Here is a 72,018-nt window from a genome sequence, read left to right as displayed (position 1 = left end):
TCGGCTTCCCCCCATACAAATGAATTATTAATTCTCCTATATCTATAGAACTACATCAGTGAGATACACTAAATTTATGCATGTTATTGATAAAAAAAACTACCATATTGTTTTAAGAAGATATCATTATATTAACTAGTAATGGGAGGTTGAATAATAGAGATCTTTCCCTAAAATACTTGCAAAGTTTAAATGCACTGCTTTGAAATTTATACAACACAATATTTGAAATGAGATAATATAAAAACTACAGAACTGAACGTGAGTGATAACTGGCTCCCGATATAAAACATTAAAATTCTCGCGCTCACTAACATGATTTTTTTTAAGCTAAATTGCTTGCTATCGGATGACTTCGTATTAACCACAAGAAAAAACTTCGCATTAATCACAAAAAAAAAATTTAAACAAGCATATACAAGCGTGTGTGCATGAGAGTTAAATTGTTAAAATTCCGCGTGCTATTCATTCACGATTAGAAAATCAATGGATGGAAAACTAAACTGAAATAAAGAAAAGTAATTGGTAAAAGTTTATTATTGTTTATCTCATTGTAATACGTCCAGGCCTGACTCACACGGGACTCTTGTATTATTAATCACAACACTTGCACATCTCTTATAAAACAATGACAAAAACAATGAAAATAACAACAACAACAACGACAGCAATAAAACGTTTATAAGAATCGCAAAGTGCTTTTTGATGGTAGACTTAAAGGGTGAAGCTTTTACTAATTTACATATAACTTATGAGGCGCAGCGATGCGCAACCTAATTTTTTCTGAAACAACGCCTAACTGTCCAGGCTTTTAAATTATATTAAATTCTCTGCCCAGCTGAGCCCAGCTAATAACTTTATGTCCATTTGAACTGACAAAATCCATTTTTTTTTTGCACTTCCAATATAAAAACTAATATCAAAGCCACTTTCACAAATAATTCAAATTTAAATTTAACCAAAACATATCACTAAATACCTGAACTTGATAGTTGCATAATTAGATTTGTTAATTTTTGTAAATTACCTATCACAAATAGTATTTATTTGCGCAATTTTTTATTTTTTTTTTATAAATTTTTTAGGTTTTTTTCTCACAATATGTAATTTCAACACGTGACTATAAAAATACCTTTTAATATTTCATATTAATTTTTTGCCTGCTGATGTAGAATTTTGTGCTCTTTAAGCTGGCACTTTCAGTTTTCACGATACTTGAAATTTGTTTTTTCAATTAATCCGCAAAATTAGTATGTTTGGCCCCTCTGTGTGCCGTTGGCAATTTCTACAATATTCATTTGAGAACCTAAGTAAACATTAGGGTGTTGTTAAATGCTGACAAATTTAAGCAAAATCGGATAACGTTTATTTATCTCTGGAAATCTGTCGATCCAAAATCAGTTTTCCTGTAGTAGAACTCACGGGTTTCACACATTTGAATACATCTTTTGTAGATTCTTACTCATTCAGGATCATATGTGTCCAATTTCATGATTCCAGGTTCGTTATTATAAATGTATATCAAAATTGGCTTAATAATTTCAAATAAAATGTATTTTCCCCTTTTTCGCCCTTTTTGGTACATTTTTTATACCCATTGCGGTGGTAATATTTTATTCGAATAAATTTCTGTATGGTGGTAAAATATTCATATGTCTATGTCAATTTATAGAAAAATATATTTTATGAAAAAAAAAAATACCAAAAATAAACACAATTTTTATCCCTTAAGGATTCGAATTTCAAAAAAGTACCAAATGCATATTTGTTATTTTTTGATAAGCAAAGAAAACCTAAAAGGTTAGAATTTCGAAAAAGTACCAAACATCTGTCAACTAGTAAATTAAATTTTTTTTTATCTTCATTAGTTTTAATTTACCCTTTTTTATAGCGATGAAGTTCAGAGATTTGTGAATATTTGTGTCGCGTTCATTATCACCGGTAGGTTACCTAAAACTGGAAATTACTAAAATGGCATATAAAAATGTATTCATTAGGGTGAGTCAATTTAGCAATCGATATTGTGGCATCGACTATTGGATAGCTTTTGGCATGAGGAAAAAAAAGTTGCGCTATGACATATCAAAAAAAAATCATTTTCGAGGTGCCCAAATTTAGTTTTTTTTTTACTTTTTCTCTACTTTTATTTATAAAGATTTTTAGTAGATAATAAAACAATAATACCCTTCACCTTCGTGAGAAGGGTATATATAAGTTTGTCATTCCGTTTGTAATTCCCACAATATAATTTTCCCACCCTATAAAGTATATATATTCTGGATCCTTATAGATAGCGGGGTCGATTAAGCCATGTCCGTCTGTCTGTCTGTTGAAATCAACTTTCCGAAGCCCCCAAAAAACTTACATACACGATTCATACATCAATATCTCCGGATCGGTTGCTATTTAAAATGGAGAAAATCGGTCCACAAATGGCTGAGATATAAGGAAAAAGCAGGACAACCTCGATTTTTGGGTCAAAATCGGAAAAAATATTTTTTTAACCCGAATTTTTTTTATCACCAAAAGTTTTTTTCGCTAAATATTAAAAAAAAAAATTAAAAAACAACTTTGGAAAAAAAAAATTTTAAAATTTAAAAAAAAAACAAAAAACAATTCGACAAAATTTTTTTCAAAAAAATTAAAAAAAAACAACATTGGAAAAAAAATGTTGTTTACCTAAAAATATTTAAAATTTTTATTTAAAAGTATAAATTGGTGAAGGTTATATAAGATTCGGCACATCCGAATATAGCTCTCTTACTTGTTTTTAAATATTTCCTTTCCAAAGTGAAATTGCAATCTAAAAACGATGGCGATAGCAGTTTTTCCAAAAAAAAACTTCTTGAGGTATTGGTTCGATATAAACGGAATCACAAAATCAATTTACCCCCATCTATTTTGATGGTGGGTATAAAAAAATAATCAAATAATTCTTTGTAAACATTTATTTCGTCAAATGTTTATTTTTGTAGAAAAACGATTAATGTCCTTTTGTTCAAATAAATTTGGGTTAAATCAACTTAATTTCAAACTCAAATGTCGCATTATTATGATTAATTTTGTACATTCCCTGAAGGGTAATTTCTCTAGTACATAAATACTTGTTTAACAATAATAATTCAAAATCATCAGGACATTTTGTTTGTTTGGTGGCAAACACAAATAGACAGACAGACATGTCTGAAAGTCATTTAAACATAATATTTGTAAATCTTCGAATTACTGTAAATGTTTTCATGAATTATTATTTATTTTATTTGTATAATTTGGTTTTCAGTCTATGAAATACATGAAACATTTTATGCTGCCAGACAAGACAGGCAGAAAGCTTGACAGAAATATGTACAATTTCTTAATAATTTTATCAAATAATTTAATTTTGTTCAATAATTTAGATGTCAACAAAAAGATTTGTAATGGTATAGGGAATTACCTTAAATGATGTAAAAAAAAATAAAATATTATTGTTAATTAGTTAAATAAATTTGTACTTACATATTTATAATAACATTTTTAGAATTGTTTCATGTAAACATCTTCTAATTTATTATTTCAAATATTCTAATACTATTTTCTTTATAAATAACATTTTCTCTGGAATTTTCATTACAATTAATGAAATTCTATGTTTTGCTAGCTCAGAGTATATTTCTTTAAAGTTACTTCTTAGTGGCTACTTAACTTACATCCCTGCAGCCGTAAACGTAATGACATGAAATTGCTGTACAAGCATTTGCAGAAATTAAAACTTTGTTATTTGCTTTTTACTTTTTGCTTTCATATTTAATTAAATTACAAAACAACATTCTTATTTGCCTTTATAGTTTATAATACAATTAATTATGTTCTGCTATAAATAAAAATTTAATTTTTACTTATCTGCAGTAAATAAAGCAGGTATTTGAGAAAAAAAAATAAATTAATTTAAATATATAAACATGAGGTAACAATTGGATTTTTTGTTTTACCTTCTTTAAATAATTTATCAGTTTAACAACAATGATGCTAAATTACCCAGCGTATGTTTGGGCAACAAAAATTATAGATTAAAGTTTCGCTTTTAAGCAGAATGAAGTCAGAACTTAACTAGAACAGAACTAGAACAGAACTAGAACAGAACTAGAACAGAACTAGAACAGAACTAGAACAGAACTAGAACAGAACTAGAACAGAACTAGAACAGAACTAGAACAGAACTAGAACAGAACTAGAACAGAACTAGAACAGAACTAGAACAGAACTAGAACAGAACTAGAACAGAACTAGAACAGAACTAGAACAGAACTAGAACAGAACTAGAACAGAACTAGAACAGAACTAGAACAGAACTAGAACAGAACTAGAACAGAACTAGAACAGAACTAGAACAGAACTAGAACAGAACTAGAACAGAACTAGAACAGAACTAGAACAGAACTAGAACAGAACTAGAACAGAACTAGAACAGAACTAGAACAGAACTAGAACAGAACTAGAACAGAACTAGAACAGAACTAGAACAGAACTAGAACAGAACTAGAACAGAACTAGAACAGAACTAGAACAGAACTAGAACAGAACTAGAACAGAACTAGAACAGAACTAGAACAGAACTAGAACAGAACTAGAACAGAACTAGAACAGAACTAGAACAGAACTAGAACAGAACTAGAACAGAACTAGAACAGAACTAGAACAGAACTAGAACAGAACTAGAACAGAACTAGAACAGAACTAGAACAGAACTAGAACAGAACTAGAACAGAACTAGAACAGAACTAGAACAGAACTAGAACAGAACTAGAACAGAACTAGAACAGAACTAGAACAGAACTAGAACAGAACTAGAACAGAACTAGAACAGAACTAGAACAGAACTAGAACAGAACTAGAACAGAACTAGAACAGAACTAGAACAGAACTAGAACAGAACTAGAACAGAACTAGAACAGAACTAGAACAGAACTAGAACAGAACTAGAACAGAACTAGAACAGAACTAGAACAGAACTAGAACAGAACTAGAACAGAACTAGAACAGAACTAGAACAGAACTAGAACAGAACTAGAACAGAACTAGAACAGAACTAGAACAGAACTAGAACAGAACTAGAACAGAACTAGAACAGAACTAGAACAGAACTAGAACAGAACTAGAACAGAACTAGAACAGAACTAGAACAGAACTAGAACAGAACTAGAACAGAACTAGAACAGAACTAGAACAGAACTAGAACAGAACTAGAACAGAACTAGAACAGAACTAGAACAGAACTAGAACAGAACTAGAACAGAACTAGAACAGAACTAGAACAGAACTAGAACAGAACTAGAACAGAACTAGAACAGAACTAGAACAGAACTAGAACAGAACTAGAACAGAACTAGAACAGAACTAGAACAGAACTAGAACAGAACTAGAACAGAACTAGAACAGAACTAGAACAGAACTAGAACAGAACTAGAACAGAACTAGAACAGAACTAGAACAGAACTAGAACAGAACTAGAACAGAACTAGAACAGAACTAGAACAGAACTAGAACAGAACTAGAACAGAACTAGAACAGAACTAGAACAGAACTAGAACAGAACTAGAACAGAACTAGAACAGAACTAGAACAGAACTAGAACAGAACTAGAACAGAACTAGAACAGAACTAGAACAGAACTAGAACAGAACTAGAACAGAACTAGAACAGAACTAGAACAGAACTAGAACAGAACTAGAACAGAACTAGAACAGAACTAGAACAGAACTAGAACAGAACTAGAACAGAACTAGAACAGAACTAGAACAGAACTAGAACAGAACTAGAACAGAACTAGAACAGAACTAGAACAGAACTAGAACAGAACTAGAACAGAACTAGAACAGAACTAGAACAGAACTAGAACAGAACTAGAACAGAACTAGAACAGAACTAGAACAGAACTAGAACAGAACTAGAACAGAACTAGAACAGAACTAGAACAGAACTAGAACAGAACTAGAACAGAACTAGAACAGAACTAGAACAGAACTAGAACAGAACTAGAACAGAACTAGAACAGAACTAGAACAGAACTAGAACAGAACTAGAACAGAACTAGAACAGAACTAGAACAGAACTAGAACAGAACTAGAACAGAACTAGAACAGAACTAGAACAGAACTAGAACAGAACTAGAACAGAACTAGAACAGAACTAGAACAGAACTAGAACAGAACTAGAACAGAACTAGAACAGAACTAGAACAGAACTAGAACAGAACTAGAACAGAACTAGAACAGAACTAGAACAGAACTAGAACAGAACTAGAACAGAACTAGAACCTCGACTACAACTGAACTGTATAATTTTTTGAACCAAAGTGATCGCTGGGTGTTGTGTTGATGTGTTTTTTTACTGCAGTATTTCCAATATTTTTTTGTCAACTTTCTGCTTGAGTTAATTTAAATTTATGTTACTTTAAGAAAACACATTTCAAGGTTTTATACAACAAAATTGATGTAAATAATCAAAAGTTTCATTTAAAACAAGGACACGTTTAAGTGAGTACTTCAGTTTTTATTCTTTTTTAAAATGTAAATATGTATGTAAAGTATACTCCAGTAAAGTATACTCCAGTAGACCGTAAATAAATCGAAGCAATTTGTTTATTGTAAATTTCTTCTTTATATTCTCTAAGATTTGAATGATAGAGAAATATATGAACACATCGGAGAATAGCTGAAACTGAACTATTGATCTAGTTCGGCAAGACTGTGAAATGACTTGAAACTTACATGCATAACCTTATTTCATAAACCTATTGTTTCTTTACTTATTGTGTGTGTTATGAATGTTTTGCATAAGATTTTGTTATAGAAAATTAAATAATTTCTAGATTTCGTTAGCAAATTCAATTGATTAGTTTTAATCTATCAGGCAGTATATGTTTTTCAAAATTTTTCGCTCTCCCTCTCTAATTCTATTTCAGTTCAATAATTTGCAATAATACGTTAATGAATTTAATAAACATGAATTTAAAATAATCACTCGTATTCATATAACGTTGAAAGAAGAAAATAATTAGCTAATGCATTTTGGCTTGACTTTGATTTTGTATGTACTCTACATTAGGCAAAGAGGATTTTGTAATTGTGTTGGAATTTTGAGGCTTTGAACTGAGATAAATAATAAATTGACGTCAATAGATTTAATTGTAATTGCAATAATTATGGAATTTTGTTGAGTTTAAAATGTGTCATAGTTATTGACAATTGTATTTTCAGGCCTTAAATATGATGATTTCGAATTCAAAATATTTATGTATTGTAATTAAATAGAAATGGCGATTATAGCGCAAAAATGTAAAGCAGATAAATTTCAATGATTTTAAAATAATATCTTCGAAATTATAAAATAAATTTTGGCAAACATGCACAAGAAATTTTATTATTTTGGCGTATCTTTTGAACAATGTCATTTATTCCCACTTTTTTAAGTCATGGAAATATAACCATATACGGACACCAGTACGTGATAAAAAATGTTATTTTTGCAAAATAGTGATCATTTTCTCAGGCTCAAATCTTGCAAATAGTTCGGAATTTTTATTTACTGTCTGAGGTAAAGTTGTAACCCTTGTCATAAAGAACAAAACTTGTGATCATATAAAATCAAAAAAACTTCATCTTCAAGATCAAAATCGCAAAAAACATCGTGTTGCACTGTGTTATTTAACATTATAGTGCAAATAACTAAGTTTTTTTTGCCTCGAAAATGTCGAATTTTGTGCCAACAAAGCGTCATATGCGGGAAGTTTGGCTTTACTTCTTTAATTTGAAAAAAAAGTGCCGCTGAAGCACACCGATTTCCCACCGAAGCTTAGGGTGAATGTGTTCCATCGGTTTCAAAGTGGTGACTTTGACACAAAAGACAAATATCGCCCAGGCCAGTCAAAAACGTTTGAAGAGCAAGAATTGAAGGCACTACTCCATGAAGATTGTTGTAAAACTCAATCAGAGCTTGCAAATGCATCAATTTCAAAATGTTTACGAGCAGCAGAATTCATTCAAAAGCAGGAAAATTGGATAACATACCAATTGAAGCCAATACACCTTGAAATACGACTCGTCATGTAATCATTTTTGCACAGAATCATTACTTGCTATTAAAAAACCGAAGCGTAAGAAATCATATTTGAAGCCCAACCAACCAACAGAATCGACACTAAAGCCAAATCTGACCAGAACATCAAAGCGAGCGCCAAAAACGATTACATCATGACAACGCTCGGCCACATGTTGCAATACTTATTAAAAAGTATTTAGAATGAAGTGGTTGACCGTGTCCCGTCCTATATGTTTTGATCAACGCAGAACACTCTCTCTGGGATACGCTTCACTTTTGAACAGAGTATCCGATATTGACTTGGTCTCAAAAAATGAGCAGTTCTTTTGGCTCGAAATCCATATGTTGCCATAAAAAAGGGAAAAGGTCATAACTAACAATGGCCAATACTTTGAGTAAATTTATGTATATTGTACAACTGTTTCAATTGTTTCAAATTGAACAAAAATTCCGATTATAACGCAAAAATGTAAAGCAGATAAATTTCTTTCAAATTGCAACGATATTACAATGATGTTTTCGAAATTATAAAATAAAGTTTGGCAAACCTGTGAAATAACTGGCTGTCAAAGATCTCAATAGGAATAGTTATCCCAGTAAAAACTTGGTAATGATTTACAATTACTAAACAACCTACTTTTCAATGACTACTTCATACTGCCTGCATTACTTGCAAGTAGTTTGGTAATGACTACCATATAATCTGATATATAATAGTACCTTTTACCAAATTCACAATTATTTCATTATTATATTGATTACACCGTACGACACTCAATACTAAACACGAAGCGGATGATATACATCTGAAACAATAAATTAAATGGAGAAAAACTGTGTTTTCAGTTTTTCATTTCATGATCCTGTTTCCTTTTAAAAAGACTTCAAATTTTCAGAGGAGTATATTTTTAAAATACTTCTGATCATCCTACTATGTCAAATTTGGTGTCAAATGATCAAGAAGAGTTGTAAAATATTTCGTATTATTTTTATTTTATCCTGTAGGGATCAAGAGATGTCACAAAATGTCCTTTCAAATTTTTATCCTTGAATATCCTTTTAGATTTCCAATAATTCTTTTTTAAAAAAATAGCGAGTTAAAGATCCAAATATTGAATACCACATGGCAAAATTTCATCCTTCTATCTTAACTACTTAAGTGTTAAAAAAATATTTTAAATTTGAATTATTTGATTTCTTATATTTTATTTTAATATTTCATTCGAAAAAAATATATATCAAAATCCGTTGTGAAAAGCAACGAAGAAGACTTTTTAATAAACAAGTAAAATGGTATAGTCGGGCAAGCCCGACCTTATGATACCCTACACCGGGTACATGATTATAAAGAGTTTTCTTTTGATATGAAACTTATTTGTGTTGAATCTTATTTGAATACACACATTTTCGGTAGTGGGCCTTATATGGAATCTATGACTAATTATGGACCAATCGTCACAGAATTTGGTGGGATGAATTGCGAATATATGAAACATATTTGTGTTGAATTTTGTTTGGATACTGACATATTTCAGAGATTTATGTATATTAATGACATTTTCGAGAATGTTGCTTATATGGGAGCTATGGAATATTGTTGACCGATCGTCAACAATATTCCATAGAGTTCGGCTTACATAAAACTTAATTGTGCTGAATTTGGTTTGAATATGTTTATAATTAAGATATTTATGAGAGCTTAACTATTTTCAAATAGACCAATTGTATGGGGGCTAGGATAAATAATGGGCTAATTCTAACCAAATTCAATAGCCTTTGTCCTTGGAGCAATATAAAGGTTTGTGCCAAATTTTGAAATCGAATTATCTTTAAACCTGCGACCTGTACTCAAACACAAGTTTTACATAGATGGACAGACAGACGTACGGACATCGCATAGTCGACTCAGAAAGTGATCCTGAACAGATTGGTAATACTTTAAGGTGGGTGCTGGGACAATACGTTTGCATGTTGCAAACAGTAGCCCTAACCCATTATACCTCCCCCACTATGGTGGTGTAGTTTATAAACATGCACTTTTCTTAATAAAACTTTTTTGTATACTAATAAATTTTATTTATATTTTAATTTGACCTTTATATATATAAAGGATGTAATTTTGACATTTAGTATAGAATAATTGTGTCTTTAACGCACTATTTTTTTAAAAGGAATTTATTGGCAATCTTAAAGGATATTAAAGTATAAACATTTCAAAGGACATTTTTTACATCTTTTGATCCTTACAGGATAAAATAACGATAATACAAAATATTTTACAACTCTTCTTGTTCTTTTGACATACAATTTGCCATTGTTGGAATAGCAGGAGTATTTTTAAATATTTTTTGAAAAATGTACTTCTTTGAAACTTTGAAGTCCTTAAAAAAGGACACAGGATCACGAACTGAAAAACTGAAAACACAGTTTTTCTCCATTTATAGTTTCAGACGTATATCATCCAGTTTTGTTAATTCAAATTGATTTAAAACATTTTCGTCTTCATTCAATATATTTTTCAAAATAACGTGTAACATAGCTGTATTCGGCTGTGCCGAATCTTACATACCCTTCACCAAATTATACTTTAAAATAATTTTTTTTTTAAATCGTTTTAGGTAAACAAAATATAATTTTTTTTTAAAAAAATTTTTTTTTTTGAAACTGTTTTTTAATTTTTTTTGAAAAAGTTTTTTCCAAAATTTTTTTTTAAAATTTTTTTTCCAAAATTTTTTTTTAAAAATTTTTTTTTGAAAAAAAATTGATGACAAAACAATTTTCTTGGTGAAAAAACAATTCGGGTTAAAAAATATTTTTCCCGATTTTGACTTTGTATGTAAGTTATTTGGGGCTACAGAAAGTTAATTTCAACATACAGACGGACAGACGGAAGAAGAATATACATATATACTTTGTGAGGTCGCAAATAAAAAATGTCGAAATTACAAATGGAATGACAAAGTTATATTTACCCTTGCCACTTATGGTGAAGGGTATAATTAATTGTTTGTAAGCCTCCAATCATATCACCGTGTTAAAATAATGAGTTAAAATGCCAATGTTTAAGTAGTGAAGAGTAGATATCAGCTTTTTTGCAATGTATGTTTTTGCTGGGGTGGTACAACAGTAGACATTATATCACTGTTAACATCTAATAATAGATATTACGAATATCATACAAATACCTTTACTAACTTTTAAAATTTCATCCATCATGAACCTTTCATTGCTAATGAATTTGCTGTGAATACAATCACTTTCCCAACCATTAACGTTTGATTTTTTTATACCCACCTTAAAAAAAGATGGGGTGATATTGATTTTATCATTCCGTTTGTAACATATAGAAAAGTGGATTGTAGAACCAAAAATTATATATATATGTCCATCAGTCTGTCTGTTGAAAACACGATAGTGCCTGGAAACCCTCCTGCCAAAGATCTAACTCAGTTGTCAAAAACCTATGTGGTGAGAATGTATTAGTAGAAAAAATTATGTGAAAATAAAAACAACACTCGTATATGTGATTATTTTGAGTAATTTCTAGTTTACGCTCTATGTTTCTCTATGGTTCGAACCATAATTGATTCAAATCACCATAAAAGGTCAAAACTATATAATGGGGGGTATCTATGATTCGCTACAGCTGAACATAACACTCTTACTTGTTTTTTTTTTCTTCTTTTTTTAGATCCCGATTACAATATATATAATAGATTTTTATTTTATTTTCATTTCGCTCAAAGTCATTGCATTTCCTTATGAAATCCTACAAGTGATTTTGTTTAATTTTCTACTATTTTCTAGATTTTATTTGCGATTTAGAAAATTGTTATAAAACTTATTTTTATTTGATATACATAGTTGGTGTTGTTGACGCGTGTCTTGTTGGTCTAATGAATTTGTAAACAATTGTATTAAATTGTTTTGTTTTTAAGGGAGGATTTCTTTTAAATATATCAATCATTTAGAAATTAATAGTATGTGATTTGGAATGAGAAACCAAAGTCATTAGCAGAGTTCAAGGGCTGAAGTTTTTAAGCAGCTTAACGCACTTACACGTGTGTGATGAAGTCGTTAAACAATTTCGAATTCTTTTATAATTGGGCAATATTTATATAAATAACAAATTAATTGCGCTAATAACATTGAAATATAAATGAAAGGTAGCTAACATATCAATAAATATTAAAAACTAATATTAAATATTGATAAATGTTAAAAACTAATATTAACCAGCAAAATCTTGCTGAATGATTGCAAATTATTCAATAACTTACTTTTCAATGAATCTGTATTACATAGAAGTGGTAGAATATTTCCCAGTCTTCAGTGAGACCTACCTATCAATGAGTTTTTTTAAGTCATTACATGTAACTAGTTATAGTGATATTAAAATACTGACATGGTATGTACATTGCTCCAATCATATCATAGTGTTAATATAATGATTAAAAGGCTAAATGCTAGTTTGCTGGGTATTTCGGTAATTGGGCTGTTAGCGTTCATTAATATTATTACGTTTTTACCATTTAAAAACGGTGATTTAAATATCCTGGATTCTTTTTAGTTGCAAATAAAAGGGCCAAGTAGTTTAGAAATTTATTAAAATCTACATATCAACGGTTTAAATAGACACTCCGTGTTTTTATACAATTACACTTTTATAAATCAATAGAATTACTGGTGATACATGTTTTGCACCGAATCACTACTTGTGATGAAAAATGGATCCATTGCGATAAACCCGAATCGACACCAAAGTCAAATATCCATGGAGATAAGGTAATGCTCTCTATTTGGTGGGAATAAAAGATACCATATTGTTACGTTTTAACCTTTTCAAAACGTTTGTTTATTTCCTTTAAATAAACCGGATACTTTTGATTGCAAATAAAAGCCGTTTAGTAGTTTAATAATTGTAACAACTCTTTATTTATTTAAAAATGTACAACAACCACAGAATTAAATAGTCACTCAAGGTTTTTTATACACTTTTATAAATTCGCAGAAATACAGACACACTTTATAATGTATAAGAATTCACTTGAAAAACAGCACACTTTAAGGCACTCAGTTGATGTTTATTCAAATAGCTAACGACTGCAACCTCTGCCACTATTTATAACACTGCCATCTGCACTCTAGATTGCTCTTTAACTGTCTAGAGGTTTCTAATACATACACCATCTGTGGTGTACTTTCTACAATGTTCTTTAACTGAATATTCGAATTGGAATATACGGTCGCAGCAAACAGCGTTGCCAACTTACGATCTATGATCAACTGAAAGCTTTTATTCAATGTTAATTATGCCCACAGATATGTTACAGTTTGCTATTACAGCACTGTTATTTGAAAGCATTATGCTACTTTTAAATCAGCCCTTAAAATTGTTATATTTGAATTCAAGTACAATTTCGTAACAATATATTATGAGCTGCTGAAAATTAAAACACTGTTCTGTTAAGAACTAAATTTTCATTATACATAGTTATAAAATTTTATAAGCTTTCATATCAAAATAAGCAATGAAAAGCAACTTAAATAAAAAAAGTTGATAATTTTTTTTTAAATCTCTGAGTTGCTCAACATTTTTTCATACCATTTGTTTATAGGCACGAAAAGTCAGCTAGTTTTGATATATCTTTTAGATAATAAGTTAAGCTTCAATTCTATGTTAAAACTAGATCGGTGGCAAACGTCGCCAATAGTTAAAATCCTATTCAAATTTGCGTAGGTAAGCCAAAAAACATTATATATTTTAAATGAATAAATTTCAAATCTGCAAAAAATATGTACAAAACTCATTACAAAGCACTATAGGAAATTTTCCCCATTTCTTGGCCAAAATGCAAAATTAAAATTTTTGAAAAATACATTTTTTATGCTCTAGTATAAATAAAAATATAACAAAGTAAACATATATTTTAAAATTTTGGAGAAAAGTAGATTATCTGTCACTTTATCAGTTGTTTTATATTCTATTTCTAAATAAGTTTTTATATAACGATTGAGTGCAGCAAATTTTGATACAATTTCTAATAAAAATTTTCATAATAAAAATATAGAGTTTTTAAAAATTAAAAAATGAAAAATAATGGTGAAAGTGATTACTTTATTAATATATAGATAAGTCTTGGTGAACTTGGATATTAGACCGATTAAATTGGAAAAATTAAAGTGACCTTACGATGAAATAATAAAATTATGAAACGAAATTTAATTTGGACTCACAAAAAAATGTTAGCAGATGTTAGTTATAACATCATAACAGATCTTTAGGACAGTCAATTACCTACAGAATTTTTCATATTTCAGCTGCATATATTTGCATACTTTTTCAAAAAACGCATTTTTTCAGGTAAATACAGTGTGAAAAAATCAGAATTATTTAATGTATGGCATGAGAAATATAGTGAGAATGAAAAAGAGCCGCTATATATGCATATTTCTTGTCACATATTGATAAAAGTGATTGTTCAGAAAATCTAAATCAATGTTTAGAGAAGCAGTCACGAATGTTTTGTGCAAATATAAAAACCAAATGGAGTAATAGTTATATTTTAATAAACAACATGCTGTTTGGCTTAAAGGTAATACCTCAGTGCACCTTGCCCCCACTGAATTCAAGCCTGGTCAACCGCAATTAACATTTTGTCAAAAATCTGAAAGAACAAAAAGACGAGTTGCAGACGAAATCGTTAAAGATCAAAATAATGAAGTTGAACCTCTACTACTTGCTGCATGTGCGACTGCTCGTAAATGTAACCAATTAGATTTAGCAGTGATTTTAAAAGAGGCTCCGACTAGAGCTTCCAAAGTGCGAAAACTAATTTCACCAACTAAGCTATCTGCTGATGAAGCACTAGCCTTTCTTGTTTTTTTAAATATAGAGAAAATTAAATTGATGAATAAAATAAAATTTTAAACATAACTATGTTTGTTTTATTATCAAAAGTTAGATTACACTCAAAAAACAAAATAGAAGAAAAGAGTTTAGGCAAATACCTAAAAGTTACAGGTTTGGACTGGATCCAGGAACCAGCAACCCGGAAACACAGTTTGGAAGACATTTTTAGTTAATTTTATTTTTATCTTTGAAATTTTTTTTTCAGTGTATGTAAGTTTTAATGGTCTCTCCCTCCCTTTTAAGAGTCTTTAAAAATTCGAATCCAAAAAAATTATTGAAATTGGTCGAGCCGTTTGGCTGTAATTAATTATGGCCAAAAAATGGGGAAAATTTCCTATAGTGCGAAGATAGAATCTGGACAAGATACCATTTCCAACAAGGTATAACAATCCTAAAAAAAATAATTATAAATATTAAAATTCCGCTCTTGAATATGGTATAATTTTAACTCCCCAAATCTTTAAAGTCGAAAGTAGTGTGTTCTGTCGCCATTTTCGAATACAGTGGAGTCGGGATAGAGTGAACTAATTAATGCAAGGCCTGTTCCCTTTATCCAATAAATTCACTTTATCGAGACTGAAAAAATAATAAAAAATCATAAATTTTTATGTCGAAATTGTACATTTTATTATATTTTTATAAAGGAATAAATAAATCATTAATGGTTACTTGTTTTGTACATGTACTTTTGTCTTTTTGTACTGCTAAATCACGAAATTTGTGAAACTAAGATATTTTCATAATTTTTAGTATTGTTCTCAGCCTAATAATCAATGGCTTTTTCAAAAATTTGAACAGGTTGAGTTGCTGCTTTATACCCTTGAAGTCAGCCTGCGCATGCATTGAAACCTCCTGATCGTGTAACTGCTCGTGTATTTTTTTTTTTTTTGATTTTGCCTTAAGCATTTTTCCACTTTTTTATTTATTGCACTTTTATTGTGGCATAGAATTCTACTTTGTATTTTTTTAATGCCACATATTGTGGACTTTGCTACAACAAATTTATTTGCTAGAACTGTAACTCCACTCCATTTTCTATATCTTTAATTATTTCTTGCTAAACTTTTATAGAAAGTTTTTTTTTGGGTTTATATAGCAATAAAAATAGTAGGGTCAAAAAAGTCAAAAATCTCAGAAAAATCAAAACAGAAATAACGGTGTTGTATAACAGATGTGTGTAAAAAAATAACGAAACTTAGTTTAAGTGGTATAAAAATACTAATGAGAGTCTGTAGACAAAAAATAACAAATAAAAAATTTGTGTGTTCATACTATCCAGTAGTTCATATTATCAAGTGTTCACTCTAACCCGACTCCACTGTACTTCTGTTGATATAATAACTATAATTTCTGCAAATAATTATTGCTTGACATCTAATCTTTACGATAGAACTTGTTTTATGGTTAATTTCAAACATTTGCAAAAATTAATTATGAGATGCATTCACCTTATATTACACAGGGCAACAAAATCTAAAAAATTTTGGAGGCTTTTTAAACCACTACACAATTTTGATGTATTGTGGTTCCATTAGTACAAAAATGGTAAAATTTTTAAATTCTATGGATAGATTTTTTTAAAAATTGTGAACTTTTTAAATGTTTCTCCATATAATTTATAATAACTCAAAAACGGTTAGTCTGATATTATTGAAGTAAACTTAAAAAAGTTCAAATTTACATAACCTTTAAATTTTGAAAAGTTAAAGTTAAATTTTGTGAAAATGAGCGAATTCAGTTAATTGTGAATAAATTCGAAAAGAATCAATCGATTTGTTGGCATATATGCGGCTTTACGAAAAAGTAATAAACTTGAACAATTTCTGCCGTTTTAAACAAAAAAAATTTGCTATTTTCATGTAAAAAATATACTTTTTGCTTCAATTTGTTATTATAACTCCGAAAGTACGGAGCCGATTAAAACGCAAATTTCTACATATCATAAGAAAAATGCTTTCAAAGTTAAATCAATCGAAAGAAGAACATTAACTACTCAATTTTATCTATATCATACAAAAGAGTTTTGTGAAAATGAGCAAATTCACTTAATTGTGAATAAATTCGAAAAGAATCAATCGATTTTTATCTTCGATATCTCATTTTGTTCCTATTATAGGCTGCTTTGCGAAAAGTAATAAACCTGAACAAGTTATGCCGTTTTCGATTTTTCATGAGTTTTTTAAAACAAAAAATTTTCTATTTTCACATAAAAAATATATTTTTTGCTTCAATTTGTTATTATAAATCCGAAACTACGGAGCCGATTAAAACGCAATATATAAAAAGATTAAAGGTTATGTAAATTTGAACTTTTCTGCGTTTACTTCAATAATATCGAACTAACCCTTTTTGAGTTATAATAAATTATGTGGAGAAACATCTAAAAAAATTTATAATTTAGAAAAGAAATTTAAAAAAAAAGCTATCCATAGAATTTAAAAATTTTACCATTTTTGTACTTAGGTAACCATGATGCATCAAATCTATATACTGGTTAGTGAAGCCTTTTTTGCTGTTGACCTGTGTTATCCACTGTGCATCACTGGGAACTTGAACCGAATGCAATTGATTCGCTTGAAGCGAGCTGCCGCATTGGCCGAAAAACGCCCAAAAAATGTTGTAATACCTCTTAAAATTTATTTAGAATGAAGTGATTGGGAATTTTTATCCTATTGTGTATGATTCGAAATCAAACTGCAGATAGTTTAAATTTTTTGTTCAAGATTTAACATAAATTGATATATTAAGCTGTGTACGACTAAAGTGATTAGTTATATACTTCTATATTAAGTAACACATTATTACAATCTGCATTCCATGAAATTCCAAAAATAAAATACACTCTAATTTAACGCCCTTGCACTATAAAACCTTTAAAATATATTACAATTAATAAAATTGCAGCTGACGCCTAATGTATGTAGGTAGACCAAAGGATTCCTTAAATTTTAATTATAAATTGTACCAAAAAAGTATACATATATTTATAAAAATGTCACCATAATAATAAAAATTATTATTTTTAACATTTAAGCGATTTCATTGTGGGTAGAAAATAATTACTTTAATTGTCACTTAAAGCAAAACAATGGCATTGTTTTACTTACATATGAATCTAAATAAAAATTGAAACAAGAAAATATGGAAATAATTATAAAACAATTTATATAATGAATAATATTTAAAATGTAACAATAACCAGTTAATTAAATCCAAAATAAGAAATGGTTTAATTAATGAAACAAAACATAAACATTTTGGGGGATTTTTAAAAACAGATTCAAAAAAACCACAGTAGCAGTTTAAAATAAATTTAGTCTTGATTTAATATAAAAAAACTGTATTTAAATTTTAATATGTAAACAAACAAAATTTCTATAAGAAGTAAAAAAACTGGTTTACTACTTTTGATAAAAATATTCACATGCACGTGTTGTTTTTCTGATAATTTTAAACTATTTTTTCTATTTTATTTCTATTAATTGATTAACAAAGTCATTTTTAACCAATACTATGTGTGAGATATTAATAATAAGTTTACTAGAGTAGAAATATTTTCACACTCACAATATCAGTTAAGGGAATTAATAATACTCTAATTGTTTGTTTAGTATAATACTAAACAACACAAAAAAATATCTAAGTTGGAGGTAAAAAGAAAAAAAATATCTGTGTAAAAATTTAATTAGTATGTACATTTTTTAATAACTTAAAGTAAAATAAAAAAAATTTAAACTTTTTTATTACAACGATTTTTTATTATTTTTTAAGATCTATTACAAAATGTTTGTGATGCTAGAGTTTGAAAATTTAGCCAAGTTTTAGGACTAGAACAGAACTAGAACAAATGGTTTGTTTTCCCCAAACATACTGTCATACTGTTTTTGTTTTGGTTGGCATTCAAAATCATGCCTTCATTTTGGGGCACCCTAGGGATAGTTTACTAATTTTTAACCCATTTACCCCAGCTACGCCCAGTGCAACACGTGAATTATGTAGCATTGATTTAATTTTTCATTTATTTACATTTATCCACAGTCATCTTTGCCACAATGTAAATTTATCTTATTTCTATATTTAAATAATAAAAATGTGTTTAATGTTAATGAAAAATTCTTATCTCGATTTGAAAATGTTGTATACATCGTGTGTAAATATTTATTTAATTTAAAACACTCGAATATTTATTTTTGCAAGAATTAAACAACCAACCAACCTCAACATATAAAATAAGTGGGTGTAAAATATTTATTTTTTTTTTCATTTGTTTTAAAATCTAATGTTTCTCTTCTGCTACATGGGAAAACATGAGTTGTATTTGCTTTCAAATCCTCTTAGAGTAAATATTTATAATGTGTTAACATTTAACAGGTAAAACTAAATGAAAATTACTTGTTTAGTTCCTTATATAATAAACAGTATACAAAAGCGGGAAATTAATGACAATTAAGTAGGGAGACTTAATATAAATAATTAGCTTTGTCGCACACTAGACAGCTGCTAATTTATTTGGAGAAAAGGTAAATCGTCATTCTCAGAATATGCAACAACTGGAACATATTCAAATCTAACAGCTAGTTCTGTTCTAGTTCTGTTCTAGTTCTGTTCTAGTTCTGTTCTAGTTCTGTTCTAGTTCTGTTCTAGTTCTGTTCTAGTTCTGTTCTAGTTCTGTTCTAGTTCTGTTCTAGTTCTGTTCTAGTTCTGTTCTAGTTCTGTTCTAGTTCTGTTCTAGTTCTGTTCTAGTTCTGTTCTAGTTCTGTTCTAGTTCTGTTCTAGTTCTGTTCTAGTTCTGTTCTAGTTCTGTTCTAGTTCTGTTCTAGTTCTGTTCTAGTTCTGTTCTAGTTCTGTTCTAGTTCTGTTCTAGTTCTGTTCTAGTTCTGTTCTAGTTCTGTTCTAGTTCTGTTCTAGTTCTGTTCTAGTTCTGTTCTAGTTCTGTTCTAGTTCTGTTCTAGTTCTGTTCTAGTTCTGTTCTAGTTCTGTTCTAGTTCTGTTCTAGTTCTGTTCTAGTTCTGTTCTAGTTCTGTTCTAGTTCTGTTCTAGTTCTGTTCTAGTTCTGTTCTAGTTCTGTTCTAGTTCTGTTCTAGTTCTGTTCTAGTTCTGTTCTAGTTCTGTTCTAGTTCTGTTCTAGTTCTGTTCTAGTTCTGTTCTAGTTCTGTTCTAGTTCTGTTCTAGTTCTGTTCTAGTTCTGTTCTAGTTCTGTTCTAGTTCTGTTCTAGTTCTGTTCTAGTTCTGTTCTAGTTCTGTTCTAGTTCTGTTCTAGTTCTGTTCTAGTTCTGTTCTAGTTCTGTTCTAGTTCTGTTCTAGTTCTGTTCTAGTTCTGTTCTAGTTCTGTTCTAGTTCTGTTCTAGTTCTGTTCTAGTTCTGTTCTAGTTCTGTTCTAGTTCTGTTCTAGTTCTGTTCTAGTTCTGTTCTAGTTCTGTTCTAGTTCTGTTCTAGTTCTGTTCTAGTTCTGTTCTAGTTCTGTTCTAGTTCTGTTCTAGTTCTGTTCTAGTTCTGTTCTAGTTCTGTTCTAGTTCTGTTCTAGTTCTGTTCTAGTTCTGTTCTAGTTCTGTTCTAGTTCTGTTCTAGTTCTGTTCTAGTTCTGTTCTAGTTCTGTTCTAGTTCTGTTCTAGTTCTGTTCTAGTTCTGTTCTAGTTCTGTTCTAGTTCTGTTCTAGTTCTGTTCTAGTTCTGTTCTAGTTCTGTTCTAGTTCTGTTCTAGTTCTGTTCTAGTTCTGTTCTAGTTCTGTTCTAGTTCTGTTCTAGTTCTGTTCTAGTTCTGTTCTAGTTCTGTTCTAGTTCTGTTCTAGTTCTGTTCTAGTTCTGTTCTAGTTCTGTTCTAGTTCTGTTCTAGTTCTGTTCTAGTTCTGTTCTAGTTCTGTTCTAGTTCTGTTCTAGTTCTGTTCTAGTTCTGTTCTAGTTCTGTTCTAGTTCTGTTCTAGTTCTGTTCTAGTTCTGTTCTAGTTCTGTTCTAGTTCTGTTCTAGTTCTGTTCTAGTTCTGTTCTAGTTCTGTTCTAGTTCTGTTCTAGTTCTGTTCTAGTTCTGTTCTAGTTCTGTTCTAGTTCTGTTCTAGTTCTGTTCTAGTTCTGTTCTAGTTCTGTTCTAGTTCTGTTCTAGTTCTGTTCTAGTTCTGTTCTAGTTCTGTTCTAGTTCTGTTCTAGTTCTGTTCTAGTTCTGTTCTAGTTCTGTTCTAGTTCTGTTCTAGTTCTGTTCTAGTTCTGTTCTAGTTCTGTTCTAGTTCTGTTCTAGTTCTGTTCTAGTTCTGTTCTAGTTCTGTTCTAGTTCTGTTCTAGTTCTGTTCTAGTTCTGTTCTAGTTCTGTTCTAGTTCTGTTCTAGTTCTGTTCTAGTTCTGTTCTAGTTCTGTTCTAGTTCTGTTCTAGTTCTGTTCTAGTTCTGTTCTAGTTCTGTTCTAGTTCTGTTCTAGTTCTGTTCTAGTTCTGTTCTAGTTCTGTTCTAGTTCTGTTCTAGTTCTGTTCTAGTTCTGTTCTAGTTCTGTTCTAGTTCTGTTCTAGTTCTGTTCTAGTTCTGTTCTAGTTCTGTTCTAGTTCTGTTCTAGTTCTGTTCTAGTTCTGTTCTAGTTCTGTTCTAGTTCTGTTCTAGTTCTGTTCTAGTTCTGTTCTAGTTCTGTTCTAGTTCTGTTCTAGTTCTGTTCTAGTTCTGTTCTAGTTCTGTTCTAGTTCTGTTCTAGTTCTGTTCTAGTTCTGTTCTAGTTCTGTTCTAGTTCTGTTCTAGTTCTGTTCTAGTTCTGTTCTAGTTCTGTTCTAGTTCTGTTCTAGTTCTGTTCTAGTTCTGTTCTAGTTCTGTTCTAGTTCTGTTCTAGTTCTGTTCTAGTTCTGTTCTAGTTCTGTTCTAGTTCTGTTCTAGTTCTGTTCTAGTTCTGTTCTAGTTCTGTTCTAGTTCTGTTCTAGTTCTGTTCTAGTTCTGTTCTAGTTCTGTTCTAGTTCTGTTCTAGTTCTGTTCTAGTTCTGTTCTAGTTCTGTTCTAGTTCTGTTCTAGTTCTGTTCTAGTTCTGTTCTAGTTCTGTTCTAGTTCTGTTCTAGTTCTGTTCTAGTTCTGTTCTAGTTCTGTTCTAGTTCTGTTCTAGTTCTGTTCTAGTTCTGTTCTAGTTCTGTTCTAGTTCTGTTCTAGTTCTGTTCTAGTTCTGTTCTAGTTCTGTTCTAGTTCTGTTCTAGTTCTGTTCTAGTTCTGTTCTAGTTCTGTTCTAGTTCTGTTCTAGTTCTGTTCTAGTTCTGTTCTAGTTCTGTTCTAGTTCTGTTCTAGTTCTGTTCTAGTTCTGTTCTAGTTCTGTTCTAGTTCTGTTCTAGTTCTGTTCTAGTTCTGTTCTAGTTCTGTTCTAGTTCTGTTCTAGTTCTGTTCTAGTTCTGTTCTAGTTCTGTTCTAGTTCTGTTCTAGTTCTGTTCTAGTTCTGTTCTAGTTCTGTTCTAGTTCTGTTCTAGTTCTGTTCTAGTTCTGTTCTAGTTCTGTTCTAGTTCTGTTCTAGTTCTGTTCTAGTTCTGTTCTAGTTCTGTTCTAGTTCTGTTCTAGTTCTGTTCTAGTTCTGTTCTAGTTCTGTTCTAGTTCTGTTCTAGTTCTGTTCTAGTTCTGTTCTAGTTCTGTTCTAGTTCTGTTCTAGTTCTGTTCTAGTTCTGTTCTAGTTCTGTTCTAGTTCTGTTCTAGTTCTGTTCTAGTTCTGTTCTAGTTCTGTTCTAGTTCTGTTCTAGTTCTGTTCTAGTTCTGTTCTAGTTCTGTTCTAGTTCTGTTCTAGTTCTGTTCTAGTTCTGTTCTAGTTCTGTTCTAGTTCTGTTCTAGTTCTGTTCTAGTTCTGTTCTAGTTCTGTTCTAGTTCTGTTCTAGTTCTGTTCTAGTTCTGTTCTAGTTCTGTTCTAGTTCTGTTCTAGTTCTGTTCTAGTTCTGTTCTAGTTCTGTTCTAGTTCTGTTCTAGTTCTGTTCTAGTTCTGTTCTAGTTCTGTTCTAGTTCTGTTCTAGTTCTGTTCTAGTTCTGTTCTAGTTCTGTTCTAGTTCTGTTCTAGTTCTGTTCTAGTTCTGTTCTAGTTCTGTTCTAGTTCTGTTCTAGTTCTGTTCTAGTTCTGTTCTAGTTCTGTTCTAGTTCTGTTCTAGTTCTGTTCTAGTTCTGTTCTAGTTCTGTTCTAGTTCTGTTCTAGTTCTGTTCTAGTTCTGTTCTAGTTCTGTTCTAGTTCTGTTCTAGTTCTGTTCTAGTTCTGTTCTAGTTCTGTTCTAGTTCTGTTCTAGTTCTGTTCTAGTTCTGTTCTAGTTCTGTTCTAGTTCTGTTCTAGTTCTGTTCTAGTTCTGTTCTAGTTCTGTTCTAGTTCTGTTCTAGTTCTGTTCTAGTTCTGTTCTAGTTCTGTTCTAGTTCTGTTCTAGTTCTGTTCTAGTTCTGTTCTAGTTCTGTTCTAGTTCTGTTCTAGTTCTGTTCTAGTTCTGTTCTAGTTCTGTTCTAGTTCTGTTCTAGTTCTGTTCTAGTTCTGTTCTAGTTCTGTTCTAGTTCTGTTCTAGTTCTGTTCTAGTTCTGTTCTAGTTCTGTTCTAGTTCTGTTCTAGTTCTGTTCTAGTTCTGTTCTAGTTCTGTTCTAGTTCTGTTCTAGTTCTGTTCTAGTTCTGTTCTAGTTCTGTTCTAGTTCTGTTCTAGTTCTGTTCTAGTTCTGTTCTAGTTCTGTTCTAGTTCTGTTCTAGTTCTGTTCTAGTTCTGTTCTAGTTCTGTTCTAGTTCTGTTCTAGTTCTGTTCTAGTTCTGTTCTAGTTCTGTTCTAGTTCTGTTCTAGTTCTGTTCTAGTTCTGTTCTAGTTCTGTTCTAGTTCTGTTCTAGTTCTGTTCTAGTTCTGTTCTAGTTCTGTTCTAGTTCTGTTCTAGTTCTGTTCTAGTTCTGTTCTAGTTCTGTTCTAGTTCTGTTCTAGTTCTGTTCTAGTTCTGTTCTAGTTCTGTTCTAGTTCTGTTCTAGTTCTGTTCTAGTTCTGTTCTAGTTCTGTTCTAGTTCTGTTCTAGTTCTGTTCTAGTTCTGTTCTAGTTCTGTTCTAGTTCTGTTCTAGTTCTGTTCTAGTTCTGTTCTAGTTCTGTTCTAGTTCTGTTCTAGTTCTGTTCTAGTTCTGTTCTAGTTCTGTTCTAGTTCTGTTCTAGTTCTGTTCTAGTTCTGTTCTAGTTCTGTTCTAGTTCTGTTCTAGTTCTGTTCTAGTTCTGTTCTAGTTCTGTTCTAGTTCTGTTCTAGTTCTGTTCTAGTTCTGTTCTAGTTCTGTTCTAGTTCTGTTCTAGTTCTGTTCTAGTTCTGTTCTAGTTCTGTTCTAGTTCTGTTCTAGTTCTGTTCTAGTTCTGTTCTAGTTCTGTTCTAGTTCTGTTCTAGTTCTGTTCTAGTTCTGTTCTAGTTCTGTTCTAGTTCTGTTCTAGTTCTGTTCTAGTTCTGTTCTAGTTCTGTTCTAGTTCTGTTCTAGTTCTGTTCTAGTTCTGTTCTAGTTCTGTTCTAGTTCTGTTCTAGTTCTGTTCTAGTTCTGTTCTAGTTCTGTTCTAGTTCTGTTCTAGTTCTGTTCTAGTTCTGTTCTAGTTCTGTTCTAGTTCTGTTCTAGTTCTGTTCTAGTTCTGTTCTAGTTCTGTTCTAGTTCTGTTCTAGTTCTGTTCTAGTTCTGTTCTAGTTCTGTTCTAGTTCTGTTCTAGTTCTGTTCTAGTTCTGTTCTAGTTCTGTTCTAGTTCTGTTCTAGTTCTGTTCTAGTTCTGTTCTAGTTCTGTTCTAGTTCTGTTCTAGTTCTGTTCTAGTTCTGTTCTAGTTCTGTTCTAGTTCTGTTCTAGTTCTGTTCTAGTTCTGTTCTAGTTCTGTTCTAGTTCTGTTCTAGTTCTGTTCTAGTTCTGTTCTAGTTCTGTTCTAGTTCTGTTCTAGTTCTGTTCTAGTTCTGTTCTAGTTCTGTTCTAGTTCTGTTCTAGTTCTGTTCTAGTTCTGTTCTAGTTCTGTTCTAGTTCTGTTCTAGTTCTGTTCTAGTTCTGTTCTAGTTCTGTTCTAGTTCTGTTCTAGTTCTGTTCTAGTTCTGTTCTAGTTCTGTTCTAGTTCTGTTCTAGTTCTGTTCTAGTTCTGTTCTAGTTCTGTTCTAGTTCTGTTCTAGTTCTGTTCTAGTTCTGTTCTAGTTCTGTTCTAGTTCTGTTCTAGTTCTGTTCTAGTTCTGTTCTAGTTCTGTTCTAGTTCTGTTCTAGTTCTGTTCTAGTTCTGTTCTAGTTCTGTTCTAGTTCTGTTCTAGTTCTGTTCTAGTTCTGTTCTAGTTCTGTTCTAGTTCTGTTCTAGTTCTGTTCTAGTTCTGTTCTAGTTCTGTTCTAGTTCTGTTCTAGTTCTGTTCTAGTTCTGTTCTAGTTCTGTTCTAGTTCTGTTCTAGTTCTGTTCTAGTTCTGTTCTAGTTCTGTTCTAGTTCTGTTCTAGTTCTGTTCTAGTTCTGTTCTAGTTCTGTTCTAGTTCTGTTCTAGTTCTGTTCTAGTTCTGTTCTAGTTCTGTTCTAGTTCTGTTCTAGTTCTGTTCTAGTTCTGTTCTAGTTCTGTTCTAGTTCTGTTCTAGTTCTGTTCTAGTTCTGTTCTAGTTCTGTTCTAGTTCTGTTCTAGTTCTGTTCTAGTTCTGTTCTAGTTCTGTTCTAGTTCTGTTCTAGTTCTGTTCTAGTTCTGTTCTAGTTCTGTTCTAGTTCTGTTCTAGTTCTGTTCTAGTTCTGTTCTAGTTCTAGCATATCTCATGGCTCAGTGATTTAAATTTTGAATGATCACTTGGGTATGAGAGAGCTTTCTGCAAGATGGCTACCGCGTTTGCTCACAATCGGGTGCACATATGTGCAGATTCCATTAAAAAAATCCATGAATTAAGCTACGAAATACTCCCTCTTCCGCCCTATTCTCCGTATTTAGCACCGATTGACTAATTCTTGTTCCCAAACCTGAAGAAATAGCTCGGCTAAAAGAGACGAATTCTTCAAAAAATTAGAACTCGACAAATCTAATTTTTTGGAAGAGATAAAAAAAAATTTAAAAGTATAACTTCGCGATAAGAAAACCTGAAATAAATCTAAATTTTAATTCCCAGTCTTATAAATTAAATTATTTTAAGTTTTGTTTTGTAACATTTGCTTGTTTTTCCATTATAAATATACATATGTATGTACTTAATTTAATTTCATTAAATTAAAATCAATTACACATTTAGTTAATATAAAAACATAAGCGCGAACAGCAATTTGAATTTATAACAAACTATAAACAAATATAAACATATGTTATACATATTTCTGGGTAATTTTTTTCTATACTGCAATTTTTTAAATATAAAAACATATTCGATTTAATTACACACAATTTTTTTAAATCTTTATTAACTCCCACTAAACAACAATTAAATGAAGACCTTTAAAAAACATATTAATATCCTATAGGAAAATTTTTTAGAACATTTTATTAATTTAATTATTAATAGATTATTTCTATGAAAAAAACCTTAAAAAGGTTTCAAACATTTTATAGTGATAACCACTATAACATACTTTTAAAGGTCGCCTGTCAGTGTAAATATTTATTTTTAATATAATTAAGAGCCATCTGCAAACAAGTCAATTATTTATTGTCATCGGGCAGTTATGTAGTTAAACAACGTAATGGTTAAGAGCAAAAGATTAAATTTTATTCTAATAAAAGATTTCAAGTTGCTTTAATTTTCATCAGAATTCTATCTCAAATCCTATCATATCTAAAAACCGAAAAAATAGATAACCTACTCATGCAAGCGTATTTTTTGTAGAACTTCTCAAGGACTATTTATATTTTAAATTTCAGCTCATTCAGATCATAGATGGATTTTTGGCGATTTTTTTAACAAAGGTGAGGCTTTGAGGGGCCACCCACTGATCGCCATTTCGCCTATTAATCAGAACAATTGTAGATCAAATCGAAAACACTTCAGCCGAGTGAATTATACAGCAGTATGGACTTGACCATACTTTTTTAACAAAAAAATCTTCGTTTTCGCATCAAAAATAGTAAAAACCGAACATTTTTATGGAATAAATTGATTTTTGTGAGCTATTTACAAAACCAAGACCCGTTCAGATTGCAGTGATATGTTTTCAAGAGTTGCTTAGCTACAACTTCGCTATTAGAAGTCTCTGTAAGTTATTCTAAAAAAGTGAAAAAAAATGTTCTTCCTATATTTTTCCAAAAAAAAATTAACACGAAAAAGCTATTTTATTGCCAAATCATGTAGACAAAATTTGTTTGGTGGACTCTTAGCTATATTATTGTCATATAGAGTTAAGCGCTATCACCAAGTCAGAATTAGCTATTGACCAAAAACTAATGACATTTATTTTTGAAGGCCCACTGATTCAGAATCTTTGGAGGCCCATAATAAAAATGTGTTCAACAAAATCGCCAAACTGAGTATAGGGTTTTACTACACTTTGGTAGTAGAGTCGAACCTATACTGTAGTAAACATGAGTTTCACCTAAAAAATTAGGAGTCCCTCCATGTAAGTTTGTCTAAAAAAAGTGAAAAAAGTTTCTTCCTATATTTTACCAAAAAAAAATGGACACGAAGTGAGTTTTTTCAAAAGTATTCATTTGTTGGACAGTGTTTGAAATTCGCAGAATTCGAAGATTGTTTGTTTTTGGACTCAAGTTTACTAAAATGTTTGTTAGAATAACAAAACGCATGTAAAATTTACACTCAAAGTACAAGCTTGTAAGCACATACAATTTTCTGAAAATGACCGAATTCACTTAATTGTGAATAAATTCGAAAATAATCCATAGATTTTTATGGTCCATACCTCATTTTGTTTCCATTACATGTAGCTTTGCGATAAAGCAATAAATCTGAACAATTTCTGCCGTTTTCGAATTTTTATGATTTTTTTAAAACAAAAAATTTGCTATTTTCATGTAAAAAATATATTTTTTGCTTAAATTTGTTATTATAACTCCAAAACTACTGAGCCGATTGAATCGCAGTATATATGTGAAAATTTGTACATAGCATGGGGAAAACGTTTTCAGCATTCAATCATTCAAAAGAAGAACATTAACTACTCAATTTTATGTATATCAAACAAAAAAGTTAAATTTTGTGAAAATGAGGGAATTCACTTAATTGTGAATAAATTCGAAAAAAAATCAATCGATTTTTATGATCGATATCTCATTTTGTTGCTATTATATGTGGGTTTGCGATAAAATACTAAACCTAAACAAGTTCTGCCGTTATCAATTTTTGATGATTTTTTTAAAACACAAAAATTTTTTATTTTTAAAAAAAAAAATATATATTTTGCATAAATTTTTTAATATAACTCCGAAACTACTGGGTCGATTAAAATGCAATATACAAACAGATTAAAGGTTATGTAAATCAACATTTTTCTAAATTTATCTTAATAATATCGGACTAACCCTTTTTGAGTTATAATAAATTATGTGGAGAAACATCTAAAAAAAATCACAATTTTTTTTTACCAAAAAAATTTTAAAAAAAAACTTCTCCATAGAATTTAAAATTTGTACTACTGAAACCACAATACATCAAAATTGTGTAGTGATTTAAAATGCCTCTACAATTTTTACGATTTTGTTACCCTGCGTTATCTGAACAATGTATGTAGCTATCATTGAATAGGGCTTAAAATGTCTTTCATGTGGTATATAACAATGATTAACATTGAGAATCAAAAACTACATATTGAATCTATATGACGGTACTTCAAAACATTTTCATATACCGAAAAGGTATATTTAGCGAAGCCGGCATGGGATATTCCCCCAGAGTAGAGAGTCCCTGTTCTTATATACAAAATAATATAATAAATACATTGTCTTTTGTGGTTGAATTAACTTCACTAATCGGTATTACAAACGTGAGTGAAAAAATATGTCGCTTAACGAATATGTCGCATGACAAATCCTACTAAAGATTGTAAAAAAAATCCAATGCAAACATTTCAACAAGACAGCTTTGAATTGAAAACATTTAAATATTAAAAACTATTTTTTTCCCAGATTTCTATATATTATTTCACTTCAAAGGCTTAGGACTGAATTTACTTGACCAATTGGTATTACAAACATCAAAAAATATGTCACGTGACAAATCCTCTCAATTTTTTTTCAAAAATGTCTATAAATTTTTTCACTTCAAAAGCTTAGGATTGAATTTACTTGACTAATGGGTATTACAAACATGTAGGAAAAATATGTCGCGTGACAAATCTTATCGAAGATTGTAAAAGAAAAACTAATGCAAACATTTCAGCAAGACATCTCTCAATTAAAAATTTTAAATAAGAAAAACAATTGTTTTGAAAAATTTGTATATATATTTTGACTTCAAAGGCTTAGGGAAAATATGTCGCTTTACGAATATGTCGCGTGACAAATTAAGGTTGAAAAATAAAAACCAATGCAAACATTTCAATATGACAACTCTCAATTGACAAATTTAAATTAGAAAAACTATTTTTTTTTAAAGAATTCTATATGAAATTTTTTTTTGTATTACAAAAATGACGAAAAAATATGTCGCATGACAAATCGTACTAAAAATTGTAAAACAAAATCCAATGCAAACATTTCAACAAGACAGTTCTGAATTGAAAAATTTAAATAAGAAAAAGGGTAAAATATATCGCTTTACGAATATGTCGCGTGACAAATCCTACTTAAGGTTGAAAAACAAAAACCAATGCAAAAATTTCAATATGACAACTCTCAATTGACAAATTTAAATTAGAAAAACTATTTTTTTTAAAGAATTCTACATGAATTTAGTATTACAAACATGACGAAAAAATATGTCGCATGACAAATCCTACTAAAAAATTTAAAAAAAAAATTCAATGCAAACATTTCAATAAGACAGCTCTAAATTGAAAAATTTAAATAAGAAAAAGTTTTTTTCTTAAAATTTCTATACATTTTTTACCTTCAAAGGCCTAGGATTGTCGCGTTTGGGACCGTGAAAGTGCTCATAATCTAGAAAGCATTTCCGATAATTTTTAATAGCTAAATTTTGTTGAGTCTCACACACATTTCGGTAAATTATTTGGGTACTTTTGAAATTTAATTTCAACAGACAGTCAGACATTGTTGTATCAACTTTCTAACTGCAAATGTATTATGTTATTGTGGTAGAAAGAAATTTTGTATTGCATATAAAGTTTTTTTTAAAAAAATGTTGCACAATTTTATTTCATTTATTAAAACCTATATAGTTTTTCCAGTTATAAAAAAGTGTTTTTTTTTACTTTTAAAATAAAAATTCCATACAATTTATTCAACTTTAATTAATAATACATATGTAATATGTAATAAAACTATGTTTTCTCTTATTACCTTTGGTTTTAAGTTAGTTTTTCCACATAAATGTTTTTATTATGTCAGCAGCAAATAATGTTTAATATCTGTTTAGATTTGTATATTCTGTTGGTTTTGCAATTTCCAGGAACACAGCTACCACAGATTCAGCTATTTATATATTAACTTTGTTGTTAATAAATTATTTTATAATGAAATAATCTTTTTTTTTTAATTTGCAAACATATTTTTAAGAAATTCAAATTTTTGTTGCACAATTTTATATTTAAAACATTTTTCTTATTCAAACTTTGTTATACACATACAATGTAGGTAAGTATTTTTAGGATAAAATTCTTTTTTTTTTAATTTTTTCCAAATTAAATTTTGTTTTATAAAACTTTTCTTTAAAAAAACACTGAACCTTTCAGGGCAGTTTATTATTTTTATGAAAAACCCGGGTATATCATTCTTTATTATTTTATTATACTTCTTGCAACCATTCAACACTTGTTGCACTTCATTTAACACTTATACACTCGCACATACTCGAACACACTGACTGGCTGGCTGACTGACTGGCAGGCTGCAGCCAAAGCTGGGACTTGTTAAGTGGCAAACACGAATTCAAAAGAATTTTAAACAGAGTGCATTTAAAACAACTGATGCTTTAAGTGACTGTCGACAAAATGTGTCAAATTCACACTTACACTCTTTTAACTTTTCTACGAAAATATAATAAAAATTTTTTTATAACGCTTTTTTTTCTATTTGATTTTCTTTAATTGTTGTGATGTGTATTTTTTCGTATTATATTTTTTTCATTTATCACACGCCTAGTGTAGAATTAACACAAAGTAAACTTTAACGGTTCTATCTATCTTTCACCAACGACGTTTCGCTAAACAATGAATCCAATGTGTTTTGTATAACATTCGTTTAGGCACTTGGGCTCACTTGTTGTGTTCGATTCAACACAAAATGTTCAAATCATCAGAAATAAAAAGCTTTAAGTTCCATTTCAAAGCAAAAGCCGCCGACAACCTTAGGAATAAAAAAAAAAGCTTTTACTCCCCCATTTTAGTCGGCAGCTAATACACGAACGATTTCATTCGTTTTATTATAATCTGTGTCAGGTAGTCGTCGTATTCTGTGTGATTGTGTTGGAGTTGCAAAAATTGTTGTGTGTGTATGTATATCTGAGTTCTTAAAATAACAGCAACCAGCTACTTGTTGCTTGTATTAGCCCATACATGCACATTTTGTGACGAGGGCAGGCTGAAAAGGGCTTTTTCGGAATAATACAAATAAATTTATAGAATTATGTATTAACTCTCCTCACACATACAGTGATGTATGGTATAAATAAGTTAAAATTCAGACAGTTTATTGAAAATTGGAAAAATTTCTAAACTCGAAAACTTTATCTTACACGAGTTCGTCGAATTTCACAGTCTGCAGTTCTACATATGGGATAAAATTAATTTTTGTTTACTTACTCTTCTGAATATATTAATATTTGATAGTTTTCCAATTCTCCTTATCCAGTAACTAAGTTATAACTACTTATTATTTGACTGAAATACTAGATATTTTTTGTTCGGGCTTTGAAAAAAATCATCATACTTACATTCAGCCCAAGAATATGTAGCTAAAACAAGTAAGAGAGCTAATTCGTCTGTGCAGAATCTTAGATACATTTTTTCCAAATTTTTTTTTTATTTTTTTTTGGAAAAATAATTTATGACAAACAAAATTTTGATGAAAAAAAATTCGGGTTAAAAAATATTTTTCCCGATTTTGACCCTTTTTAGGTCCAACTTACTATTACTTTATATACATCGTTGCAATGGACTTTAAAATATCTATCATTAGATATCCATATTGTCTATATTAATGACTTAGTAATCCAGATATAAATAAAAAATAGGCCAAAAATCGAGGTTGTCCCGGTTTTTTTCTTATATCTCAGCCATTTGTGGACCGATTTTGTCGATTTTAAATAACAACCGAGCCGGAAGAATTTCCGACATATTGATGTATGAATCATATATGTAAGTTATTTAGGGGCTACGGAAAGTTGATTTCAACATACAGGCGGACAGACGGACATGGCTATATCGACTTCGCTATCTATAACAATCCAGAATATACATATATACTTTGTGGGGTCGCAAATGAAAAATGTAGAAATTACAAACGGAATGACAAACGTATATATACCCTTGCCACTCATGGTGAAGGGTATAAAAACAGAAAAAAATTCCTTGTGTGGGAATCGAACCGTGCTCTATTGTTTTTTTTAGTATGAAAGTATGCTGATTACTATTTATCGTAAGTTAACAACTTATCGTAAGTTAACAATGGCTTTAACATCAACATATAAATTAATATAATATGAACAAAACAATTAATGGCTTCGACTGGTGTATGTATGAACCACTAACGTCTCGATTTTCGTTCAAACACATTAGAAAGCTATGCACAGTGGGGCAGAATCAAAATTTGTTTGTAAATAAATCAGGCATTTCTGAACGACTAGTCCGATAGGAATAAAATTTGACGTGGTCATAGCCAAGGAGTATTCGAGTCTAAGTTATTAAAATGGACCCTACAAATGCTCCAGGGATGTCGCTATGGCGACTCAAAGTATGCTATCTTCGATATGTAACATTTTTAAACACGTTCCATTTTTTGTTTGCGATTAGATTTCGAAGATTTTTATATTTTTGGAAAGCGCTCGTCCTTGAAAAAACATACATCCGAGTAATAGACATTTAAAAATTTATATTTTTAAATTATGCCATAACTTGGTCCGCTTTTTTAAAAATATATGTCGTACTGTACGGACTCGAAATTTTTTTTAGTTAGATAACTAAGTTACCAATAATAAACAAAAGTTTCCAGAGCAATTGGATACAAAAATAAACGATTTTGAATTTAAAAATAAAAAAAAATGGTAGATTTTTGCTGTTTTTTGGGCGAAAAGGTGACTCTAAAAAAACCCTTCTTTAAGAACATATAACAATTTTATGTTTTTCTGTAAGAAATATTTATGGAGAAAATTTTTGTATAAAAACATGTCCTATTTTTCGAATATGTCGCATTTACGCCCTTCGGATTTGACCTATTTTTTTCAAAATTTTAATTTCTAATGTTCTAAAACCTGGAAATCTTGATGTGATCCCTATTTATCCCCATAGTATTTCCCAACACAGAAGGAAATAGGCAAAAAATACCATTTTTGGGAGTTTCGCTTAAATTTTTATGAATTGTGGGCTTTCCTTTGACCTTTAGATTCAAAAATATGCCACTTTATAAATCCGAGAATTCTCTGAGTTAGAGGGGGTCATAATGTTACATTTTGGCCAAGCAGGCGTTTTTCTTATCCATCTAACTTATTACCTATTGTTCTTAGCAAAATGTGTCCCAAATAATTTAGATAGCTCTTTCTTGAATCTTTTGAAAAAAAATATTAAAAAAAAAATAAAAATATTTTATTATTTTTTTTTTTCGAAATTAAAAACTTTTTTGACTTTTTTTTAAATGGTCCCTTTTTTTACTTAAAATAATTCTTAGATATTTTCCTTGAAGACATATTTGGTGGCTTAGTGGGATGCGAGTTCGATATCTATCAAAATAAATGTTTTGTAACAAAAAACATACAATTTTTGACGTTCAGAAAATTTTTTTAAATTTTTTTTTTTTTTCGAATGTTTCAATAAAAAGCTATCTAAACTATTTGGGATGCATTTTGATAAGAACAATAGGTAATACGTTAGATGGATAAGCAAAAACAACTGCCTGGCCAAAATGTAAAATTTTTACCCCCTCAGAGAGTTCTCGAACGATCTTATTGAAAAATTGTGTCTGAGCTACTATCCAATAGAACTAACCTTGGTGCATCCTGATCGGAAGACATCAATTTCAAAAGTGGGTTCACTTGACATGAAATGCACCATATGTATAATTTTCCTGATAATACAATTTACCTTTCACATGAAAAATATTGAAAAATATAGCATTTCTCCATAAATACAAAAATAAAATTATGGGGATATCATATACCGTTAAGAAGATATGGCCATATCTATAAGCCTCTAAAAATTATTTTATTTTTGATTTGCCATGGAAAAAAAACAATGTAGCCTAACTTTCCCAAAGCTGCTGTTTTAATAAAATGAAAGTGGGAGTGTCTTGTTTCGATTTAAAAAAAATTTGTTCGCGGAAGTTTTCGGAACAGGATGAAAACTTAACAAAAATAAACAAAATATCAAAAAAATTCTTATCTATGTATGGGTTTCGTGGGCTGTGGGCGTGACCGATTTTATTGAAACTCGGCATGCGTTCTTTTTTGTTTAAAAAAATGTATGTACAAAATTTCTAGACTTTTGTTTGGATATCAACAATTTTATGCGAAAAAAACGATTTGGATTGTATGGGCGCTGGGCGTGGACGATTTTGATAAAATTTTATTTTTTTCTTAATTTGGTCCATATAATTCTCGGTGGCAAATTTCAATGCTCCACGACCACTCCTTATAATTTTTGCACAAAAATGTATTGCATTTGTATTGCATGGGCGGTATGCGGTGGGCATGGCCGATTTTAATAAAACTTAGCATGCATACTTTCTTTGATACAATTTAATTGTTTTCTTAATTTTGTCCATATAATTCTCGGTGCCAAATTTCAATGCTCTACGCCAACTTCTTATAATTTTTGCACACAAATGTATGAAGCCATCCCTCTTTGCAATGTGGGCGAAACCCAGCCTGTTCGTCTCTCCAGCCTTTTAAGTATTATTGCCACGTTCTGTCTATAATACACGGTTTTCTATTGGCCCTCTGGTTTGGACCTAATTGCTCTTTTGCTATTTGATGCATGATCTCGTATTTTTCCACGATTGATTTTCGTTATCCGAATCAATATAGTCCCACCAATAACCAGTTGGAATGTTTGCGATGGCAGATTGGGTGTTTTTCATTTCCTTTTTGCCAATCTTTCCATCACTTGTGATCGTTTGCCCGCATCCATCCCACCTCATTTATCTTATACCTAGTATTTTTATCTTCGACAGTTGTTTTTCAAGTTGGTCAGTTATAGTGGTGCCATTTAACGTTCTAACATTCTATGTCCAATGCATATCCTGTTTCGTGTGCCAAAGTTCGTTCATTATTTTGATTTTCTCTTATTGTAGTTTCGTTAATCAACATAATATTCAGATAGGCAGATGATAGGTCTGTCGTACCCCTTTCTGGTGCTGGGACCCCCACCAGTGGTGGCTCATTCTAAGATATTTTTAAATAACTTTTACTACTAACCTTCAACATATAAATGCGTATGTATGTTATTTTGCTCTACAAAAAAAAAATGTAATAAAAAGTAAACATCTGACAGTATGTGTAAATGTCAGAAGTTTTTTGTATGTATGTATTTGTATTACAGAAGTGCATGACCAAGTCAAGATAATAGAAATTGTTTTGGTATGAGTGTTAAAATATTTAAAATAAAAAAAAAACAATTATTTATGTTGCATACAGCTGTTGTAGCAATTACAACGAAAACAAAGAGGAGCCTGAAACCTTGCTTAACAAAAAAAAAACAGTGCAAAGAATTTTTGGAATTTCCCAAGGATTTTAAGCTGTGCCCTGCTTAAATTTTAGCTCGAATTCTAGCTGAATCAATGGATGCAAATAGCTTTCTATAAATAAATAAATTTTATTTTCTGGTTCTAGTTTTATATTCTTTTGCAAAAAAAAAAGCAAATGTTATATTCGGTTGTGCATAATCTTATATTTCCACCATCAATATAATAAAGTTTTTCATATATTCTGATCCAAAACTTTTTAATGATTCAATATATTTTTGGGTACATAAGTTAGTTATTAGCAATAATGATATGTTACAAATATCGGGTTTCTAGGTCTCCTTGTATTTAAAACATCGAATGGACAATTTATTCTGATATTGTTTTGGTTGGACCGACTTTGAACATTTTCAGTACCAAACATTTCTGATCAACACAAAATATTATCCCTCCATCTAGGCCCTATCGTTATAAAGTTATTATCGGAAGTGGATCTTATGTGGAAACTATGGCCAATTATGTACTGATCATCACAAAATCCAATAGTATTTATATAGCATACATACAATTGATCTGTGTAATATTTAAATTCGATAACGATATTTATAAGACATTAACCAACATGGGTAATACGTATTTCGAAAGTTTTCCATATATGGAAGCTATGAGCAATTAAGGGCCGATCTTCCTAAAATTTGGTACGGACGAATTTGCCCATTTTCCATACCGAACATTTCTGATCAACAATATGTTGAGAAAATTTCAGGGGCTCGAGGCTCAACCGTCCCAACAACAGAAGAGCGGACATAGCTAGATCGTCTTAGAATCTTATTATATCGAGCCCTTAGCGCCAAATTATCGTAAGCGACAAAACACAAATATTACAGGAGAAGGTTTTTTCGATTATTTTGAAATTTATACATAGAATTAAAAATTTTATAATGCGATATATTATAATTTCGTTCAAGCTATTTGTCTATTTTTCAAAAATATTTATAACTTTTGACAATTAAAAATTCATGGAATACTTTATTGAAAAATATGACAAAAAATATTTTTTATTGAATTTTTGCATAGATACAAATTTTCGAATTGAAATAAAATATTTATTTATGAATAGTTTTTAATGAAATTTCACAGTTATGTAAAATTTTCTATTTAAAATGGAACAATAAAAACGAATTTTAAAATTTATTATCAGCAATCCCGCAATTCCCAAAAAAGTGTTGAAAAATCCAAAAATGGAAATTTTTAGTTTTTTGGCTATAATATGCATACCAGGGCCGGAGTTATCGGAATCCTTTACAAAATAATTAAAAGCATATTGGGCCATCTAAAATCGGTTATTATATTTTAATATCGACTATGCGATTTGAGATTTTTAGGCCTAAAATTTAATTTTTCATAAAAAATAGGTGTTTTTTCAATCGGTAACAAAAATTTTAATTTTTTTTTCATTCAAAATATTTTATGAAAACTTAGCTTTCAGAAAGTATAAAAAAAAGTTCTTTTTCCCAAAAAATTAGCGAAAAATCGGCTTTTCAAAATTTTTTAAATTCAAATTCATATAGCTTTGGTCTTAGTCATTATTTTTAAACAGTTATTTTCTTATTTGACACATACGTATGTTGTTAGTCCAATGAAGGAAAACTGGAGAAAAATATTTGGATACGCTGTTATCAAAAATCTGGAGTAGGTTGGGTAAAAATATTGAAAATTTAATTTTCAAATGCGAATATCTCCTAAGCTATAATAGACAATTGATAGCTACGACTAGGTCTTAGCACTCGATGAAAAGATTTTATGTGTGTAATTGTTTTGAAATCGGATCACAAACGAAGAAATAGGATCATTTTAAAAATGTAATATACCCGAGGTGTCCTACTTTGAGGACCCTTGGTAGCGGCCCTGGTGGGCAAATGAGGTCTATGCCACTATGTGTCGCTTACGATAAAATTCGTTTACTGTAAAATGTAAACATTGACTTACGATAAAATCTTACCCCCTATAATTTTGAAGTTATTAACAATCTTTATATTCTGAGAACGCTAAAACATCAGTCGGTCCATAAAATTTTAATTATTGCAATAAAAAAATTTTGAAAATGTCGCTTACGATAATTTGGCGCTAAGGGTTCGATATATAGTAATTGGTTCTACGACCAATATATCGATATGTTACAAACAGAATGACAAACTCAATATACCCCCATCTTTTTGGGTATCAAAACAGCACCTAATAAAAGTGGGTGGAAAAAAGTGAAAAACAAAATTGTTGAACTTTTGTATATTGAAATGGAATACATCTTGGTACTCAGTTAAGCACATACAATTTTGTGAACATGAGTGAATTCACTTAATTGTGAAAAAATTCTTAAATAATCCATCGCATTTTATGATCGATATCTCAGTTTATTCCTACTACATGTGGCTTTGCGACAAAGTAACAAATTTGAACAATTTCTGACGTTTTCGATTTTTCATGATTTTTTTAAAAAAATTCACATAATTGCGAATTAATTCGAAAAGAATCAATCGATTTATATCATCGATATCTCATTTTGTTTCCATTACATGTGGCTTTGAGATAAAGCAATAAATCTGAACCATTTCTGCCGTTTTCGAATTTTCATGATTTTTTAAAAAACAAAAAAATTTGCTATTTTCACGTCAAAAATATATTTTTAGCTTCAATTTGTTATTATAACTCCGAAACTACTGAGCCGATTGAAATGCAATATACAGTGACGAACAATACAATAGAATCACTACATATGAATTCGATTAAAGCGGTAAAACTACAAAATTTGATTTCAAAATTTAAAATTTGTTCATTATATATTAATGCTCATAACGTAAACAATAAATAGAAAAAATAAAATAAAAAATAACACATTCTTATGTTAAAAACGATGTCAAATCTAAAAGACTAAATAAAATATGCGACATTCAAATAGAATCAATCAGTCTTAAAATTATTAAAAATAAAAAATCATCATAAGAATTCGTTGTTTTCTTAATATTTTGTTGAATATCAATTATTTCTAATAACAGCATCAAATCTTTTGGCGATTGAATTTAACAAACTTTCGCATGTAGATCGGGAAATTGCATACCATATTTCCTGAGTTTTCTGCCAAAGTTCTTCCTTGTTTTTAAATTTTTCAGGTCAGAGTTTGTCTTTTACTATTTTCCATAGGATTTAAGTCTGGTTATTGAGACGGCCATTCCATAACATGAATTTTGTTATTTAAAAACCATTTTTTGGCAAGACCTGACGTGTGCTTTGGGTCATGATCTTGCTGGAAGAGCCATTTTAAGGGCATATTGCATTCTGCATGTGGCTTTATAACATTCTCCAAAATATTTACATACAAGTGCTTATCCATATTTTCTTTAATCCAATAAATTGGACCAACGCAATACCAAGAAAAGCATCCCCAAATAATAATATTTCTTTCCCCAACCATGTTTAAACGTTTTTGGTTTTTGCCATTTTTTGGACGTCTAACCCATGTCTTATCATCACTACCAATTCAATTAATGGTCGTTTCGTCCGTCCACAACACATTTTGCCACTTCTTTATATTTTCTGGCCCACACCAATCCTTATCATCCTAGTTTTAAATGAAATATTGATAGTGATTCTATTGTAATGTCCGTCACTGTATATGTGAAAATTTGTACATATCATGGAGAAAATGTTTTCAAAATTCAATCAATCGAAAGAACAACATTAACTGCTCAATTTTATGTATATCAAACAAAAAAAGTAAAATTTTGTGAACATGAGCGAATTCACTTAATTGTGAATAAATTCAAAAAGAATCTATCGATTTTTATAATCAATATCTCATTTTGTTACTATTACATGTGGGTTTGCGATAAAAAAAATAAACCTGAACAATTTCTGCCGTTTTCGATTTTTCAAGATTTTTTTAAAACAAAAAAAATTTTCAATTTTCACATAAAAAATATATTTTTTGCCTCAATTTGTTATTATAACTCCGAAACTGCTGAGCCGAATAAAATGCAATATATAAACGGATTAAAGGTTATGTAAATCTAAACTTTTCTAAGTTTATTTTAATAATATCGGACTAAGCCTTTTTGAGTTATCATAAATTATGTGGAGAAATAAATGTCTAAAAAAAGCACAATTTTACGAAAATTTAAAAAATAAAAACTTCTCCATAAAATTTTAAATTTTGACCATATTTATACCACTGGAAGCACAATACATCAAAATTGTGTAGTGATTTCAAAAGCCTCTAAAATTTTTTCAACTTTATTGCCCTGTCTTATTGAATATTTGTTAAAAAAAAAATTAATAACAGATCTCTTATTTATCGAAAAATTAAAAAATATTATTCAAATTTCTTTAATTTATATTAATTTTAGCATTTAAAAAAAAAAACTACAACTTTTACCTAATTATGTTTTGGCAACTGTGCTTGCAATCAGTCCCACTGTGCTGCGATCCCTGCCAAACAATTAATTTTTTCGCACTTTGTTTTCCCCTATAAATAATCTCTGAGTGTATTTATAGTTTGTGGCTCATGTGAGTTTGTGAAAATTAAATAAATTCATTTTCACGTGACTCTCAACAAAATATTTCTTAAACATACAAACAAACACTTAACGATTTTTTATTTTAATTTTTTTGTTTAATCTTAATTTTAGTACATATTTATTTTGCCACTTAATTACGGTAATATTGTGTTTTGTTTTATTTTGAGGCTGTTAAAACTTTCAACGTACGCGAATTAATGAAAATATTTTTACTTTGATATTCAATACAACACACTTTGAATAATGAAATGCACATAACATCACGCAGTGAAATGGTAACAATTAAAAAAGGAAACAAAATATGCAGTAACTATTATCTGGGAGATTCTGTATACTTCCGATTATACTGATACATGTTTTTATGCACCAATCGCAATTAGCCTGAATACCCTAGTGAATGCAATTTTTCTGGCCATTAGATCCAGAGGGATCCAGTTTAATTTTGTAAAGGGCTACTTTGTTGCAGTCGTTCTTAAGGCTGCTGTTATCAGCGGATAAATCATCCAAAATAAAGGCCATCCTAATAGACATATTTATACTAAAATCATAAATATTATTATGATTTTCATTGACCCACACATGTGCAAACACAGGAACACGCCATCTCGATCCATAAACGCATACATAAATATGAATAGACAAATTCAATACCTCGGAGCTTTTGGAATGTGTTAGCCACATAAAATCACCATTGCTTAAACAAAGAAACCAAACATACACCCACCAACCTACTTTGTTAATGAAAATCTAATTAAAATCCTCTGCATAACTATCTGCATACTCGTGGAATTAATGAAATTCTGTCATTGGAATGGTGTTTGGCGCTCATTAAACTTTATACCTTTTAAAATAGCTAAATATATCTGAACATTTTATTTATGAGAAATTTCATGAATGATATAACTGATTATGAGTTGACGAATTAAATAAGTAGAAAATAAGTTATTCATAGGTTATTGCGTATGATTAACAGTAACTATGAAATGGACACTTTTTTATTTTTTGCTCAAAAGAAATCTTAGGTCTTTTTCTTTAAGATCTTTTTTGTCGTTGAGTGGGATATCTATGAAAATAAATGTTTTGTAACTCAAGAAATACAATTTTTTTTTGGCAAAATCAAATACTTTTTTTCAAAATGGACCCTTTTTTCAAAATATTGAGTTACAAAAAATTTATTTTGATATATATTGTTACGTTTTAACCTTTTCAAAACGTTTGTTTTATTTCCTTTAAATAAACCGGATACTTTTGATTGCAAATAAAAGCCGTTTAGTAGTTTGAAAATGGTAACAACTCTTTATTTATTCAAATGTACAACAACAACAGAATTAAATAGTCACTCAATGTTTTTTTTATACACGTTTGTAAATTCTCAGAAATACAGACACAATTTATAATGTACACAAATTTACTTGAAAAACACAACACACTTTAAGGCACTCAGTTGATGTTTATTAGAAAAGCGTCTCTGATAAACTCACTCACGACTGCAACCTCTGCCACTATTTATAACACTGCCATCTGCACTCTAGATTGTTCTTAAACTGTCAAAATTCGAATATTCTAGATCTTACTAATACATACGCCATCTGTGGTGTACTTTCTACAATGTTCTTTAACTGAATATTCGAATTCGAATACAGCGTTGCCAACTTACGATCAAATCAACTGAAAGCTTTTATTTAATAATTCCCACAGATATGTTACAGTTTGCTATTACAGCACTGTTATTTGAAAGCATTATGCTACTTTTAAATCAGCCCTTAAAATCGTTATATTTGAATTCAAGTACAATTTCGTAACAATATATATCCCACTCGCATCCCAAAAAGCTCTTATAGGAAAAGACTTAAGCTTTCTTTTGAGTAAAAAAAAAATTAAAAAAGTTCCCATTTTGAAAAAAAGCGACAAAAAATGTCCTAAACTTTCTTTTGAGCAAAAAAAAATAAGAGAATTTCCTTTAAGAGCATTATTGTCGCTGATTTTGCAAAAAAAAAATTAAAAATTTCATGCTTTCAATTACAAAACATTTCTTTTGATAGATATCCCACTCACATCCCACAAGACCAAAAAACTCTTCAAGGAAAAGACCTAAGCTTTCTTTTGAGAAAATAAAAAAACAAGGTCCCATTTTGAAAAAAGTCAAAAAAGTAAAAGTTGATTTTGAAAAAAATGTAATATTTTTTTTTTTAATGATTGAAGAAATAACTATCTAAAATATTTGAGACACATTAGGTAATAAGCAGGGCAACCAAAAATATGCAATATCATATTTTTTGCTGTGCGCCGTATAAACATATGAGTTAGATATTTATCCGTTTCAGACAATTATAAAAATTTTGGCATCGATTTGTTAGTGCATATTTTTGCATATTTTGCTCTTTACTGCATATTTTGCATTTTATAGCATATTTTTACATATTTAACTCATAACTGCATATTTTTGTTGCTTATTTTCTTTATTTCCATTATTTTGTTTTTTAAATATAATTTTATTGCTTGTATAGTAATTTTTCATTTCTATATTTTACAGTTTTGTTAAGGTCCAATAATAATTTGCCTAAGCTACTTAAAAAAAAAATAGAGTACCCATAATCGACTTATCTTCATTAAATTTTCATTGACTTAAGGGATCTTAGTTTCCATATACATATTTGAATTAAATTAAAAATATTCACACACAAATATCAAAATTTAACAAATAGTAAAAAATACATAAAAAATTAAAAGAAAAGAAAATGGGCAACTTCTTAACAAAATGTTGGATACATTTAAAAAAAAAACTTAAGGTTGCTTGAGACAGTTATGGTTGGGCATTAACAGTTTACCACTAATGTAAAATTAAACAACTTTTCAGCAAATGTTCAGAATATTAAGATCCATCGAAAATATCATGTTCAAAAATATCGAAAATATCACGTTTGTTACAAATTGTAACAAAGATATTAGGAAATCATTAAAAAACAATCAATTGATGAGAAAGGAAGAAACATAGGAAATGTCATGGTATTTTGAGTTCCAATAATAAAAATGCAAAAATGTTTTTTTTATTTTTCCGCAGTTTTAAAGAAAACAAATCATTTCCTATTGTTAGGTTTTTTGATAATTCTGTTTAAATTTTGGAAGTCAAATTTATATGTTAATCTTCATATATGATAAATGCTCCAAAATCCACTGCAATTTTTTACCAAACAAAAAGAAACGCTCTCTATAGCGATTTGGAAACATAATTCAAATGATAAAAAAGTAGATTTTAAAGCTTTATGTAGAATAGAAACATTTAGAGAAATTTTTCCTTCAATATTATGCAACTAATACTAAACAAATTTTTATTTACTTCTTATATTATTTTTAATAAAACATTGAAATCAAACAATAACCAACTATTTTTAAGTGCATATTTTTTATATTTTGAGAGCATATTTTTCGTTTTAAAGTGCATATTTTATGCGCATAAAACACTTTTTTTAGAGCATATTTTTGGTTGCCCTGGTAATAAGTTACATAGATGAGAAAAAACACCTGCTTTCAAATTTAGACCCTTCTCAGAGAGTTCTCGACCGATCTTTTTGAAAAATTGTGTCTGAATTACTATCCAATAGGACTAACCTTGGTGCAAATTTCATCCCGATCGGAAGACATCGATTTCAAAATCCGCCATTTATATAAAAATTTATTTGTGTTTGTTTGTTTGCTTATTTGTACTTTATAGGAGGCTAAACCGCAAATAATTACTTTACAACACCAGGATTTTGTGATGGCACTCAACTTACAGTAAAGAAATTAATGAACAATCTAATGGTGGCGACCTCGAGGCGCCACGTATTCCGATGATAACTTCGGAAATGTTATTTGATTTTAAGCGATTTCCCATTCGCCTAGCATTTGCGATGGCAATTAATAAAGCTCAAGGTCAGTCTTTGCAAGTGTATTATATCCAGAAAATCCATGTGTTTCATATGGACAGGTGTATGTTGCATGTTCGCGATTGGAAAAATCCACAGACTATGTATATTAGAGTGATCCAAGATTGTATGGACGAAGAAAAATTTCTAGGAACAGGTCATCCCACCCACTTGAAATGTTCTATGTATTGTAGAAACATATGTAAAAAATTAATTTTTTCAGTTTTTGAAAAAATTTTCACATTAAACATTTACTTTTGCAATTTAATTTAAAAGAATCGAAATGACTACGTAATTGTCGTTCTAATGATATATAAAAGACAAAAATTGGTTAAAAAATATTAAAGTTATTTAAAAATTCCCCAGGCCACTAGAGAAATATTAAAATACATTTTTAAAAATTTTGTTAAACAAATTTCAAAATTGTTTGATCATCACATTGAAATTTTTTGAGAATATAATAGGGAATACAAATATGAAAAAAGTATAACAATACCTAACATAATTTTTCCTTACCTGCGAATTAAATTTTGCGTTTTTGAAGAAAAAACATTTTTTGGCCTTGTTTTGGCGAATGAGGCCAATTTCCTTGCTGTTATGCATTTTAAGTAAAACCTATTCAGAATATTATAGCATAGATCATTTTAAATATAGTCTGAAAGTTTTATTAAAATCGGAAAATGGTAACCCTTAAATCATGAAGGTCAAAAGTGACATTTTTCAATATTTGGAATTTCTCATGAAAAGATAGCGAAATGTTATATATTTTTGGGCCGATTTTAATGAAACTTAAGAAAAATATAACATAAAGCACAAAAATAGAAATAAAAACTTAATAGCACTTGGGGTTAAAATAACCCACAACTTTTAAAATTAATTTAATGTCAAAATTTTTACAAAAACTGAAAAAATTTAATTTTTCCCCCTTCTAAATGCACGGGAAAATAAATTATTGAAATTTTAAAAGAAAATTGTTTTTGATCATTTGCACAGTTTTTACTAATTTATTTGCAGAACACAAAATTTTTTCGTCCGGCACTGGCTGGACTAATTAAATAATAATATTAGATATAAGATTTGAACCACTTATTGTTAGTTCATTAAATAATGAAGATACAATAAATAAATGATGAAAAAAAAAAAAAAAAAAAATTTGCAGTTTAGATTAACTGTAGTAAAAAGGACTTATTTGGATAATGTAACTTTACGTTTTTAACCTAAATTACTTCTATATTCGTTTTTAATATAAACAAGTAAGAAAGTATAGTCTGTCAAGCCCGACCATATGATATCCTACACCATTCTATTTACATATGTACCAATCGCAATAAAATTAGGTGGCCTGACTTCTGTATATATGAAACCTATTTGTGCTGAATCTTATTAGAATACCAAAATTTTTAAGAAATCTACACTCATTCAAATGATTTTCGGAAGTGGACATTATATGGGAGTGTGAAGTGGTGTGGTGTGTAACATGTTTGTACGGAAGACAAACATAAATAAAACAAAACAATGAGTGGCCAGATTGCCAGCGGCGCTGGTATGCCCGCGTTAAGCTCGGCTGAAGCTCGCCGGATGGGGGTGGTTCTTGCCGGCAACCTGGACCATGGACACACACTAACACAAAAAATCATACCAGCATTGTATGTTGGTCATATGAATAGGGGCTCGAAGTAATAGCTGCATCTCCCTACCGGTCATACCTATACACAAATGTATTGCCCTCCCACTCGAGGTTTGACCCTCGCCATGACGTCCTCTTCTTGACGTCCCAAACCATACCTGCAACTTAAATTTCCCCTACTTACCGCCGCTTAAAATTTAATTTATTCAATCATGTTAAATGACAACACTCATAATATTTCATTTATACGTTATAAAATTAATCATTTCTTTTATTGATAAATTAATAAAATTCAAATAAAGTTTAATTTTAAATAAGAATTCAACAAGTAAAATGAAAATAGAGATTTTAATTAAATAGTAATATTGATTATAATTATATTGATATAATCATATTGATCGGATTCTAAACTTTATTTACAATAGGTACATATATTAATCTTTTAGCAACATTTATCAGGTAATTACAGGTAATTTTCTGTTATATATATATATACATATTTATGTAAACACTTATGTTATACTATACTTTTTATAGCTTTTTTTTTGTTATCTATCGTTATCCTAATAGATTTAAAATTTACTATTGAGATTCAACCCTTTTGCACAATACACTGCCTAACAAAACTAAGGGACCTACGAAATGAGCTCACTTTTTTTGGACCCTACAATTCCTTCTCAATCTCATTCGGAATTAATTAATAAGGTAACTCAAATAAATTTTAAATCTAATTTTGACCAAGAAAAAAAAAATATAAGTATGTATATAACAATTATGTATACGTATTCATATTATATTCACAGATACCTGTTACTGATGGATGTGATGATATGCTGATGAATGTGATGGATGATGACTATTGCAGAGGTGGGTGATGACTTCGGTGAATGAGGCTGGCTATTGCAGATGGTGATGAATGTTGACAGACTAGGATGACCAGACTAAAAGGATGGCGGATGGCTTACGGAAAAGATGACAGATGATGCCTTTGAGGATGATGGCGGATATAGAATTGGGAGGAGGTAATTGAAATTGGCGGATGATTGGCGGATGAACTTGGTAATATGTGGCAGATGAAGAATTTAGCGGATGTGGCTGACGGAAAGTGGCGGTTTTATAGGTAAATTAATATTTATTGTTTTTCTTATCTGTTCAAATTTTTAGTTCTTTTTATTCTTAGCTTTTAATTAGTTTAGGTTAAGTTGTTTTCTTTTTCAGTTCTTTTTTTTTTGTAATTCTTATTTTTGTTTTAGTTTTATTTTAATTTAGTTTCTAGATATATTCAGTTTAGCTTTATTTTAATTTTTAGATTTAGCTTTTAGTTTTGTTTTAACTTAGTTTCTCTTGATTTATTTAGGTTTATATTAACAATTTTGTATTTTAGCTTTAGTCTTTATGTTTTAGCTTTAGTTTTTATGTTTTTACTTTTTATTTTAAAATTTTAATTTTAAATTTTTTTTTTGTTTAAACTTGTTTTTTTTTTTTCTTGTTGAATGCAAATAAAGTTAATTAAATTATTCACAAAAATTTCACAAAATTTGTTTTAATTATTTTATTATCGGTGCGCCACCTTACCACTTCTCAATCAATACCGCAGCCAAAAAGATCGATCTCAAGGTAAACTTTTACCTCATCACCTCGGTGACATTTCATCTTTTCCAGGCAAAATAGATTGTCAGCAATCTACTTTGCCTGGCGCCTGTAATTTGTTTGTTTTTGTCCATCCTTCTAGTCTGTTTCCTTATTTTTTTTTATTTGTCAAAATCACTTTGACACTTGTCACCATCTCGCGTTGCCAACCTCTTTTCATACATCCACAGGGTGCACACGACAAACCCAACCATTTCTGTAATCCATTTATGGATACAGAATGGGAGGGAAAAATAAGCAGCCTGATATTTATGAACAACCCTAATGTTAAATATTTTCTGGGATTTTGGGGATTTTCAAATTCCCATTTATAAAAAAATATCTTCTGGTAACACTAATCGGTTACTCACCACGATTCATAAATACAACACTGTATTAAATTTTTTACCATGTGGCAACTCTCAACTGATCAGCATGAACAAAGTAAATTAATAAAAAAAACGGAACGGGAGGAGGAGGAATAAAAAAAAAACTACGCATGTGTAAATGCGTAGTAAATTTTTCAATGGTGGTGATCAATAGGTAAGTAATTACTAATGAATTTTTATTTATTTATTGAATTTAATAATTTTATTTAAAAATTTTTAAGCCAAATTAGGACATGATAATAATTAAAATTTTTTCTTATATTTTCTTTTCAGGAAAAGACGAAGGATGCTGCAGATTCTGGTGTAATTTTTGGTAAGTAAAACTTAATTTAAATATGTAACTAGTGTAGTAATTTTTTTTTTCTTTCAGGAATGTGACTACCGTTATTGGTTAAGTGTGGGAGTAATTTCTGGAGCTGAACATGATCAAGGTAAGTAAAATGTGTTTTAAAATAGTGTTTAATGTAAAAAAGTGTCGCGATAACAATAAAATATATTGTTTAAAATTTTAATGTTTTTGGAAAATACAGTGAGTGTAAAAAGTGTGTAAACAAAATTAAAATGTGATAAAAAAATTTTAATGAATAGTGAAATATATTTCGTATCGGGATAAGGATAAAACTAAAAATTATTTTTCCAGAAATTACAGTGCGGTACAAAAGTGAAGTGTACAAAAATTTAAGTGAGAGAAAAAAAATATAAAGAAAACGAAACTATGGGTATAACGGATTTATGTCGGTATAAAGAAAAAATCGAAAGTGGAAACTACAGTGTGTGACAAAAGTGTGAAATAAAAAAAATTAAAATAGTGTAACTATGAAATTTACAGTGATCGCAAATAAAAATAAGCAAGTGAAATGAAAAAAAAAATTTATTTACAGTGAAAAATAAAAGTGGTCTGACAAAAAAAAATTAAATTTTGATAAATTAATAAAACAAAATATTTGGTGAGTGATGTTAAGGAATTGGTGTGATAAAAACTATTTTTGGAAAACACAGTGGCGACTATAAGTGAAAGTGATTGTGAGAAATAAATTTAAGAAAAATGGAAATTATTGAACAGGTGTGAAATAAATAAAACTCATTTTAGATTTTTACAGTGGTGGACATAATTTGGGAGACAGTGTGAAAATAATATGAATTTTGTGAAATAAAAAGTTCTGAACAAAATTTTAAAAATAAAAGAAAGTGATAATAAAAATTAAAATTAAAGAAAATTGCCGTGAGTGTTACAATTTCAAATAACAAGAAAATGAATTCGGATCAAAAAAAAAAAAAAATAAATTAATTAAGAATAAAATATTACAGTGCGCGAAAAATTTTATGTTTACAAAATAAATTAAATGCAATATAAAATGAAATAATAAAAGAAAAGTGAAAATAAAATAATTGTTCTATTTACATAATTCCTGCTTTTAATTTAAAATTTTAGAACTTTACTAATTCTTTGATCATTTTTCTTTTATTTTCAGATTTTAAAAATTCAATTAGACCTTGGAAATGGCCTTGGACTTCTGACTCCGTTCAGGATTGGTAAATATGAGAAATCCTATATAATAAAATATTCTATTAATATTTTTTTTTTCTCTTTTCTTTCCTTGACGATTTAATCGTGAGCAAATAGGTAGAAATGTAAGGACTAAGTTCACCCAAAGCTCTTAGACTAATGTCTAGAGTCTTTGGCGAGAAATACCCCTTGTCATTTCTACAAAAAAAAAAACCCAAAAATTTAACAAAATGTAATTTTCTGAAAGGAATTATAAAAACAAGATTTCGTTTTCGTGCAAATTTCAGAACATCCTTTCAATAATATTACATACGAGCTAAAAACTAATTTAATTTGCCAAATTTACTAATAATATTTTATCTTCCACAGGTTAGAAATTCAGTTGAAGCCTGAGTCGAAAGATTGAAGATACCATAATTTGAATTAAATGGCTATTCAAAAAGGTAAGTACAAATGTAAATTTAAACTTATACTAACCAATTAATTAGACATTAGAAATTATTTGTATTATTAAGCTTATGTATCTAAATTCTGATTGTTCAGAATAATCCATTTTCCTAAACTACTAGTTTTTGTATAAAAACTATTGAGTAAAAGTTCCGTAAAATCCATTTCCCTAGACAATTTTACTCTCAATTAAAAGATAAATTAGATTAGTAATGTTTCTTTTTCTACAGGTTCTCTGAAATTCATTGGTCCTGCTAGGGACGAACCACAGAAAAACTATGATGCCAAAGAAAATTCATGCTCAAAATAATGAATAAAAATACAAGGCATTTTACCAGTGAAGACTCTGGTAAGCTCCGGTTAAAGAACCCTGTGGCAAATGCAAGGACTAAAACCACCAAAGCTTTCAGACCGAAGTCGTAGATCTTTGGCGAGAAGTACCCCTTGACATTTCCACGAAATAAGGTATATAAATAAAAAAATAAAAATTAAAAGGTGTTAACGTTTATTTTCCCTTACAGGTTCTTTGGAATTCAATTGCCCCTGAGAAGGACGAACCATTGGGAATAAACCTTCAGATGCCAACCAAAAGAATTCGTGGGAGTTGGCAAGTATATGAAAAATTTTATTCAAATTTAAAATATATCAATATAGAATCCATACTAAAGTCTTTCGAATTTATTTCAGATTACAACAACAACGACTACAGCAACAAATGTGAGCAGAAATATCTGGGTGAGTACTACAAAGCAAAATATAAAATATTAACAAAGTAGATAGTAGTGCTAGTATAAATAAGATTCGATAAGGCATATTATTTTTCCATTAATGCAGAATTCTGTGGTAATAACACATATTTAGTTAACTATAATTGCAAGGTCCTAAATAACTTGTTATTATCACGGAATTCTAATGAATTGTGTTTGGCTTGGTTATAGATTGTATCATGGTCAAAACTGGTGTTTCTGTACAATCAATCATTCATATCATAGCCCATTAGGATCTGCTTTAAGAATGAACAATTACATGTTGGTCTGCCAATATGTATAGTACAATTATTTAACTTTGGTTTCGACTTACTGTAAGATCGGACTAAGAAACATGTTATTACCTTAGGTGTCTAATAACCTCTAGCTTTGTATGGCATAGTTCCCCAAAAGTTCTGATGAGGTTGCACCTAACAATAGGGTAATGACGGTTACAAATGTAACCAGCTAGAAACGTAAGTTTTTAGTCGAACCAAACAAATAATTATTCATTCTAAAAGCTATGGATTTCACTGGTTTATGATAAGAAAGAAAGATAGTACAGAACCCAATACTGCTCATGATACCTCTATAACCCCGCCACCCAGTAATTCATTGCAATTAAATAAGAAAATAATTTCAAGAAAAATATGCGATTAGATCTAGCTAATGACCGCGACGGTACTAAAAACAAAAGACGTAACAACTTCAAGAAAAACTTTTCATTACATGACCATCACCGCATATGTTTTCGACCTTGTTTCACTGAGATAACTCTAAATTCTAGATTAATGCCTTTTTTAATGAGAACATCTAGTATTTCATTATGAGATACTGATGATATAAGACATTTTATTTTGCAACAACTTGCTGTAAGATCGGTCTCAGATGGATGTTACCAATCTAAATGACTAACAGTTCCCAGTCCTTAATGGCATAGTTCCCCAGGGCGTTACTAAGGAATTGCATTTATAGTTTGGTGACGGTTACAAAAGTAACCCGCTTAGAAACGTTAGCGTTTAGTTGGCAAAACAATGAACAAAAAAAAATCATTTTCAAGGCATAGTTCTAAAATTAAAAAATTATTTCAATAAAACACGGAAGAATTCGACATCGGTAATTCGTTATCAATAAAGACATGAAAAGAAAAAGATTTTCTTTTCTAAAACGCACGGACTCGCTTGGACAGAAATGTTAGGACTAGAACCACCAAAGATATTAAGGCTATTGTTTTAAATCTTTGGCATGAAATACCCCTAACGATTTCCCCTGAGTATCCTCGACCTCATACAAACTATTCCCTACTGGTCTTACAATCCGACATTTAAGAAATTTTCGAGCAAATTTAGCATTAAAATTATTCTTAAAGTCGCTTTGTTGGAAGTTGCGACGGTACACTTCCTGACCGGGTATGAATTTAACCTGCCGACAGCGCGTGTTATAAGTTTTCTCGTTTCGAGCGTAGGCCTTATGTAGATTTTCGCGTATCTTTTGCCGGATAAGTTCCATTCTGGCTGGCTTAGGAATGACGTTCATTTCCGCGTCGTTTAAACTTTTGAGTTTACGCGCCAAACTATACACACTACCATGTCCAATCATATTCATACCAAATAAGGCAAAATATGGCGTTATACCAATCGATGTCTGCACCGAAGATCGTAATGAAAACTCAATTTCTGACAAATGCTTGTCCCATTCGGTGTGGTCATCTTGCAAATACGATCTTACGGCTGCGAGAATCGATTGGTTCACGCGTTCTGACGCATTCGCTTGTGGTGAGTGTATAGCTGTGCGAATATGTTTAACACCAAAGTTTTTTACCATATCCTCAAATTCTTTGCTCACAAACTGTTTTCCGTTGTCGGATACAATTGTTTCCGGAGTACCGTATTTGTGAAAAACCTCCGAAATTAAAAATTTTATGACGTTTTTAGCGTTGGCCTTCGGCAAGGCTTTCAAGAAAACATATTTTGTGAGGTGGTCTAAAACGATAAAAATGTACACGTTTCCGTTTTTAGATCGCGGGTAAGGACCAAGAAAATCTATGAATATACGCTGGAATGGTCTTTCACTTCTTGTTTCGGCACCCATTGGTGGCCTAAGCGTTATATTCGCAGGTTTAACTTCCTTACAAGTCTGGCAGTTTCTCACGAAATTTCTAACATGCACATTCTGATTTGGCCAATAAAAATATTCTTTTACTCTATGTAGAGTCTTACCGATGCCTCCATGAGAAGCTTGTGGGGAGTCATGACTCGTCTTTACGATATCTTCAGTCAGCTCTAAAGGTACCCACAATTTCCATGCAAAATCTTCACTAATAGGCTCTCCGGTATATGGCTTGGTGCGTTTATAGATAAAACCGTCGACGACCTTTAAATCGGGTAATTGTTCCGAGTTTTTCTCTATGGTACTTATCAAATTCAAATATTCTTCCGACCGAAAAGCGTCCGAGTTCATATCGACGAGCTTGGGCACGTTTAGCGAGATTTCGTCCATATCGTAGCGCGACAGGGTATCGGGTACGACATTTTGCTTCCCCTGCCTGTGCTCAATCGTAAAATCATAGGATTGTAAATGTAGACTCCATCTAGCTAAACGACCAGTTAAGTCCTTATGACTCATGAGCCATTTCAGACTGCTGTGATCCGTAATGACAGTAAATGGCATCAATTCTATATAGGGCCTAAACTTCTTAATCGCCAGGACTACAGCTAAGCATTCACGTTCAGTCACTGAGTAATTTTTCTGCGCTGATGTTAACTTGTGTGAAAAGTATGCAATTGGGTGTTCTCCCTCAGAATTATCTTTCTGAAAAAGGACTGCCCCAATGCCTACATCAGACGCATCACACTGAATGTAAAAATGCTTATTGAAGTCAGGATGGTTAAGAAGCGGACTCGAAATCAGAGCTTCCTTGAGGCGATCAAAAGCGACTTTAGCTTCCTCCGAAAACTTGAATTGCTTACCCTTCTTCAGCGTTTCAAAGATTGGAGCCGCGATGGTAGCATAGTCTGATATAAATTTTCTATACCAGCCTGTTGCTCCCATGAAACTCCGCACCTGTCTTGCTGACTTAGGATAAGCAAAACGAGTTATTGTTTCCACCTTAGCCGGATCAGGTTTTAGTTTGCCGCCTCCTACTATATACCCTAGATATTTTAATTCCTTAAAGCAAAATTTAGATTTCATCACATTGATGGTCAGTCCTGCGTTTGCTAAACAAATAGATACACGTTTCAGCAAATCCAGATGTGTCTCGAATTCTGGAGACACTATCAAAAGATCATCTAGGTAGACGAAAACCCTATCACGAAGTGCTGCGGGGATCACTTTATCCATTAGACGGCATAACCTTTGGGCAGCATTACACAACCCAAAAGGCATGACCGTAAAATGGTAAAGTGGTCGTCCTGGCACCGTGAATGCGGTTTTCTCCTTACTAGATGAGTCAAGTGGTATCTGCCAGAACGCGTCTTTCAGGTCGACACTAGAGATGTATATAGTGTCTCCCAAACGACTGAGCAAACCTTCAATGTGCGGCAATGGATAGGCATCCTTGACGGTCAGTGCATTGAGCTTACGAGCGTCCAGGCATAACCGGTTCTTCTCGCCTTTGCGGACTAGAGTAACTGGGTGACTCCATGGGCTCTCACTAAGCTCAATCACACCGAGGTCAAGCATCCTATCCAGCTCCGCGAACATTAATTTTTGCACAGCCGGAGAAACAGGATAGTGACGATCTTTTACTGGATTAGCATCACGCGTATCTATCGAATGCTTTTCTAAATTTGTTTTGCCTAATCCTTTCTTACTAAAGCAGGGGAACATCGATATGACTAAATCTAATTTTTGTTGCTGATCATCTGTCAGCTTATGGGTCACAATATCTACGGTATTTTCTGCCTCTTCACAGAGACTAATTCCATTAGTCGTAAGACTATCTAAACAGGCAAACATTTTAAAAACCTTCATGAAATCGACACCCAAGAAAAGCTCTCGATTCAAAGTAGGCACTAGATAAAAATCGATAACATTTACCGTATTATGGAACGAAACTTCTGCCCTAACTCGGCCGACTATGGGATGGACTGTTCCATCCGCTGTTTTAATAACAGTTCTGAAGTCTTTTATCGCGAGACCGGTTTTGGCAATAAACTCCAGACAATTCTTTCCGAGACACGTTACGGTAGCGCCACTGTCGAGAAGACCCACTATCTCTTGACCGCCTAATTTTATCTTAGTGTAAAGCCTTGAATCTTCTCCTTCGTAAAGAGAAGCTGACGCGATCTCGTTACGCAGTCTTTTCCTAATTCTGTATCGTTCGCGGGCCTTTTTAATCTTATTTGATACTTTGCCGAATATTCTATTTTTGGCCTCATTATACTCTCGAATTCGAATATGTAGGGGTTTGAGTTCCCTAAGCCGAGGCTCCGGTTTTAACTCAAACTCCGACCTATTCGAATTCTTTAAAACCCTTATTTCTGTTCTCACTTGTTGTTGTTGCTGTTGTTGTAGACCTACTTCTACTGGGTCTACACGTCGGTGGACCTCGCCTCCCCAGTTCGAGACGGGTTCCTGGGCCGGTTTCCCTGGCATTTTGGACATTTGGGTGCCACTACATTTTCCCTACCACACCTAAAACAAAATGTCCTAGTTATGGGTTCGGGACAATCCATAAAACTATGGCCAACGACCTTGCAATTCCAGCAAGTGTAATGGCTGGTCGACCGAATACCATCTACCTCCAAGTCTATCAACGACTGCTCATCTTCCACACAGTACAATTCGTTTACCCGTTGAGCTGACCGTTGATACATTTGTCTCTGGTTGGCTAACAAGTTCTCAGCCCGCCTCACTTCTCTGCAGAATTCTGACAACGTTTTCAACCTCACTGAGAACATCATCTGCGCCAGCGATGGTTTTAGATTGCCTCTCATGATCTCTACAATCTGCTCTTCCACATATGGATTCTGCTGCTGGTTTCGCAATTTTATCACAGCATTATAGAACTCATCGAAGGTTTCTTGTGGCAGCTGCCGTCGATTTAAAATGCGCATTTGAATTTCATGCTCCTGCTCAAATCTGCGGTACTGAGCCAACAAAGCTTTCTCGAGTTCTTCCCAAGTATTGATATGGACGATTTTTCGGTAGTCCCAGTACCAATCCAGGGCTGGACCTTCTAGCAGTATATGGAAACTGCGTAGGAGTTCGTTGTCTGTGCAGCTGTAATCTCTCCTCAGCGCTCCCACTCTAAATATAAATTCCTGCACGTTTATAGTTTTGTTTGTGCCATCAAACTTCACTCCCCATTTGGCCAACTTAAATTTGTCTAAAGGCTCCTGCCGCCTTGGCATCGACATTGCGAAGTTGTAGCTTTGTGGTTGTTGTGGCGGTGGTTGAGCTGCTGACCCAGACCAGGCGTCCTGTGGATACCCAGGCTGGGTGTTCTCATACCTTTGATACCCTTGGTATTGTGGTATGCCTTGGTATGGAGCTTGGGCTTGTGACGGCGGTAACTGTGGTGGCTGGACATACGGCTGGGCTGGTAGTTGGTAACATGGCAGAGGATTTTGCTGCTGCAGAAGTGACTGTTGTTGTTGATATTGCGTTACTGCAGGTGTCTGGCGTGTATATGCTTCAACAACTTGGGGTGCATGTTGCCCAATTGGTACGCAATTTGGTGCTGGTATCAGTGGTGGTGGCTGAGCATAACTTTGTTGTACATGCGATACCTCTGGCTGCACATACCTGGATGTGTTCGCTTCCCGCGAGGTTCTTGATGCCTCAAGTGGTGGTAAATCATCATTTACTCGAGAAGTAGGCGTTTGTGTTTGGTTCTGAGCGGACAGAGACAAAATGAGCTGTTTGACGTCATTAAGTGCTTTTTGTATCTTATCGTCCACTTCTTTCATCAGTTGTATTTGTTGAAAACCGACAGAAGCACTCACAATATTTTGCACGTCTCTGACTTGTAGTGCCTGTTCCGCTCGTTGATTAACTTCTCTCACTTCTCTGCGTATGTTCTGAGCTGTCTCACTCAAGAACGTCGGGGAAATTACAGTTTGATCTGCCTCAGAACTGATGGACAGATCATGTGATGCTTGTGTGCTGAGTACTGGGTTTGTCATACTGGATGCCGTGGTAATAATTGTACTGACTGCGGGATTACTAACAGTAGCGATAGACTCGGTGGTAGGAGTATTGGTGGAACTAGTCGTAGCCATGGCGTTGTTTTGCTGTAACCGACTCGCACTACGTGTTACAACCATGAAACCGAAAACTTTAAATTATATCTAAATAATTTTTAGTGAAGAGGTTTTTAAAATATAATCAAATTTCGCACCAAATTCAAACACACAGAATCTTTTGCCGAAAAATAAAAAAGGTATATAAAAAAACAATTTTGCCTTTTCATGGAAGGAAAAGCAAAACTAAAATAAAAAAAAAATTCAAAAAAAAAAAATAAAATAATCAAATAAAAAAAATTAAAATAATAAAAATTCAAGCAAAATAATTCAAGAAAAATATAAAAATCAAAATAATAATGGGATAAGATCAAAAATTCAAATAAGAAAACCGATAATTAAATAAAAGTTCAAAATAAATTAAATATCAATCAAATAATATGTATAAAAAAAAAATCAAATAAAATAATCAAAAATAAAAAAATCAAATAAAGGAAATCAAATATGATATAATATGCGGGCGGCTTTTTCGGGAAAATAAAGCCTGCAGGTAAGGATGTCACAATTTACATTGCTGATTTGTGTATAAATATGACCTAATTTTTTTTTTTTTATCTGGTTTCAGGAGATGCAGTAATAAAAAAAGGAAAGGAAATTGAATGGATTTAAAATGGGATAGTACTGGTCGATTGTTAGGGTGCAGCAAACATTTGGATTAACATCCCGGAATATTTGGACTACCCTAACCATCTCACAGTGGACAAAACGGTAAGTCACTAAATATTTATTTATAGGGATTTGTGTTTTGGCTGGTTAAGCTATCCTTTCCTCACAACTTGAGCAAATCTACATTTCGTTAGCTATATTTATAACTCTTATGAGAGCCTCAAGCTGTTAGGAAAGGATAGGCTGGTGAATCCATAATGCTACATGACTATATTGCCCACACCATACGTCGCAACGCGAACCGGACTTGGTTGTCCTGCCGTTCGGGACTTACGTAGGTGTGTACAATATTGGTCATGCACTATTAAGGATTCACACCTATGGAAAAGCAATAAAAAAAACGGAAAAAGAAACTCAAAAATTATTTGTCCAACTGCGTCGCTACAGCTTAGGGACTCTTTGCATTGACCTAACTGGCCATACGCAGTTGCGACAAATCAAATTTGGAATAAAATTAAAAAGTTAAAAAAAATTAAAAATTCAGGCTATTGGTCTACTTCGGGCCCCACGTTGGGCGCCATTTTGTGAAGTGGTGTGGTGTGTAACATGTTTGTACGGAAGACAAACATAAATAAAACAAAACAATGAGTGGCCAGATTGCCAGCGGCGCTGGTATGCCCGCGTTAAGCTCGGCTGAAGCTCGCCGGATGGGGGTGGTTCTTGCCGGCAACCTGGACCATGGACACACACTAACACAAAAAATCATACCAGCATTGTATGTTGGTCATATGAATAGGGGCTCGAAGTAATAGCTGCATCTCCCTACCGGTCATACCTATACACAAATGTATTGCCCTCCCACTCGAGGTTTGACCCTCGCCATGACGTCCTCTTCTTGACGTCCCAAACCATACCTGCAACTTAAATTTCCCCTACTTACCGCCGCTTAAAATTTAATTTATTCAATCATGTTAAATGACAACACTCATAATATTTCATTTATACGTTATAAAATTAATCATTTCTTTTATTGATAAATTAATAAAATTCAAATAAAGTTTAATTTTAAATAAGAATTCAACAAGTAAAATGAAAATAGAGATTTTAATTAAATAGTAATATTGATTATAATTATATTGATATAATCATATTGATCGGATTCTAAACTTTATTTACAATAGGTACATATATTAATCTTTTAGCAACATTTATCAGGTAATTACAGGTAATTTTCTGTTATATATATATATACATATTTATGTAAACACTTATGTTATACTATACTTTTTATAGCTTTTTTTTTGTTATCTATCGTTATCCTAATAGATTTAAAATTTACTATTGAGATTCAACCCTTTTGCACAATACACTGCCTAACAAAACTAAGGGACCTACGAAATGAGCTCACTTTTTTTGGACCCTACAATTCCTTCTCAATCTCATTCGGAATTAATTAATAAGGTAACTCAAATAAATTTTAAATCTAATTTTGACCAAGAAAAAAAAAATATAAGTATGTATATAACAATTATGTATACGTATTCATATTATATTCACAGATACCTGTTACTGATGGATGTGATGATATGCTGATGAATGTGATGGATGATGACTATTGCAGAGGTGGGTGATGACTTCGGTGAATGAGGCTGGCTATTGCAGATGGTGATGAATGTTGACAGACTAGGATGACCAGACTAAAAGGATGGCGGATGGCTTACGGAAAAGATGACAGATGATGCCTTTGAGGATGATGGCGGATATAGAATTGGGAGGAGGTAATTGAAATTGGCGGATGATTGGCGGATGAACTTGGTAATATGTGGCAGATGAAGAATTTAGCGGATGTGGCTGACGGAAAGTGGCGGTTTTATAGGTAAATTAATATTTATTGTTTTTCTTATCTGTTCAAATTTTTAGTTCTTTTTATTCTTAGCTTTTAATTAGTTTAGGTTAAGTTGTTTTCTTTTTCAGTTCTTTTTTTTTTGTAATTCTTATTTTTGTTTTAGTTTTATTTTAATTTAGTTTCTAGATATATTCAGTTTAGCTTTATTTTAATTTTTAGATTTAGCTTTTAGTTTTGTTTTAACTTAGTTTCTCTTGATTTATTTAGGTTTATATTAACAATTTTGTATTTTAGCTTTAGTCTTTATGTTTTAGCTTTAGTTTTTATGTTTTTACTTTTTATTTTAAAATTTTAATTTTAAATTTTTTTTTTGTTTAAACTTGTTTTTTTTTTTTTCTTGTTGAATGCAAATAAAGTTAATTAAATTATTCACAAAAATTTCACAAAATTTGTTTTAATTATTTTATTATCGGTGCGCCACCTTACCACTTCTCAATCAATACCGCAGCCAAAAAGATCGATCTCAAGGTAAACTTTTACCTCATCACCTCGGTGACATTTCATCTTTTCCAGGCAAAATAGATTGTCAGCAATCTACTTTGCCTGGCGCCTGTAATTTGTTTGTTTTTGTCCATCCTTCTAGTCTGTTTCCTTATTTTTTTTTATTTGTCAAAATCACTTTGACACTTGTCACCATCTCGCGTTGCCAACCTCTTTTCATACATCCACAGGGTGCACACGACAGGAGCTATGACTAATTATGGACCGATCGTAATAACATTTAGTGACATGACTTTTGTATATATATAAATTATTTGTGTTGAGTTTTATAAGAACACCAATATTTTTAAGAGATTTATGCTAGTTAAAGAGATTTTCGGAAGTGGGCCTACATGGTAGCTATGACTAATTGTGGACCGATCATCACAAAATTTGGTGAGGCGAGTTTGATTTATATAAAACTTATTTTTGCAGAATTTGTTTTGGATATCTATATAACTAAGGAATTTATGAGAGCATTCGTATGGCTAAGAGAAATAATGGACCGATTATTACTAAATTCAATAGGCTTCGTCCTTGGGGTAATAGAAGAGCTTGTACCAAATTTTATCGAATTAGCTTTCAAATTGCGACCTGTAGATTGATTACAAGGTTTACATGGACGGACAGATGGACGGACATCGCTAAATCGACTCAGAAAGTGATCCTGAGCAGATTGGTATACTTTAAGTTGGGACAATATTTAAGCATGTTACAAACATCAGCACTATCCCAATATACCCTCCCCACTATGGTGGTTTGGGGTATAAAAAGGAATGATGAATAAATTTTTTAACAATTACACAAACTCAGATTTTGTCTGCAAGATATACTGACTTAACAGCTTGTAAATTATTTATTAACATGTTGAATGCAATATTTATAATGAAAGAAACTTCATTAGCTTTAATAAAGTTTATTTTTGTGAAAGTCTGCCGGGAGTTGATAAAAGTTTTGCTTATTTCTTTTTTAATAATTGCAACAAAAGAAAACTTAAAATAAAAATAAAAGTAAGAGGCATAACATTCAATTAGTTTTAATATAATTTAAAATAAATTATGTTTGCCTTGGGGATTTTGAAATTATACAGTATACGAGGATTTAAAGGTATAAATGTTTTAACTTTATTATGTATTTTATAAAGGGTATTTCGAAATTTGTGCAAGATTTCAATTAAATAGAAAACACAGTATTATCGAAAATATCTATAAATATTGTTGAATATTATTGATGTAATAGCGATGAATTTCCTTCCTTAATACAATGTTGATTGTGGACTTGTTCACATAGACCTTTGCACTTCAAATGATAATAATATTTGACACTGACTTGCTAAAACCACATGAAACTATCAATATCATCCAATTAAGTAGCAGTATTGAGCACCAATAATAGTCACTGCTAGACCAGCCTATTTTGTAATGATGCCACCAGCCCAAAATCCACACATAACTGAGTTACAAGTTGTCAATTTATCTGTTATTCAGCAATGTAGATGAGGGTTCTCCGAAACCGAAATGCAAACATTTTGACAATTAATAACCATAAAAATTAAAATGTGTAAAAAGAAAATGCATTGTTCTCTCGTGAAATGATTCATACAAAATCTAAGCTTGCAAATGTCAGCTAAACCGGAGCAAAATTTTACCACCGTCATGGTGGTTAACTGTTAGGAACAATAGGCAAATTTTAAGTGAGCGTAACCCCTCCCATACAAAATAAATATTTATTATAGAGTATCTGGCGAAATATAGTATACAATAGTGACTTAGTTTGTTAACATTATTAAAAATGGTATCAAGTTTGGTATAAAAATATTGGGTATATGACTTAAAAATCCGGGATTTACAATAGATGGCGTATCTTTTGAACGAGGTTTTTGTTTTTAATAACTTATATGTCATTTTGAAGGGTATATATCTGTCATTTATTCTCACTAGATATTGAACATTATAGTTTAAACAACAAAGTTTGTTTTTTGCGTCGAAAATGTCAGATTTTTGTGCGATATATGCGGGAAGTTATGCTTCACTTCTTAAAAAAAGTACCGCTGGATCTCACCGATTGCTCACCAAAACTTATGGTGAATGTGTTCTATCGGTTTCAACGAGCGATAAATGGATTGTGCGCTTCAGATGTGGTGATTTTGACACTGAAGACAAAGATCGCCTAGGCCAGCCAAAAAAGTTTGAAGATCAAAAATTGGAGGCATTACTCCATGAAGATTGTTGTCTAACTCAACAAGAGCTTGCAGAATCATTGGCAGTTACTCAAGCAGCATGATTCATCCAAGAGCAGGAAAATACGAATTGAAGACGAGATAACTTGAACGACGATTTTGCATGTCCCAAATGATGCTTGAATGCTGTGAAAGAAAACCCATTACAATAACCCAAAACATAAGAGATCGTATGAGAAGACCGACCAACCAGCCGAATTGACAACAAAGTCAAATATCCATGGCGTTGATCCAGGGGATGAAAAATGGAAACTTAATACCCCCCAAACCGGAAAGTTTTAATATAAACAAGTAAGAGAGCTATATTCGGCTGTGCCAAATCTTATATACCCTTCGCCAAATTATACTTCAAAATACAAATTTTAAATATTTTTAGGTAAACAAAATTTATTTTTGTTTTTCCAAAGTTGTTTTTTTCATTTTTTGTTAAAAATGTTTTTTGAATTGTTATTTTAAAATTTTTTTAAATTTAAAATTTTTTTTTTTAAATTTAAAAATTTTTTTTTTGTTTTTAAATTTTTTTTTTTGGTAAAAATCGAGATTTTCCGGGTTTTTTCCTCATATCTCAGCCATTTGTGGGCCGATTTTGCTGATTTTAAATAGGAAAAGCATGTCTGACAGAATTATTGAAGATTTGAATACCGAAAATATCTGGGGTCTTCAGAAAATTTATTTCAACAGACAGACAGATGGACATGGCTTAATCGACTCCGCAATCTATAAGGATCCAGAATATATATAATTTACAGGGTCGGAAAATTATATTGTGGAAATTACAAACGGTATGGCAAACTTATATATACCCTTCTCACGATGGAGAAGGGTATAAAAATTAAAAAAAGAAAAATGTAAAATAATGGTTGACCTGGATCCAGTATTTGTTTGGGCAAAAATGGTCCTATCTATTATGAGCCGCTGAAATCTGGCCAGACCATCACAGGAAACTTGACCGAAAAACGACCTGAATATGCGGCCAGACATGAAACTGTTATATTCCATTATGAAAACTATCGACCACATGCTGCAATACCTGTTAAAAAGTATTTAGAATAAAGTGGTTGAGACGTTTTGCCTCAACCGCCCGACTACTATTTGTTTCAATCAATGCACAACACTTTACTTCAGAACAAAGTATCCGAAATTGGCTTGATTTGTACTTGGCCACAAAAGATAAGCAGTTCCTTTGGCTCGGAATCCAAATGTTGCCAGAAAGATAAGATGGGTCACATCTAAAACTGGCCAATACTTTGAATGAATTTATATTGTACTAATGTTACAAAATAAAAGCTAAAAATGTAAAAAGTTTTTTTAAGTCATACACCCCGCCCCGTTAGACTAGACGATAGTGTGCTGGACTATCAATCTGGGGGTTGCGGGTTCGATTCCCGCCAGAGACTCTGGGTGTATCTGCAGACAAGCAAAAACGCTTTACAGTTTGTTTTAAAAAAAATCTATCGGGCTTTATATATTTAAAAACATTTGTTTTTTTTTGCTGATTTTTCCCACTGCTTCCAAATAATAATTTGTTCATTTATAAGGAGCTTAGTTTTTTATGAAAAATTTCAAAGTAAAAAAAAAAAATTATTAATTAGTTTCTTACTTCGTTTTAATTTTATTAATTGAATTAATTAGTTTTTTCTTAATTGCTGGCGATCGATCTATTGGCGCGTTTTTGGAAGATTAAAAACAGCAGCTGGTGTATTTTTACAGGTAAAACTGGTTGAAACCACAGCAGCTGTGTTCACAAAAATAGCAAAGCTAAAGAAGTCAATTTAACTAACACTTGATTGATTTCTAGACATTGCCTTACCTTAACAGTTTCAATTCTTACTATTATCTGTGCTAGTTTATTGAACTCCACTGTAGTCTGGCTAGCTACAGTTGTTTGTGTATGTAGTACATTTTATCATTTAGTGGGTGCGCGAGAGTATTTGGCCACATATTTTATCAAATTATCACAGATTGTTTGGAATTCCTATCAAAGTCGTATGGAATCCCCGCTCTGACGTAGTTAATTAATTGGATGGCTTGGCGAACGATTTTGTTTTCGTATTAGTGACCAGCAGACAGATTTGAATTGTTAATTAATTAAAGATATATATGTAGTAACAACAGCAAACAAAGGAGAATTTAATGGTGTTTTAAATAAGAAGTTTACGAATTTTTTTGTGTGTTATAAATACGTTTCAAACAATTGATTTGAATTATGAATAATGAAATCGTTTGGAGAATACTACGACTTTTTAGAATTGTAATTATCCTATTTTATAAATTATTTCTATTTATTTGCGTCTTAATATATAGAATCTGTATATATAAAAATTAATGTAAGTCTGTTTGTGTCTTTGTGTGTGACTTATAGCAGCCAAACCACTAGACCGATCCTCTTGAAATTTTATCTTTTTATTTTGAAATTTTAAGTGGACGTGGCACTTACCATAAAAAGTAAATAGTTATTATGGATAATCTTGTGAATCTGGTGAAATATAATTGCGATAGCCGCAAAACTTCGCGTAATTTACTTTGGTACCATTGTAGCTTTCTTAGTAGAAAATAGGCGATTTTGGAAAAATGGACATGGCACCTCCCATACCATGTGAATAGTTATTTTCTAATATCTTCGGAACTTTAATTGTGACAATCTTCAAACTTTATACAATCAATTTCTTATCAGTGCATTTAAGTTTAACCAAAAATGGGACGGATAGGAACAGGACGTGTGGACTCACCCATACAAAGTAAATATTTATTTTCCTATATCTGGAGACCTATAATTGTGGAAGTCTTAAAATTTTGCCCGAATATCTCATTTATTATTGTACATAGTTTGGCTGCAAATGGACGGTACTGTATTATTGGGCGTGGCAACTCCCATTTAATATAAATCCTTAATTTCGTATATCTGATAAAATATAACCATAAAAATATTTAAACTTTGTGCGAATTAATTTCTTATCAATTAATTTCTTATTAATATTGCTTGCAGATATTTAATTCCACTAAAGAATTCCTTAAACTCGGACAATTGTGAGCAACTTAGTTGGCTAAAAATCACTAATTGCAGCCCTGCTATAGATCGCCTGCTTTGGCTTGCTATTATGGTTCCTTTGTTAATATTTCACATTTTTTAAGACAATATTGTTACGAAATTGTACTTGAATTCAAATATAACGATTTTAAGGACTGATTTAAAAGTAGCATAATGCTTTCAAATAACATTGCTGTAATAGCAAACTGTAACATATCTGTGGGCATTATTAAATAAAAGCTTTCAGTTGACCATTGATCGTAAGTTGGCAACGCTGTTTGAATTCGAATATTCAGTTAAAGAACATTGTAGAAAGTACACCACAGATGGCGCATGATCTAGAATATTCGAACTATGACAGTTAAAGAGCAATCTAGAGTGTGTTGTGTGTTATAAATTGTGTCTGTATTTCTGAGAATTTATAAACGTGTATAAAAAACATTGAGTGGCTATTTAATTCTGTGGTTGTTGTACATTTTGAATAAATAAAGAGTTGTTACAATTTTTAAACTACTAAACGGCTTTTATTTGCAATCAAAAGTATCCAGTTTATTTAAAGGAAATAAACCAAACGTTTTGAAAAGGTTAAAACGTAACAATATTTTCAAAGACTAATGGTTGTTATTGCTGAGTTTTGTGCTTATCGGTCCAGAGGTTTAGAAGTTCTATAATATTAAAAAAGTATCATTAGGTGGTTCCTTATGTTGCAATTTATAGATTTTCAATGCTCCCAATGTCTAACATTGTTTTCCATCATCTAATAATCAAATACAGAAAATTAAAGCAAATTTGGATAACTGCTATAGGTTGTGCTATTTATTTGAAATTCCGAGTTTTGGTTCAAAACAGCAATATTTTCAAAAAAATTAAAAAAAAATATATTGAAAAAAATATAAATTAAAACAAGTAAGAAAGTATGGTTGGTCAAGCCCGACCATAAAATACCCTTAGTGTAGGGTATTTTATGGTCGGGCTTGACCATGTTTTTCCAAAAACATTTTTCTTTTAAAATATCAATAATTTATATTCTTGACTGATTTTCGGAAGTGGGCCTTATATGGGCGCTATGATCAGTTATGGACCGATCACCATGAAATTAGGTCGTGTGATTTATGACTATATGAAAGTTATTTAAGTTGAATTTGTGTGTATACCAACATTTTTAAGAGATTAATGCACGTTTAAGTGATTTTCGGAAGCGGGTCTATATAGGAGCTATGACTAATTATGGACCGATCGTAACAAAATTTGGTGGCATGATTTTAGTATATATAAAACTTATTTGGAGCGAAATTTGTGTAGATACTTATATAAATTAAACATTTATGACCGATAAAGTCCAATTTCGTGAGGACATTTGTATGGGGCTAGGTGAAATAACAGCCTGATTTCAGCCATTTTCAATAGGCTTGGCACTTGAGCGAAAAAAATTATATGTACCAAATTTTATCGAAATATCTTCAAAATTGCGACCTGTACTTTGCGCACAAGGTTTATATGGACAGACGAACGGACGGACATCGTTTGATCGAAGGGAGCATTATACTAACTGAAAAAAATGTTGTAAGTTAATGTCTAACATAATTCTTATTGTCAGAGTTATATTGTGGAATTTTATGGGGGTAATTTTCGTGGAAGAACTTAACCCTCTAACTCCTCTCTTTAAGGGTCAATTTGACCCTTTTTTCGAGAAAATCAAAAAAACTCCTTTCAAAAAGGACATTTAAGGATTAAAATGTTGTACGAAATTTTTTGCCGGAAAATTCCAGTGGGGCTCACCAAAGATACAAAAGTTGTAAATAAAGCACTTTACGCTTAATTCAAAAAATAAAACGCCATATCTCCAAAAATCCAAGTATCATACGAATAAGGCGAAATTTAAAATATAAATAGGGTCAAATTGACCCCTTAAGAGAGGAGATAGAGGATTATGATCTTCTACAAAAATTATCCCCATAAAATTTCACAATATAACTCTGACAATAAGAATTCTCTCAGACATTAACATTTTTTTTCAGTTAGTATAATGCTGCCTTCGATCAAAAAATTAAAACTTTGATCCACTGTAAAAAAAAATTCAGACCAGCTGGACTATAAGTTTATTCCACAAAAATAATCTACTCAACATGCCCTTTAGGGTCGCTATTCTGTTCCAATCAAAAAGTCTCAATATGTTGGACAGTGTAATCATTTAGAGTTTAATATAAAATAACTTTCGTTTTGAAAAATGTTTGAAAATGAAAAATTTTGAATATGAATTTTATGATTTTGTAATGGTTTATCGATGTCAGAAATTTTTTATTTTTTGGAAATTATTGCTACACCTAACTCAGTTGTTTCCGCTCTATATATGCATATATGCATATTTTATCTAGAAAAAACTCAAACAAAAAAAAATACTCAAAATAAAATGTGTAATATTGTTGATCTTTTTTAATTTTTTAACTAATACATTCTGACTGAGTTAGGTCTATGGAAGCAGAGTTTCCGATCTATATGTATTTATGTATGTGTGATTGCAACTTGATTCAAAACTGTAAACTTGAAATAAAATATGCAACAACCTCTTAACGTTATCCAATTATACTAAATTGTTCAGTATTTGATTTTTAAATGCCGAAGAAAATCCCAAAAAAATAAAATTAGAGCCTCCTTATTGCTCATAGCACTGTTTATTGCAGCATGAAAAATTTCCACAGATTCCAAATATTTTTCTACCTCCCACCTTTTTTTTATTAAATAACCTGTTAATTAAATAACCCATTGTTAATAATAACAAAATATTTATAAATATCTAAATACATAGTACATATATGTATGAAATAGTCTAAAGTAGTTTGTTTTTCCTGAAATATTAATATTACAAATAACACTACTATACAAAATACAATTTTTTGGGAAAAAAAAAACTCCTAGTACAAAACATTATTATACCCTTTACCATAAGTGCCATAAGTTTGTCATTCCGTTTGTAATTTCTACAGTTTTCATTCGCGACCAATATAGCTATGTCCGTCTGTATGTTGAAATCAACTTTCCGTAGCCCTCAAATAACTTACTTACATACATGATTCATACATCAATATATCCGCGAGAAATCGAAAAAATCGGCCCACAAATGGCTGAGATATAAGAAAAAAACAGGACAATCTCGATTTTTGGCCAATTTTTTATTTATATCTGGATTACTAAGTCTTAATTCCACTGAGTTAAAATTAAAAAAAAAACAAGTTTTTAGTGAAAATCGTTAAGTGGAAATATCTCGAAAACTGGCCGTACTATTTTAAAATATCTGCCATAGTTGTGTTCCGCTCACTAAAATTCTATAAAAAAGATGTTTTACACGAGAACTCCTTTTTGGTTGTCGAGTAGTGTAATTAATGTTATTCTTCTACAAGCTAGACATGTTTATTTTTAAAATCACCTTTTATAAATAAACACATTTTTGTATACAATTTTTTATAAAAATTTTTCAAATAAAATAATTTCGAAAACAAAAATTTTCCAAAACATTGCAAAAAAACAAAACTCACAAATGGTCGATATAAAAATCATACTAATTTCTTAAATAAATTTAATTGTAATAACAAATCGGTATTAAAATAAAATATGCACAACTTGAAATTATAAAAATAAATATAAAATATGTCATTTGAAAAAAAAAAATAAAACAAAATTGTCAAATATCTATTCGAAATATGTAAAAATACGCAAAATAAAATATTCTACAACTATTTATTATCTATTATACACTCCATATAAACGAGACAATTTAATGATTCAGCAAAAGAAAAATAAACTTTATTAAACAAATAGAAATAATAATAAATAAATAAATTTTTCATTAATAAATTAAATTAACATTCAATTGTTAATTAAATGAAATATAGTAGCTCAGGTCTATACATTTATAACGACATACATGTAGTAAATACAAACACACTGGTATCATAAATACACTAACAATATCAAAGAGATCACCAAACACTTTTAAAGATCACCCATATAAAGCGATCTTACTTAACTACCAGCAGTTCTAGGAGACTGTCCCGAACTAGTGATTAACAATTTTAAATGAGACTGTCTCATAGCTGGTCCAAAGTAGTCAATGCATTAGATTCATATACTGGTTACATAGAGTCAGTTACCTTACTAGCTACCTAAACAGCTACATAACTAATTATTTTAACATCTTTGGGTGCTAATTGACCTTAAACAGTCAGTTAAAATCACATCTCATAGACAGTTCAATAGCCGATTGCTTGAAAACAAGCCTTCATCCGACTACTCTGAAATACATTACTACTGATGGGTAAATAACTACTTTTTAAAGTGCAGTACAAAATAAACGTTTAAAATGACTACACTCTAGGTTACTTAGAGACACTAAAGTGACAATTGACTTCACGCTAGATTACTAGGGATGAATAAAGTAAGCAATTAACTTCTCTCAGCACTACAAGAGCACATATGTGTCAAATTACTCAAAATATATCAATTGGAGTAAGCCAAGTGATCAAACATTAATGACAATTACTCTCTATAAGGGATACATTGACTACTAGCTTAACTACTGGGTTACTAGTCTGATAAGTAGATAAATAGTTAACATGTATTGGTATGTAAACCAGGTGTTGGCAGGGTCTAAAGAGTACTTAAGAATTGATGAAGCGTTTAATAAAATTACAAGTCAGCCGATGTCGCAGTTGTTTCGTTCTATTTGTAGCTAAATACTTGTTTAAATTGAATTGTCATTTTGTTGTTGTTGATTCATTATTTTAAACTTAAAATTATAGGGACAAAATGTAAAATTTCGAATAAAAAAATTTATTTTTGAAGCTTTACTCTTCTGATTTCGATAATATTTGCTATACATACATATTTCTCATGACCATACAAAATTTAAGGTTCTCCAGAATTTCAAATTCGCTTTAGTTTGGTTTTTATATAGGTGCAAAGTTCATATTTGTTAATAGATGCGTGAAAAATACCTAAAATAAAACCGTTAATAACTTTTGAAGCTTTGGTCAGATTTAGATTTAAAATTTTTTCAAGAAATCCGTTTCTTATTAAACTGAATATGGCAAAAAAAATCGTCCTTAGTCAATGGATATCTCAAATAAACCATCTTCCAAAGAAAGTGTGTGACTTAAAATTTCTGGATTTTTTTCCAATTTTTAGCTTTTATTTTGAAACATTTGTAGAATATAAATTTATTCAAAGTATTGGCCTTTTTTAGCTATGACCTTTTCCCATCTTCCTGGCAACATATGAATTCCGAGCCAAAAGAAAACTGCTCATCTTTTGAGGCCAAGAACGAATCAAACCGATTTCGAATACTCTGTTCTGAAGTGAAACGTATTCCAGAGAGAACGTTCTGCGGCAAGGTCTGGACTATAAGGCGAGTGAGTTAAAACTTCCCAACCACTTCTTTCTAAATACTTTTTAACAGATATTGCAACATGTGGCCGAGTATTTCATGTCTGGGAGTTTTTGGCTATTGCTCGATTCAAACGAATCAGTTGTGTTTGGTACAGGTTCCCTGTGATGCTCTGGCCTGCTTTAAGAGCATTACTATAGCGCCATGGACAGTTGGCCTTGGTGTCGATTCGACTGGTTGGCCGGGATTCACATACGATCTCTTACGCTTCGGGTTATCGAAATCATCGCAAGTAATAATACGGTGCAAAAATTATTTGCACAGTATTGTTACGTTTTAACCTTTTCAAAACGTTGGTTTATTTCCTTTAAATAAACCGGAAACTTTTGATTGCAAATAAAAGCCGTTTAGTAGTTTGAAAATTGTAACAACTCTTACTTTATTTAAAATGTAAAACAACAGAATTAAATAGTCACTCAGTGTTTTTTTTTAAACACGTTTATAAATTCGCAGAAATACAGACACACTTTATAATGTACAAGAATTCACTTGAAAAATACAGCACACTTTTCGAATTCGAATATACGGTCGCAGCAAACAGCGTTGCCATACTTACGATCAATGGTCAACTGAAAGCTTTTATTCAATGTTAATAATGCCCACAGATATGTTACAGTTTGCTATTACAGCACTGCTATTTGAAAGCATTCTGCTACTTTTAAATCAGCCGTTAAAATCGTTATATTTGAATTCAAGTACAATTTCGTAACAGTATTATTACTTGCCAATTTCCCTGCTTTTCGATGAATGCTGCTGCTCGCGAACATTTTGAAATTGCTGAAGAGCTCCCAATGATTTTGCAAGATCTTGTTGATATTGACAATAATCTTCATGGAGTAATGACTCTAATTCTTGGTCTTCAAACCTTTTTGGCTGGCCTAGGCGATCTTAGTCTTCCGTGTCAAAATCACAATCGATATACTCCGGCTGCACGTTTTTTTTCTAATTAAATAAGTAAAGCAAAACTTCCCGCATATGACGCTTTGTTGGCACAAAATTCGACATTTTGAAAGCAAAACAAAACTTTGTTTTTTATACTATAATGTTTAATAACCACTTACGTGAAAATAAATGAGAAAGTACTCTCCAAAATGACATATAAGTTATAAAAAACAAAAACCTAGTTCAAAAGATACTCCATAAATTGTAAGTCCAGCATTTTTAAGTCATACAACCAATACAATATAAAGGGTGTTTTTTTAAGGATGACGCTTCCATACGAATAATGTAAAGTAATGTATTGTGATATATTTTGTAATTTTAGTCCCAATGTGCTGTTACATCAATATTTGTTAAGAACCTAATTAGTAACCAAAATAAAAACTGGTTCATAAAAAAGTAAACAAAAATAAAGTGAGGTATATATAAATATTTATATTTAAATAATACAACTAACAAATGATTTTATCA

At 31.0% G+C, this 72,018-nt stretch overlaps 1 protein-coding gene and 2 long non-coding RNA genes across 4 annotated transcripts; 2 read left to right on the top strand and 1 right to left on the bottom strand.

The window, feature by feature from the left end:
* The first annotated feature begins 48,033 nt into the window (after nt 1-48,033).
* On the top strand, nt 48,034-50,517 carry LOC135951228 (uncharacterized). The gene is made up of 7 exons (XR_010575958.1): nt 48,034-48,115; nt 48,235-48,274; nt 48,332-48,392; nt 49,434-49,494; nt 49,838-49,911; nt 50,146-50,380; nt 50,437-50,517. It is a non-coding gene; the product is annotated as an uncharacterized LOC135951228 (long non-coding RNA).
* Nucleotides 50,518-50,601: 84 nt separating this feature from the next.
* Nucleotides 50,602-59,781, top strand: LOC135957634 (uncharacterized). Of its 2 annotated transcripts, none has more exons than XR_010576412.1 (3): nt 50,602-50,650; nt 57,475-58,976; nt 59,075-59,781. It is a non-coding gene; the product is annotated as an uncharacterized LOC135957634 (long non-coding RNA). The 2 variants fall into 2 exon arrangements; XR_010576413.1 differs by lacking the exon at nt 50,602-50,650 and having other exon boundaries at nt 57,268-57,617; nt 58,842-58,976.
* On the bottom strand, nt 54,547-56,888 carry LOC135948845 (uncharacterized). Its single transcript, XM_065498300.1, has one exon. The coding sequence runs from the start codon at nt 56,886-56,888 to the stop codon at nt 55,197-55,199; it is 1,692 nt and encodes a 563-aa protein (XP_065354372.1). The 3' UTR covers nt 54,547-55,196.
* Nucleotides 59,782-72,018: the final 12,237 nt, after the last annotated feature.

This window comes from Calliphora vicina, chromosome 1 (genome assembly GCF_958450345.1).
Source record: "Calliphora vicina chromosome 1, idCalVici1.1, whole genome shotgun sequence".
Classification (NCBI taxonomy): Eukaryota; Metazoa; Arthropoda; class Insecta; order Diptera; family Calliphoridae; genus Calliphora; species Calliphora vicina.
Note: the sequence above shows the minus strand (reverse complement) of the source record. Positions and strands in the feature narration are given on the sequence as shown.

Coding starts and splice junctions, on each gene's coding strand:
- LOC135948845 (XM_065498300.1), bottom strand. CDS start 56,888: ATGGCTACGACTAGTTCCACCAATACTCCTACCACCGAGTCTATCGCT.